This window comes from Telopea speciosissima, chromosome 1, assembly GCF_018873765.1.
Source record: "Telopea speciosissima isolate NSW1024214 ecotype Mountain lineage chromosome 1, Tspe_v1, whole genome shotgun sequence".
Lineage (NCBI taxonomy): Eukaryota > Viridiplantae > Streptophyta > Magnoliopsida > Proteales > Proteaceae > Telopea > Telopea speciosissima.
In genome coordinates, this window is record NC_057916.1 from 37851426 (window position 1) to 37914795 (window position 63370).

At 38.1% G+C, this 63370-nt stretch overlaps 4 protein-coding genes across 8 annotated transcripts; 3 read left to right on the forward strand and 1 right to left on the reverse strand.

The window, feature by feature from the left end:
* The first annotated feature begins 4857 nt into the window (after nt 1–4857).
* Nucleotides 4858–5871, forward strand: LOC122649016. Its single transcript, XM_043842365.1, has one exon. The coding sequence runs from the start codon at nt 4858–4860 to the stop codon at nt 5869–5871; it is 1014 nt and encodes a 337-aa protein (XP_043698300.1).
* A 9909-nt stretch (nt 5872–15780) lies between these two features.
* LOC122667602 (E3 ubiquitin-protein ligase Topors) lies at nt 15781–26741 on the forward strand. Of its 4 annotated transcripts, none has more exons than XM_043863951.1 (7): nt 15781–15938; nt 16279–16373; nt 17268–17347; nt 17438–17497; nt 17616–17724; nt 19134–19195; nt 26444–26741. In XM_043863951.1, the coding sequence occupies exons 1-7, from the start codon at nt 15833–15835 to the stop codon at nt 26718–26720; spliced, it is 789 nt and encodes a 262-aa protein (XP_043719886.1). In that variant the 5' UTR covers nt 15781–15832; the 3' UTR covers nt 26721–26741. The 4 variants fall into 4 exon arrangements, with proteins under 4 accessions (XP_043719886.1, XP_043719895.1, XP_043719878.1 ...); XM_043863960.1 differs by having other exon boundaries at nt 15782–15960; nt 16278–16373; nt 17438–17493; nt 17612–17724; XM_043863943.1 differs by having other exon boundaries at nt 15783–15938; nt 17438–17493; nt 17612–17724.
* A 2920-nt stretch (nt 26742–29661) lies between these two features.
* On the forward strand, nt 29662–39282 carry LOC122667578 (amidase 1-like). Its single transcript, XM_043863913.1, has 10 exons — nt 29662–29861; nt 29984–30136; nt 30774–30898; nt 31036–31161; nt 32609–32791; nt 32892–33039; nt 33182–33350; nt 34898–35032; nt 35139–35315; nt 38905–39282. Exons 1-9 carry the CDS (start codon nt 29743–29745, stop codon nt 35289–35291), a joined length of 1311 nt encoding a protein of 436 aa, XP_043719848.1. The 5' UTR covers nt 29662–29742; the 3' UTR covers nt 35292–35315; nt 38905–39282.
* On the reverse strand, nt 36317–41095 carry LOC122667588 (aluminum-activated malate transporter 14-like). Of its 2 annotated transcripts, XM_043863925.1 has the most exons (6): nt 40778–41095; nt 40471–40611; nt 39650–39922; nt 39284–39396; nt 38932–39075; nt 36317–36707 (listed from the first exon to the last, which is right to left on the reverse strand). In XM_043863925.1, exons 1-6 carry the CDS (start codon nt 41028–41030, stop codon nt 36354–36356), a joined length of 1278 nt encoding a protein of 425 aa, XP_043719860.1. In that variant the 5' UTR covers nt 41031–41095; the 3' UTR covers nt 36317–36353. The 2 variants fall into 2 exon arrangements, with proteins under 2 accessions (XP_043719860.1, XP_043719866.1); XM_043863931.1 differs by lacking the exon at nt 40471–40611.
* Between the last annotated feature and the right edge of the window lie 22275 nt (nt 41096–63370).

Genomic DNA, 63370 nt, shown 5'->3' on the forward strand with positions numbered 1-63370 from the left:
AAATCCACAAGGATGCACACTCAAAGGAGTAGGAACAGCAGCAGCAATCGGCCAGCAGCAAAAATAGTCTTTTTTATTCAAATTTCAATGTGGGGGAGCCCTCCATGATTTTATTATTTATAATATGGCTTGAAGCCAAGTCCTAATATAAACTAAAGTCCTTTCCCTCACAAAATCGTGGAAGGGTGGGACAAAATAAAAACAACTTAAATCTTTTAAAAGAAAAAGACACAACTACCCCTATTAACTTAAAATAAAAGAATCTAACTTAAAACAACTAATTTAAAAGAAGATTCCATATTAGCCAATAGGATATAAGGACCTATTAACCAATAGGAACACTTCACTTAAATTAGACCCATTAAACCAATTCTAAACCGGTTCAATCTAAAAACAAGAAAATAAACTAAGTATGAAAAATAATAATCCTAATCAGTATCTTTATAGGATATTCTGATACCTCAAAAGGCTATGTAGTATACGGTAAACATCAAGATGGAAGAATGACAGAGAGTGAGTCCGGCGATGTGGATTTTCTTGAGACCGATTTCCCTAGCATCAGTGATTCTAGCAGAGACCTTGATCTCTTTGAGATACCGACTGATGAAAACTTTTCACCTACTCTTGGCGAGGGTGAGGAATTAAACACTCATCAAGAGATCGCCAGAGAGGGTGAGAGTGATCATCAGCCTAGTGGGAGTGTGCTACCTAATGAAAGCTCACAACCCGCAGGTCAAGAACCCTCTGCACGTAAAAGCACAAGTGGACACGTTCCCCGACGTCGTTTTGAGATTGAAGGGGACGCAGCCCTCATTTGTGTCCCGAGAGACGAGGATGAGCTAGCCTCAGTGAGTGAGGCACTCTCTTCTCCAGCTAAGGAAATGTGGCAAACTGCTATGGAAGACGAGTTGAGTTCTATAAGTAAGAACCAAGTCTGGGAGTTAGTTGATCTTCCACCTGGGTGCAAGGCCATCGGGAACAAATGGGTCCTGAAGGTCAACCGAAAGGCAGATGGATCAATTGAAAAGTATAAGGCACGTCTTGTGGCGAAGGGATATACCCAAAAGGAGGGTATAGACTATGATGAGACGTTCTCCCCTGTGGTGAGAATGACCTCCATACGCCTCATTCTAGCCATTGATGCAAAGTTGGATTTGAAACTCTACCAAATGGACGTTAAAACTGTTTTTCTCAATGGAGAACTGGACAAGGAGATCTTTATGACTCAGCCTATGGGCTTTGAGAAGAAGGGACTTGAGCACAAAATATGCCGTCTCAAACATTCCATCTATGACCTTAAGCAATCGTCTTGGCAGTGGTATATTAGATTTCACCATGCCATTACCACTACGGATTTTGACATAATTGAAGAGGACCACTGCGTGTACGTTAAACGGTCCAAGGCAGGGTTTCTTATCCTATCCTTATATGTTGACGACATCTTGTTGGCTGAGAATGACATTGAAATGATTGTCGCCACTAAAGAGTGGTTGTCCTCTACTTTTGAGATGAAGGACATGGGTGAGGCCAACTTTATGTTGGGCGTGAAGATTGTGAGGGATCGCACTAGGAGACTTCTTAGTTTGTCTCAAGAGACTTACATAAAGAAAGTCCTAGAGCGGTTCCATATGAGCAATTAGAAACCCATTCACACTTCAATGGATAAGGCATGCATTTTGAGCCTAGACCAATGCCCTAAGAGTGATGAAGAGAGAAACCAAATGTCCAAAATACCCTATGCAACGACAGTAAGCAGTCTGATGTATGCGATGATGTGCACACATCAAGATATTTGCTTTGCTGTTGGCATAGTGAGCTATTACCAGAGTAACCTAGGGCCAGTTCATTGGTAGGCAATAAAGAGAATACTTCGATACCTACGTGGCACTATAGACCTCTCGCTCACCTTCAGTGGTTCAGACTTGAGGTTGATAGGCTATAGTGATGCTGATTGTGTAATACCCATGCCCAAAATATAAGGGTAATTTGGACTTTTCACTTTGTGTGCAGAATCTATACCAATGGACCAATGAAGGGTGGAATTGTGGTTGTTAGCATGCACACTAGAGGTAAAACCTTGCTAGTATTTTATTAGTATTAGTGCAGGGTATGCTTATTTATTTATTTATTTTTTCTTCTTTGTGCATGGTTATATGTTGCTAGTATCCAAATATATTTATTTATAAGTTTATTAACATCTAAGAGAGGTTAGCCTAGAGGTTAGGACCCCATATGGATTTAAACAAGTCTAAGGATCAATTCTTGAGGGAAGTAATTGAAAGGAATTTTATTTGTTTTGCTTTGGATAGCTTGGTGGACACAATATTGACTTTTGACTTGGGGACTATAATCGATATTGAAAGGAGAAGAAAGATTCTCTTTGTCAAGTGTACTTGAGAAGTTGAGATAAATTAAGGGAAGGGAGAGAATGAAGAAACTTAAAGTTTAATGAATTAATAAATTGTAAAATAAATTAAGAGATTAAAACTTAAAATTTAATTAAAAGGGGGTTGAAACCTATTCTAACAAATAAAGAAGAAGAAGTAAAGAAGAGGAAATAAAGAAGGATTGAAGAAGAAGAAATAAAGATGAAGAAATAAAAAAGGAGGAGGAAAAACAAAAAAAAAAAAAAGAGGGAGAAAAGAATTTCACGTAAGAGCAAGAGAGAAGAGGATTCATTAGACTTGTTCTTCTTTTTTTTGAAGGTATACATTTTAATATTTTTATACTCTATTTCATGATCATTTGAATATAGGAGATTGATTCTTGAGGTTGTATTGTTACAGTGTACAGTTTTGGACAGATTCTGTCTGCTGTTAGAAAAAAATTTGTATTTCTTAATTAGTGAAGATTTTGGACCCCAATTTCGGTGGGATTATGGATGACATACAGATGGAATATTTTTTCAATTTGTGGCCCATCCAATTTCGTTTGGTATCCCATCTGAATGAGAACTTGGGACTAATCTGCTGTCTTGGCAGAATTTGAACCTGAACTTGGGAATAATGAAAGCCCAACTAATACTTAGAATTTAGGTTTGAAAATTGGTGTGGATCATTATTATTTAGTCTAGTTTAATACCAAAAAAAAATTGGATTTAATCATTTTTGGGATATGAAATTTATATATCTTGTAAATATGTTGCGCAGATTCTAGCAGAATCTGTTTACTAAGATTGAAACAAATGATTTAAATATAAAATAAGAGAATTTGGAGATGATTTTTGGTGGAGATCTTGGTTTTAGGGTAAATTGGTCTCCTGTAAATTTTGAGAGTCTCTAGATATGTACAAGTGGGGGAAATATTGCAATTTGAAGGCTGTCCGTGTTTACAAGTTGGGTACAGCTTTGTAAGGGTACATAAACCTATTGATTTTGCTATTTATAATCTATGTAGGGGATATTAGATCATTATTTTTGTGATTTGAAGTGCAGTGAGAATTGAGTTAAAAGTTGTAAGGTGAGTGAGACCCCGCAGAACCTATGTATTATTTTCATATATAAATCTATTTTCTTTGATTTATCGTTTTATGAAATTTCATGATTTGAAACAACATGACTATTTGTACATAATTGTCTTGAAGTCTATTTTGAAGTATTATACATGTTTTGAAATATATTTTGATTTTATGGAAAGAATGCATGATTTTTACTTTATTAAAAGTATGATGAGACTTGTCATTTTATAAGATATGATTTGAATGTAATATTGTTGGATTGCACCCCTTCCAACAGGAGGTTATGTGTTCGGGTGGATTGTTGAGCACAGGAGTGAGGCAAGAGCATGACGTTTAAGGACATGGTCCGGTTCTGTGAGCCAAGAGCTCGAAGCTCACAATTCCATTATGTTTGGTATGTGGACCGGGGGGTGAGGCAAGAGCGTGACTTTTAAGGAACGTGGTTTCCCCTTCATAGGAGCCCGTTACCGGTTCTGTGAGCCAAGAGCCTGAGTCCCATCCTATTGATTATATTGGTGATATGTTGATTTTTAGCAATGCCATTTTATGAACCTACTGAGGCTATTAATTGGAACTAGATTTATGAACTTTTGAACTCATGGCATGTTTTACTAGAATTTGTGATATTTTCAGATTTATATAACATATGTTTTGAGATTCTATTACATTTCAGGATATGCATTTATTTATCGATATTTATGTTCTGTTTTTCCTTACTCATTAAGCTTTCCCCAAGCTTACCCCTTTATTTAACCACACAGAGGACGGGAGTCAGAAGCCATGCTCATGTGATGAGTGCACTGGAGTTATTGGAGGAGATGATACTCAGATTGGGGATGATTAGAAAATTTATGGAATCAATTATCTTTTTTTTATTTAGAACGATTGTAATGATTTTGGTTTGTATTTGACCCTGATACATGGTTTATTTTAATATTTGGATGGATGGTTGTAATAGGGATTTATTTTTACTTTTAGTTGTGGTGCCACCAAAACCTTAGTTTTAAATATTCGAATTCATATTAATCGAATGCTGAATTTAACTGTTTAAGTCTTCCGTTGTGTTATATGATGGTATTATTGAGGATTTATTTAGAGATTATGATTAATTATTCAATTTTGGTTCATCTATCTAAAACCATTTCGATCTTGTAGATTTGTGTGACGACCCTTACCCCTAGGCCGGTTTGGGGGCGTTACAGTGGTGGTATCAGAGCGAAGTTTTAGAGTAGAGTATGAACTAGAATTGGTAGCATAGGATTTTTAACATAGAGATGTTACACCTAGGATTGAACCTCTATCAATAGGGTAGTTTGTCTTGGTTTCCTGTGTACTAGAAATTTTGGCGTGGGAGTGATATACTGCTTTAGACTAAAGTGTACCTCTTATTGTTAGGTACAATGCCTCCCCGCAGAGGACACTCAATTCCTCCACCACCACCACCAGCTGAGGAGAATCTACCCCCACCACCTCCTATTGTACCTGGGGTTACGCCACAGGATTTTATGGGAGCCTTTACAAATTTTATGAATTTTGTGCAACAACAGGCTACAGTTGGCGCTAACCAACCACAACCAGGGCAACAAGCCCCAAGGAGAGAGGATACCAGCAGGGTGATGGAAAAATTTAAGAAATTGGGACCACTGGTCTTCAAGGGAGTGAGTACAGATCCCTTGTGGCCATCAGTTTGGGTTGACGAGATGGAGAAAATCTTCAGAGTCTTGGAGTGCACCGACCTCCAAAAGGTCACTTGCGCCACATTCATGCTACAGGGAGAAGCTAATATGTGGTGGAAGACTTCTAGGCAGATACTGGAAGCTCAAGATCCAGTAATTACATGGGCAAAATTCTTAGAGGCCTTCTACGAGAACTTCTTCCCTGAAAGCCTCAGGGAGAGAAAGGAGGTGGAGTTTTTACATTTGACACAGGGATCAGATTCAGTGATGGCCTACAAAAAGAAATTTGAGGAATTGGCTTGGTTTGCACCTGCACACATTGATACTGATGCTAAGAAGGCTAAGAAATTTTTGAGAGGTTTGAATCCCCAATTGAAGGGATCAATCGTAGTATTGAAGCTGAGATCATATGCTGAGGTGCTAGAGAGAGCACTATTATTGGAGGACAGTCAGAGGGGTACTATACAGGGTAACTCGAGTAAGGTACAGGGAAAGAGGCCTATTGACAGTCAGCACTCTAGGGATGATAGACCCCAGAGGCATCAGAGGACTCACTATGAGCAGACCACACAGACTTCTTGTCGTACATGTGGTAAGCATCACAGTGGACAGTGTAGGCAGAATTCTGATAATTGCTATAGATGCGGAGGACGAGGTCACATGGTAAAGGATTGCCCTACCTCATTACCTCGTGAAGCACCACGGCTTGGACAACAAACAACACCACCGCAGAGGTAACATCAGATACAACTGTATGGGCAGCAGCAGATACCACAGAGGTTACCATATCAGGGGCAACGTCCACATCAGACACAACAAGGACAACAACAGCCCTCGAGGCATCAACAAAAGCAGAAACATTAGACTGCACAGACAGTTGAAACACAAAACGCTCAGGCCAGAGTTTTTGCTTTGATGACAAAGGATGTTGAGGCTTCACCCACAGTGGTTATAGGTAAACCTATATCTAAGGATTTGATTTATAGTATAACTGATGACTTCTTTGAGTGATTGATGAATTGCATCTAAAACTAGGAAATGAAAACTAAAACCTAGAACATCTTTCAGGTACACTAAACATTTCTACCATATCTGCCAATGTATTATTTGACTCGGGTTCGACACACTCCTTTCTATCTAAATCATTTTCTGAGAAGATTAGTGTTGACCCTAGACCATTGAAACCCTCCTTATTGGTGACCCTACCATCTAGAGAGAATTTGGTTGCAGACACTGTGTTTGAGTCTTGTTTGGTTCAGATAGAGGGTAGAGAGATGCCAGCAAACTTAATTCTTCTAGACATGATAGACTTTGATGTCATACTTGGCATGGACTGGTTGTCTACTTACCACGCCAGTATACAATGTTATGAGAAGGAGATAGTTTTTAAACCCAAGAATGAGACTGAATTTAAGTTTAGTGGGTTAAGGACGGGTAAAGCATCGCCTCTGATATCAGCAGTGCGTGCAAGGAAGTTACTTGCTCAAGGTTGCCATGGATTTTTGGCTTCTCTAGTTGATTTAAAGAAAGAGGAGCAACAGTTGGAGGATATCCATATCGTTAGGGACTTTCCAGATGTGTTCCCTGATGACCTTGTTGGGTTACCACCCGATAGGGAATTGGAGTTTACCATTGATCTAGTACCCGGTACGGCGCCGATCTCTAAAGCACCATACCGAATGGCACCATTAGAACTGAAAGAGTTAAAAGACCAGCTACAAGAATTATTAGAGAAAGGGTATATTAGACCTAGTGTGTCTCCTTGGGGAGCACCAGTTTTATTTGTGAAGAAAAAGGATGGGACCTTGAGATTGTGCATTGACTACAGAGAACTGAACAAGGTGACCATCAAGAACAGATATCCTTTACCCCGGATCGATGATTTGTTCGATCAGTTGCAGGGTGCAAGTGTCTTTTCCAAGATTGATTTGAGATCTAGGTACCATCAATTGAAGATCAAGGGTGAAGACATACCAAAGACTACATTCAGGACCCGTTATGGTCACTATGAATTTGTGGTTATGCCATTTGGGTTTACTAATGCACCAACTGTATTTATGGACTTGATGAACCGGGTATTCTATGACTTCCTAGACAGATTTGTTATTGTGTTTATCGATGATATCTTGATATATTCCAAGAACAAGAAAGATCATGAGGAACATTTAAGGGTTGTACTGCAGAGACTCAGAGAAAAACAGTTGTATGCCAAGCTAAGCAAGTGCGATTTTTGGCTCAACCAAGTTGCATTTCTGGGTCATGTTATATCAGCTAGTGGGATTTCAGTTGATCCTGCTAAAGTCAAGGAAGTTACAGATTGGGCCAGGCCAACCACAGTTACTGAGATCATAAGCTTTTTGGGTTTGGCTGGTTATTACAGAAGGTTTATTGAAGGCTTTTCCAAAATTGCTATGCCTTTGACTAGACTTACCAGGAAGGGTGTGAAATTTGATTGGTCAGAGGAATGTGAGAAAAGTTTTCAAGAATTGAAGCACAGATTGGTGACAGCACCAGTGTTGACGATACCAGTAGGAACTGGAGGGATGGTTATTTATAGTGATGCTTCACACAGAGGTTTGGGCTGCGTACTTATGCAATATGGCAAGGTCGTAGCCTACGCTTCGAGGCAATTGAAAAATCATGAGAAGAACTATCCCACACATGATTTAGAACTGGCAGCGGTGGTGTTCATGCTAAAAATTTGGTGGCACTACTTGTATGGTGAGAAGTGTGAGATTTACACAGATCATAAGAGTCTAAAGTACTTCTTTACCCATAAAGAACTGAATATGAGACAGAGACGGTGGTTAGAACTAATAAAAGGCTATGATTGTGACATTCACTACCACCCAGGGAAGGCGAATGTGGTTGCAGATGCATTGAGCAGGAAGTCACAAGGATTTTCAGCAGCCATTTTGACTGAACAAATACAACTTCAAGAGGACATCAGGAGCCTGGAACTAGAACTTATTGTCAGTTGCCCCACATCATTATTTTCCAAATTGACTATCAAACCATCATTGATTGACCAAATCAAATCAGCTCAGACTATAGACCCTTATTTAATAAAAGTCAGAGGTGAAATCCAAGCAGGGAAACAAACACTATTCCAGTTGACAGAGGACGGGGTTGTGATGTATGATACTCGCTTGTGTGTACCAAATGACACTGAGCTGAGAGATTTAATTTTGAAGGAAGCTCATTATTCTCCTTACACCATTCATCCGGGCGGTACCAAGATGTACCGGGATCTAAAGGAACATTACTGGTGGAATAATATGAAGAGAGAAATTGCTATGTATGTAGAAAAATGTTTGACTTGTCAACAAGTGAAAGCTGAGCATCAGAGACCATCAGGATTGTTGCATCCATTGAAAATTCCGCAATGGAAATGGGAACATATAAGCATGGATTTTATTACTGCACTACCAAAGACCCCTAAGGGACATGATTCAATTTGGGTAGTGGTAGACCGTCTGACCAAGTTGGCACATTTCATTGCTTACTCTATGAAGCATTCTCTGGAGAAGTTGACGCAGTTGTCTATTGATGTGGTAGTCAAACTTCATGGAGTGCCAGTTTCGATAGTGTCAGACAGAGACCCAAGGTTCACGTCCAGATTTTGGAAGAGCTTACATGAAGCCTTGGGGACAAGACTAAAGTTTAGTACAGCTTTTCACCCACAGACCGATGGACAGTCCGAGAGAGTGATACAGATACTTGAAGACATGTTGAGAGCCTGTGCTTTAGACTTGAAAGGAAGTTGAGAGAAATACTTACCTTTGGTTGAATTTGCATATAACAATAGTTTTCAAGCGACCATTGGTATGGCCCCATATGAAGCATTATATGGCAGGAAGTGTCGATCTCCTCTTCATTGGAATGAGGTTGGTGAACGAATAGTTATGGGACCAGAATTGATACAAGAAGCTCAGGAGAAAATACAGCTCATACAGAAAAGAATCAAGGCAGCACAAGACAAACAGAAGAGCTACGCTGACACAAAAAGGAAGGAGCTAGAATTCATGTGGGAGATAGTGTTTTCTTGAAGATTGCACCGATGAAGGGAGTAGTAAGATTTGGCAAGAAAGGGAAGCTTAGCCCCAGATTCATTGGTCCGTTCAAAATTTTGCAGAGGATTGGACCAGTAGCTTACCGACTTGCACTACCCCCAACTTTAGCTGGAGTACATGATGTCTTTCACATCTCCTTACTCAGAAAATATGTTGCAGACCCATCGCACGTCTTGAGTTATGAACCGTTGCAGCTAAGAGAAGACCTATCCTATGAAGAAACCCCTATTCGTATTTTGGATCGTAAAGAACAAGTCCTATGGAACCGCACCATATCATACGTGAAAGTTCTATGGAATAATCATGGCATTCATGAGGCTTCTTGGGAAACGGAAGATGATATGCAGAGAAAGTATCAACAACTTTTTACCGATCCAGGTATGTAAATTTTGAGGACGAAATTTTTATAAGGGGGGAGGGATGTAATACCCATGCCCAAAATATAAGGGTAATTTGGACTTTTTACTTTGTGTGCAGAATCTATACCAATGGACCAATGAAGGGTGGAATTGTGGTTGTTAGCATGCACACTAGAGGTAAAACCTTGCTAGTATTTTATTAGTATTAGTGCAGGGTATGCTTATTTATTTATTTATTTTTTTCTTCTTTGTGCATGGTTATATGTTGTTAGTATCCAAATATATTTATTTATAAGTTTATTAACATCTAAGAGAGGTTAGCCTAGAGGTTAGGACCCTATATGGATTTAAACAAGTCTAAGGATCAATTCTTGAGGGAAGCAATTGAAAGGAATTTTATTTGTTTTGCTTTGGATAGCTTGGTGGACACAATATTGACTTTTGACTTGGGGACTATAATCGATATTGAAAGGAGAAGAAAGATTCTCTTTGTCAAGTGTACTTGAGAAGTTGAGATAAATTAAGGGAATGGAGAGAATGAAGAAACTTAAAGTTTAATGAATTAATAAATTGTAAAATAAATTAAGAGATTAAAACTTAAAATTTAATTAAAAGGGGGTTGAAACCTATTCTAACAAATAAAGAAGAAGAAGTAAAGAAGAGGAAATAAAGAAGGATTGAAGAAGAAGAAATAAAGATGAAGAAGTAAAGAAGAAGGAGGAGAAGGAAAAAAAAGAAAAAAAAAAGAGAGGGAGAAAAGAATTTCACGTAAGAGCAAGAGAGAAGAGGATTCATTAGACTTGTTCTTCTCTTTTTTGAAGGTATACATTTAATATTTTTATACTCTATTTCATGATCATTTGAATATAGGAGATTGATTCTTGAGGTTGTATTGTTACGATTACGAGTTTTGGACGATTCATCACTTGTTAGAAAAAATTGTATTTCTTAATTAGTGAAGATTTTGGACCCCAATTTTGGTGGGATTATGGATGACATACAGATGGAATATTTTTTCAATTTGAGGCCCATCCCATTTCGTTTGGTATCCCATCTGAATGAGAACTTGGGACTAATCTACTGTCTTGGCAGAATTTGAACCTGAACTTGGGAATAATGAAAGCCCAACTAATACTTAGAATTTAGGTTTGAAATTTGGTGTGGATCATTATTATTTAGTCTAGTTTAATACCAAAAAAAAATTGGATTTAATAATGTTTGGGATATGAAATTTATATATCTTGTAAATATATTGCGCAGATTCTAGCAGAATCTGTATACTAAGATTGAAACAAATGATTTAAATATAAAATAAGAGAATTTGGAGATGATTTTTTGGTGGAGATCTTGATTTTAGGGTAAATTGGTTTCCTGTAAATTTTGAAAGTCTCTAGATATGTACAAGTGGGGGAAATATTACAATTTGAGGGCTGTCCGTGTTTACAAGTTGGGTACAGCTTTGTAAGGGTACATAAACCTATTGATTTTGCTATTTATAATCTATGTAGGGGATATTGGATCATTATTTTTGTGATTTGAAGTGCAGTGAGAATTGAGTTAAAACTTGCAAGGTGAGTGAGACCCCGCAGAACCTATGTATTATTTTCATATATAAATCTGTTTTCTTTGATTTATCGTTTTATGAAATTTCACGATTTGAAACAACATGACTATTTGTGCATAATTGTCTTGAAGTCTATTTTGAAGTATTATACATGTTTTGAAATATATTTTGATTTTTATGGAAAGAATGCATGATTTTTACTTTATTAAAAGTATGATGAGACTTGTCATTTTATAAGATATGATTTGAATATAATATTGTTGGACTGCAACCCTTCCAACAGGGGCTTATGTGTTGGGGTGGATTGTTGAGCACAGGAGTGAGGCAAGAGCATGACGTTTAAGGACATGGTCCGGTTCTATGAGCCAAGAGCTCGAAGCTCACAATTCCATTATGTTTGGTATATGGACCGGGGGTGAGGCAAGAGCGTGACGTTTAAGGAACGTGGTTTCCCCTCCATAGGAGCCCGTTACCGGTTCTGTGAGCCAAGAGCCTGAGTCCCATCCTATTGATTATATTAGTGATATGTTGATTTTTAGCAATGCCATTTTATGAACCTACTGAGGCTATTAATTTGAACTAGATTTATGAACTTTTGAACTCATGGCATATTTTACTGGAATTTGTGATATTTTCAGATTTATATAACATATGTTTTGAGATTCTATTACATTTCAGGATATGCATTTATTTATCGATATTTTTGTTCTATTTTTCCTTACTCATTAAGCTTTCCCCAAGCTTACCCCTTTATTTAACCACATAGAGGACGAGAGTCAGGAGCCATGCTCATGTGATGAGTGTACTGGAGTTATTGGAGGAGATGATACTCAGATTGGGGATGATTAGAAAATTTATGGAATCAATTATCTTTTTTTTATTTAGAACGATTGTAATGATTTTGGTTTGTATTTGACCCTGATACATGGTTTATTTTAATATTTGGATGGATGGTTGTAATAGGGATTTATTTTTACTTTTAGTTGTGGTGCCACCAAAACCTTAGTTTTAAATATTCGAATTCATATTAATCGAATGCTGAATTTAACTGTTTAAGTCTTCCGTTGTGTTATATGATGGTATTATTGAGGATTTATTTGGAGATTATGACTAATGGTTCAATTTTGGTTCATCTATCTAAAACCATTTCGATCTTGTGGATTTGTGTGATGACCCTTACCCCTAGGCCAGTTTGGGGGCGTTACAGATTGGGCTAGTGATAGAGACGAGCGCAAGTCCACTTCGGGGTATGCGTTTGTCCTGGGAGGCGGGGCTGTCAGTTAGAGTAGCAAGAAACAGACCTGCATCGCCCTATCTACGATGGAGTCGGAGTACGACGTATGTTCGGCAGCCTGTACAGGAGGTCGTTTGGCTCAGAGGATTCTTGTGGAGACTTAGTGTTTCTACTCACTCAGAAGAAGTTGTGTTTATACACTGTGACAGCACGGCATCCCTTGCATTTGCGAAGGACCCCAAATTCCATGGTAGAGCCAAACACATTGACATATGGTATCACTACATTCGAGACATGGTAGCTCGAGGTGAAGTTGTTCTGCAACATATCTCCACTGGCAATATGTTTGCTGATCCATTGACTAAGCCTATTGCCAGAGATGTTTTCCTAGTTCACGTTAGGAACTTGGGACCCAGGCAGATTTGATATGTATTTTCTTTGAGAACACTTTGTTTGTGATGGACATTTATCTGTATTTCTCTTACATTTATTAATGAGCATATATTTTTTTAAGTAATCTTGTGTGTATACATTCATTATTTGTAAAGATGTCACCAAGCATGTTCGACCAACTCACACGGGTGATTCGCCTCAGCACTGGGGCATAGTGAGCAAGATTAGGCCATGAGCATGTATGCTCTATGGCGCCTTAGTTGGAGCTAAGATGAGACCTTTACTTGGTCCAACTTGGAAGACACCACACTTCCAAGTAGTTTGTTAGAAGCCAGATGTAAGGTTCTAAGTAGAAACCATGAGGGTGACTGTGCTAGAGACTAAGGTTAGGCGCTTAGAGTAGTGACTAGGCTAAGATTTGTATGGCGTTTATTTATTGCGAGTGACATGCCCACCCTAGTGGGAGTTACGTCATAGCATGCATATCATATTGCATGTGCTTATAGCGATCGATAGTGAGAGTGATCGAATGGATCCCTACTTCGTCATTGTGTGAGCCATGTGGATTATATTAATCCCACAGTATCCTTATTACATGAGACGATGTCATGAAAAAGACACTCAATGACGCTACTTTGACGTTCTCCTTAGGATCATGGATGATGCAGTTCAGCGGGAAGCGATTGGGAAAGTTGTTGGGGATATTTGGATTGACATGAGGGGCTCAGGAAAAACCATCGGACGTTACACCTTTGTTTTGTGACTCATTGCCCGGGCGACACATCGTATTTGTGATCGATGTAGTTATGAGTACATTACATACCAAGGATTGACACTGCTTATCATGAGGGGTCGAGAGTGTTAGATCAGGTGTAAGTGGATCATTTGGGGTATTTTGAGATTGTTTGTGAGTGATGTACTATGTTTAAATGGAAGCTTGATATAATACTCCTACCATGTTTTATCTTGATAGGTCGCACGTCCCATTTCCTGTATGAAGAATTACACAGTTGAGAGAGACTTGCATGCATAGTGAAACTATTGCGCCCCATGTGGTCGAATGGGAGATGTAAATAGAACATGAGCCAGGTCCGGTCCAAGCCGCCCACAAGGGGCAGGTCAGGTCCGACTCGACCCTGGTGTGTATGGGAAGAATTAGCTACTTAAGTGGCTGAGTCTATTCCTCCCTCTTAGATAGATTCCCAGTGAGAGTCTAAAAGGGGTAGGGGTCTTAGGGTTTTGGCTTTATATAGAAAGCCTATAACCCAAATACCTAGAGATCTGTGAAACCACATTCTCCCCCTCTCCAGTGTTTTGTGTTCTCTTTGGGATTCCATCTCTTCCTAGGGATTTATGGTGTGGAGTTCTCTATGGAGAAGCCTATTGTGATCGTAGAGATTTGTTCGTGTGCTAGTAACCATAAGCTTGGCGTTTAATTCTTTTTCTGTTGTGTTTTCGTACACATTCAGGTATGATCCAAACCCTAGATAATTTGGATCTTGGATTGTGTGACCTAACAAATATGATTATTCCTTACTTTACCCATCATCATTTTTGCTAAACAAAATTTATATATATGAAGCTTTTTCACTACCCAACATTCCACACCATTCATCATTAGCCGGATCCGAGTTCCGATCCCGATACCAATTATTAAATCCATGATTTTCGGTTTAGGTTGGACACTTTCCGATGAAAAATTTTACTAGGAAACAACTTCAATTCTGAATTTTCTAGGTGCGTCATAATAAAAATATACCCCCCCTAAACTTACCCTCCCCAAAAAAAAAAAAATAAAAAAAAAAAATTCAATTATTCTCATTATCCCCACAATCTAAACAACCCCCCCAACCATTCCCCCCCCCCCCCCCCCCAAAACAACCCAAAAATCACAAAAACAAAAAAAAAAAAAAAAAAAAAAAAAAAAAAAAAAAAAAAAAAAAAAAAACACCCCCCCCCCCCCCCCCCCCCCCCCCCCCCAACCCCCCCCCCCCCCCCCCCCACCCCCCCCCCCCACCATAAAAAAAAAAAAAAAAAAAAAAAAAAAAAAAAAAAAAAAAAAAAAAAAAAAAAAAAAAAAAAAAAAAAAAAAAAAAAAAAAAAAAAAAAAAAAAAAAAAAAAAACCAAACCAAACAAAAACACACCAAAAAAAAAAAAAAAAAAAAAAAAAAAAAAAAAAAAAAAAAAAAAAAAAAAAAAAAAAAAAAAAAAAAAAAAAAAAAAAAAAAAAAAAAAAAAAAAAAAAAAAAAAAAAAAAAAAAAAAAAAAAAAAAAAAAAAAAAAAAAAAAAAATAAAAAAAACAAAACCCAAAAAAACAAAAAAACAAACAAAAAAAAAAAAAAAAAAAAAAAAAAAAAAAAAAAAAAAAAAAAAAAAAAAAAAAAAAAAAAAAAAAAAAAAAAAACAAACCAAAAACCAAAACCCCCCCCAAAAACCCCACCCCCCCACCCCCCCCCCCCCACCCCCACCACAACCAAAAAACAAAAAAAAAAAAAAAAAAAAAAAAAAAAAAAAAAAAAAAAAAAAAAAAAAAAAAAAAAAAAAAAAAAAAAAAAAAAAAAAAAAAAAAAAAAAAAAAAAAAAAAAAAAAAAAAAAAAACCCAAAAAAAAAAAAACCCCCCCCCACCCCCCCCAACAAAAACAACCCCCCCCCCCAAAAAAAAAAAAAAAAAAAAAAAAAAAAAAAAAAAAAAAAAAAAAAAAAAAAAAAAAAAAAAAAAAAAAAAAAAAAAAAAAAAAAAAAAAAAAAAAAAAAAAAAAAAAAAACCCCCCCAAAAACAAAAAAAACCACAAAACCCCAAAAACAAAAAAAAAAAAAAAAAAAAAAAAAAAAAAAAAAAAAAAAAAAAAAAAAAAAAAAAAAAAAAAAAAAAAAAAAAAAAAAAAAAAAACAAAAAAAAAAACTAGGTAACGAAACAACAAAACCTTTTCTTTCCCTTTCCCACCCCACCACCGTCCTCGTCCTCCGGGAGAGCAACCGAATGCAGCCTAAACCAGAATTCCCAATCTCTTTGAAAGTTGAGACTCGAGAGTAGATCAGTAGAGTCGACGGAGAAGAAGAAGGTGAGGAAGACATGAAGGAGAGTGTGGCTTCGTCTTCCTCCGACGATTCAGTTTTGAATCCATGTCCCATATGCCTCGGACCCGTTCAGCAAGAAGCTTACTTGGATGGCTGTTTCCGTATGTCTCTACTCCTCCTCTCTGGATGAACCTTCGAATTTGTATTCTCTAAACTCTAAACATGTCCAGTGTCCTTGGATTCATCTCTGTGAAATTGGTTTTATATGAAAGAGAACTTGCTTAAGTTTGCTTAATTTTGTGCAACGGTACAAGTAGCTGTTCTTCCTCATCGTGCTGTTCCGTTTGTTGTTTTTTTTTTTTTTGAATGAGAAGGTTTTGATTTCTATTCTTATGAGTCGGAAATAATTTCCTTACTTCAATTTGTGGCTCTCGTTTGTAACATTTTCTTTTCACTTTTTCATAGTTCACCATTCTGATGCATTCGTCATCCAATTTGCAGATAAATTTTGCTACAATTGTATTGCTGAATGGGCAAAATTGCTTACTAGTCGTCATCCTCAACCGCAATCCTGTGTGACGTGTCCTATTTGCAAGGTAATCAATGATCATATGATGGGAGTTAATTTCAATTTTGATAATCACCTAAACTGTAACATTCAGCTATTTACGTCAGGATCACTCTAATTTTGATACAAGTCTGGCAAGTTTTGACAAATCCACAAAATATTTCTGGTACTCCTAGCTATCTATTCCCTAGAAGCAACCATTGCAGGGGGGTCATTGTTGCTGTGAAATTTAGGCAATTTGCTATGAGTTTTTTGAATTCCCCTTTAATTGAAATTTGGATCTCTTCCGGTATGTCTTCTGTCTTCATGAGAAATCATTCTTTTAGCAACTCCAGAATACCATAATTCCATCCTTCTATTTCTTTAACATACATTTTGTCCATCCACTCTTATTCATCCTAGCTTCACTAGATCCATCAGAGTGTAATCTCATTTTTACCATTTTAGTACTTGAACAATGTCCTGAAGAAAACTATCCTTGTCAAGATCATTATGGGATTCCCCCCCATAACCGATAGGGGACTCTGAGATTATTGAAATCTCATATCAATGGTGTAAGATGCAATACAAAATATTCTCTCTTTTATATCTTATTTTAAAACAAATACTTTCAAAGACTGTCAAACCAGCAGGAATTCTGGCACTATATAATTTGGTAGAAGCATCAAAAGTGTTTTCTTACGAATCCGCTTGGAGGCTTAATCTGCATTTCTTAATGAGCTGGTGATATTGGAAACAAGTTGTAGCACTATACATGCTGAATCACATAGTTAGTTGATAACGATGTGGTCTTTCAGAAACTTATGTTCTTAATTTGAAGTACTTTTGTTTAGCTTTAATTTTTTTCCGTCCTAATTTCTTCAGAATAGAGTTTTGTCCGACTCACATTTTTGCTAAATTTAAGAATCTTCATATTGCACAGGGTGATAACTTCTCTATAATATATGGATTTGATGGGAATTCTTTTCAACAGCATTATCCGAACCAGGATGTTGAGAAGAGGTACACAATAATTGTATCTAATTTGGACGTAATTTTTTTCTCTTATGTTTTCCTATTAATTTCAGTAATCCCATGCCTTCGTTTTTGCAGCTTTTCGTTATCAGAAGTTCACAAGTATAGATTGAGATGCTACCTCAGTGAACCAGGTATTGTATGAGTATTTATTTTAATTTTCTGGTTTTATTCTGTTCTTACCCTTTATTTCTAAATTATTTCTTTGTAATTAAGAACACAATTTGGATCTTTTTGTGTGCGTTGTAACAGGAGCCGTCTATGAGAAATTCAATGTATTGAAGTATTGGAAGAGCAATAAGTATCTTCAGCCAAACAAATGGCTGCAAAGATGGTTAAGACGGGAATTTCAGGCGTTGACAAAGGTATTTCTGTCATCAGTATCATTTTCTCTTCTTGTGTGTTTTCCTGATCTAGAACTTCTATTGTCTATTTGAACTAGCTTGTTACATTCAAGCTGCAAAAATTTTGATTGGAAGACTTATTTATAACCCAAAACTTGATATACTTAATGGGAGAGTGTCTCCGTTAATAGTTGAACTACTGATCGACTAATTTGAGCTTCTTAACCTCAACTGGTTGTTCATTTAAAATCTATGCATTTGGTGGAAAATTTCATTAGTTTCTTAGTTAATGGTTAAGGCAAAAGGAATTTGGTGTGATGGAGCAACCAATTTCTCACTACAAGCAAGGGGTGAATTTCTGCCAGTATAGCATAGTCATTGGTGGTCAACTGTAGGTCAGCCCTTTGTGGAACCATCTATTGGTCCAATGGACCATATAAAATTCAAGGGCATGCCAAGTTTTTTGGGGGCTGCTTTTGTGGTTCTTTCAATAGTTTCGTGAGTTTTTTCCCCCCCCCCCTCTTCGAGCTGCTAGGAGTGTGACTGCAAAATTTTTCCCCCATTTTATGGTTGGACCTAAATTAGCTTGTTTTACAGTGAGCTTTCTTTCTTTTACTTTTTCAGCGTGTTAGGGCTAGGGATTCTAGTTGTTCTTCTGGCTTTTCCAATTTGGGATTCCAAGAAAGGATTAAGAACTGGTAGACATTCAAACCCATGGATTTGTGGCTGAAATTAAACCAGTGGCAACATATCTAAAGAGAATGCAATGCTTTAAGTAGATTCTCCAATATCAATAGTGTCCACTATTATGAGACAGCATTCTTGTAATCTTACGCAACTTTAAACTCAATTTTAAGTTTTAAGCTCTCCCTGTGTTTGTTTCAAGCTAACATTTGATCTGTGCAATGAGTATGGGGGTCCTCGTATCATCCATGTGCCAAGGGAACATGGATTGGTATGAAAATAAAGTTCACCGACACTTGTGATGTTTAGGTTGGGGGATGGGTAGTGGTTTTAGTGCATTTCTGAGTACCTGATTCAAATAGCTTGGTAGAAACCCTAACATAACTTGTCTTGAGCCTAACACTGAACCATAAGCCTTACTTCATGGAAATCCCAAGCTTTCAGAATCATGAAGCCTATTTTCTAAATTTACTCCATGATGCATAGTTATCAGACCCTGTAGTAGCGGGAGCCTCATGCACTGGATGCATAGTTATCAGTATCAAATTTAGTTGATCTTTTGAAGCAGATCTTGATGTGTGACCCATGGGATGGTTTTTCTCACCTAATTCCATTTGTTCGTCATTTACATCTCACATATTTAGGTTGAAGTTTTGCTCTTCATAATTTAAAATCTCCACTCATTTTTTTTGGTTATTTACTACAATCTGTTGCAAATGGCTAACTCTGCTCAAATGATTCTATAGGTGGAGGATGTGGAAATTCTCATGCATCACATACTTGGTGTGGTTGAATCTTTCATGAAACGGTAAGTTTTAGTATCTTACATGAATTTTTCGCTAAATATAATTTTGATATAGGGAGCTTGTTTGATGGTAATGTGGTTTTGATATGTATAACCAGTACCAACCAAGACAGGATAGAAAACTGTTAGAAGATGAGAAAAGAGAATGAGAGCTGAAATGCTTGAGTGAGTTGTGACTCTCCTCAGCCCCTCTATATAGATTTCATTAACTAGGATAGAATTACAAGTATACCCTCCATAGCCAACTATCATAGCTAAGGAGAGAAATAAAGAAACAAATAACAAAGGAAAAAACCCAAAGTACCCTTATCGGGTTACAAAACTCAACACTCCCCCTCAAGTTGGTACATATATATCATGCATGCCCAACTTGACTAAACTAGGATGAAACAACTTTCCACTTAGCCCTTCGGTGAAGACATCTGCAAGTTGATCTCTTGACTTCACAAAGGGTATGCAGATCTGACCACTTTCTAACTTTACCTTGATGAAGTGTTTGTCGATCTCCACATGCTTAGTACGATCATGCTGCACTGGATTGTGAGCAATGCTGATTGCCGCTTTGTTGTCACAGTACAACATCATTGGATGATGAACAGAACTACCAATATCCTGGAGTAAACTCTGAAGCCATAGGAATTCACATATGCCCTGGGCCGTGGCATAGAATTCTACTTCAGCACTAGACCTAGCCACCGTATTTTGCTTTTTTACTTTGCCATGTGACAAGGTTACCTCCGACAAAGGTACAATAGCCTGAAGTGGATTTTCTGTCAGGGTTACCACCCCAGTCAGCATCCGTGTAAGCCTCAATGCGGAGATGATCATGTGGAGATAAGAGAATCCCTTTCCTTGGAGCTGACTTCAAGTAGTGGAGAATACGAAGAACAACAGCCATATGGGTGGAGTAAAGATCATGCATGAACTGACTGACCAAACTAACTGCAAACGCAATGTCTGGTCTCATGTGGGAGAGATAGATTAGTTTTCCTACTAACCTTTGATAGCACCTCTTATCAACTGGATCATCTTTCTTATCTTGTAGACAAGTAGTAGCCTCTAGAGGGGTGTCACATGGGTGACATCCTAACAAACCAGTCTCTGAAAGTAAGTCTAGAACATATCCTTTAGGAGAGAAAGATGCCTTTAGGAGAACGGGCAACTTCAATCCCAAGAAAGTACTTGAGCTGTCTTAGGTCTTTGATCTCAAATTCTTGGCCTAAGAATGTCTTTAGGTGAGAGACTTTCTCTGCATCATTGCCAGTCACCTATATGTCATCGACATAGACTATGAGAAGAGTAACCTTATCTCCATTCCGCTTGATGAACAAGGTGTGATCAGCATTGCTTTGTTTGTATCCTACAGAGATCATTGCTTTATGGAACCTGCCAAACCAAGCCCAAGGAGATTGTTTCAGCCTATATAATGTCCTCTTTAGTTTGCAAACCTTCCCATGAGTCTTGTCACAAGCAAAACTTGGAGGAACCTCCATATAGACTTCCTCCTCCAGTTCTCCATGAAGGAATGCATTTTTCACATCCAATTGCTGCAAATCCCGGCTAAGATTGACAGCATATGATAGCAAGACCCGGACGGTGTTCAACTTTGCCACTGGGGCAAATGTCTCCTGATAATCAATGCCATAGGTCTGGGTAAAGCCCTTGGCCACCAGCCTGGCCTTATATCTATCCACTGTTCCATTAGGCTTCTACTTGACAACAAACACCCATTTGCAATTTTCTTGCCCGAAGGAAGGGCCACCAGCTCCCATGTTTCATTTTTAGATAAGGCCGTCATCTCTTGCAACATTGCTGTCTTCTACTTTGGATCTGCTATTGCCTCCTGCCATTTTCAAGGAATAGAAACAGAGGAAAGAGAGGATACAAAAGCATAATAGGAAGGGGACAAGGCATCATATGAAACAAAATTGGTGATAGGATGTTAGGTGCAAGATATAATGCCTTTACGGGTAGCAATAGGTAAATCAAGAGAGGGATCCTTACCAGGCAACACAGTGGAATCTGGATTTGGATCAGGTTCTGACGGTTGGAGAAGTGGTACAGTAGTGGTGATCTCAACTTGCTCTTTGTGTTTCCGATTGAAGACTTGATCCACAGGAATTTGGCTCATAGGTCTTCATTTCCTCTAAATAGGAGGCATACTAGAGACTGAAGTTGGAACTCTTGGAGAAGGAGGCGGCTCCCCTTGGATAGGAGCTGGAAGGGTAGAAGAAGACTCCCCCTGAATAGGAGCTGCTAGAAGATCATGCACATCTTCAAACACTGGATCATGCTCCCCCTGAAGAGGTGGTTGAGAATAGTATGCCAAGGATTCATGGAGGACAATGTCCATGGTAACAAATGTACGCTAAGAAAGGGGATGATAACATTTGTATCCTTTCTGGGTGGTGGAGTAGCCCAAAAAAATACAACGGATGCTTCGAGGATCAAACTTACCATGTAGATGATGATTGCATAGCAAACACAACCAAAGATTTTTGGGCGGACCACAAAGGAGGAGGAACCTAGAAGGAGGTCAACAGGAGTACGCCCATCAAGGACAAGGGTAGGCATACGGTTAATGAGGTAGGCAGTAGTGAGTATAGCATCACTCCAATATTGAGGAGGAACCTGCTGTGCAAACATAATTGCCCAAGCCACTTCCAAAAGATGTCGATTTTTCCTTTTGGCAACTCTATTCTGGGCAGGGGTATCTACACAGCTGGTCTGATGGATGATGCCATTCTTAGCCAAATAGGTTTGAAATTGACCTTCCATGTATTCTCTGCCATTGTCGCTCCGCAGAATTTTTAATTTGGCATTGAATTGGGTCTGAATCATACAATGGAATAACTGGAAACATAAAAAAAGTCACTTTTGTGTTGCATCATATATACCCAAGTGGTTTGAGTAAAGCAATCAATGAAGGAAACAAACCATCTATAGCCAGAAATGGAAACACAATGGGTAGGGCCCCACACATCAGTATGAACTAAAGTAAAAGGAGAAGTACTTCTTTCATTGATTGGAGAGTAAGTAGAACGAGTCTGCGTAGCCAAGACACAGGCTTCACATAAAACTCATCCTTGTTACAATCTTTAACTAATTGAGGAAACATAAAAGCTAAAGTTTGCAGAGGAGGGTGACCCAGCTGACAATGCCATAGATGGAGATCCGAAGAAGTTGCTGAATATAACTGATGAGCCGAAGAGGAAACTGTTGGTGGACAAGTCTGACTCGTGTCGAGTGGGTAGAGACCACCATGTACCTTACCACCCCTAATCGTGTGGCCTTTCTCCAGATCCTGTATGACACAATGAGAAGGAAAGAAGGTTATTTTGCAGATTAAATCTTTGGTTAGACTACTCATGGAAAGAAGATTAGTAAGAAAGGAAGGAACATGCAAAACAGAATTTAGGGTAATGGTAGGAGAGCAGTGAATGGAACCCTTTCCATGAATGGGAGAAAGGGAACCATTCGCTGCCTAAACAGTATCTTTGCCAGAACACGGAGAATAATGATCAAATACATGAGAGGAGCCAGTCATGTGGTCAGTGGCACCGGAGTCTATGATCCAAGGACTGGAGATTGCCGATGCACAATGACTACCGACCGGAATACCTGAGGGAAAGTAAGAACCAAATGAGGCAGCATATGTCGTGGAAGGTGCAGCGGAAGGTGGCTGGAGCATGCGATGGAGGGCTATCGTCTCATCCTGAGTAAAACCAGTATCAGCAGAGGGGACTGTAGCAGTAGGAGAAGTGGCTTCAGTCAGATTGGCCTTCGATTTGAGCTTCCCCCGGCCTCGTTTTGCCTCAAAATCAGCGGGCTTCCCATGTAACTTCCAACACTGAGCCTTGTTGTGATAGGGCTTGTGGCAATGCTCACACTTGACAAGTTCTTTGGAAGCAAAAGTACCACTGTCAGTAGTGGCAATAGGAGCAGGGCTGGCAGTAGTCTGTTGGGCGGACCTAGCAATAGTAGGAGCTTGTAATATCGCAGCCCGACGAGTCTCCTCTGTGTGAATCATGGCAAAGGATTGGTCCAGTGTAGGAAAGGGAGACTGGTTCAGCACTTGCATTCGAATAGGGTCATACTCCACATTTAGACCAGCCAAGAAGTCGTACACATGGATACTGTCGACGTGTTTATAGTAGGTAGCAACATCAGAAGTTGTAGATGGTTGATAAGTGGAGTAACGATCCAATTGTTGCCATAAGCTCTTGAGTGTAGCATAGTATGTGGAGACAGACAACTCCTTCTGAGTCAGTTCATGAGCCTTCTTGCGAATCTCATACACTTGTGCAGCATTCCCAATACGCCCATAACTCTCCTTGGCGGCACTCCAGATCTGATGGGCTGTCTCTAGAAGCATGAAGTTGTCGGACAGATTTGGTTGTATGGATGCCAACAAGTAAGACATGACCATGGCATCATTGGACAGCCACTTCTCTTGCGAAGACCCAGTCGTAGGTGGCATGGGAATAGTCCCAAGTATGTGACCAGCCAGTCCTCGACCAGCAATGATCAAATAGATGGTCTGAGACCACTTGAGGTAATTTGTCCCATCAAGCTTGATAGGAGCAGAAAGTGGAAGGAGTTCTGTCCGGGGCTGTCCATCTTGGGAAGGGGCTGTCCATCTTGCCCAGAGGTTGCAGAAGAGTCATCGGTGCCAGGCATGATGATTCAAGAAAGAAGCTTCAACAAACAAGGCAGCAACACAAGGATAGCAATATCCCCAAGAAATCTCTAAGGAAATAAGCTGAAATATGGACCAAGTACTCTTGAATGATGATGGAAGAAACTCTCAAAATTTCATACTAATCGGAGAAGGAGAACTATAAGAGGTAATTCATCGAACACCTGTCGAGCACACTTGTATGCTGAAATCGATGGCTGAAAGGAGAAATAAAGAGAACTTGCACAAAAACTTGGAGGATGGGCCTCAAACTTGGGTCGAAGACTCCTCTAGTATATGATAAGCACCCCTCAAAAGATCAGCAGCAACAGAGAAGTAGAACCCTATATCGATTGAGTGTCAGAGTTTTTAAAAAACCTGACAGTTGAGATTGACTTTTGTCTTGGAGAGCTGTAGCTGCTGTTATAGTGTGAACTGTGAAATAATGGATGATAGGAGCTGTCCAAGGTATGCTAATATGGATCTTCAAGCAAGGTACTAAAACTCGGGTCTCGGTACCAACTCGGCTCTTGGAAAAACCGAGACGAGTCGAGATCTCGCCGAGTTGGTGCATTTTTTTTTTCCAACTCGAAGCCTCAACTTTGGGTCAACCCGAGATTTGGACCCGAGATCCGAGATCTTGACCGAGATCTCACCGAGATATGTCGAGTTTTGTCCAATTAGGTAAGGTATTTAAGTGGTAGGTGGGTTAAAATAATATGTCGAAACCGAGATCCAAACCGAGATCCGAGATCTCGCCGAGATCCGAGATATTGCACTTTTGAGACTCGCAGGCAGTCTCGTCTCGGCTTTTCCAAAAACCGAGAAACTCGGCGAGATCTCGAGTTCTCGAACTATGCCTTCAAGAAGGGGAGACTCAATCTTCACTCTTTGATAAGACTTGATCTCCAAGGTATGAAGACTCCAAAATCGCAGGAAGGGGGCAGCAGCTATCAATCCAAAGTTATGCTTCTAGAACATTGAATGAATGAGGTAGATGAAGGACAGCACAAGATCAATAGATCAACTCATATGTGCTGCCCTTAGTGCAAATGTAGGACCAAGAAGAAGAAGAGAGAAAGAAGTAGAAGGGGCTGTTAGAGATGGAGAGAAACGATGAAGATGATGGATGTTCTAACCCTAGATCAGTTTATGCTCTAATACCATGTTAGAAGATGAGAAAAGAGAATGAGAGCTGAAATGCTTGAGTGAGTTGTGACTCTCCTCAGCCCCTCTATATAGATTTCATTAATTAGGACAGAATTACAAGTATACCCTCCATATCCAACTATCATAGCTAAGGAGAGAAATAAAAAAACAAATAACAAAGGAAAAAACCCAAAGTGCCCTTATTGGGCTACAAAACTCAATAAAAACAGAGACCAAAAATTTCAAATTTAAGAGAAATCGCATAAAACAAAATCAACAACTCAGATGGCCAGATAGTGCAGGTCGAGTTCTCCTCTGATGGTCTATAATAGCTGCTGAAGTTTGAGCCTGATCCAAGGGTCGGATCTGCTGGAATAGTCAATTCCTAGTTGGAGTAGGAGACATCAAGTTTGACCGGTCGATTGATCTTTGACGATCAGATTTCAGATTCAATACACCCAACAATAGGCCAATCTATGCTACTGATATTAGACTTAACAGATCAACAAATATCGGTTCTTCAATAACCTCCCAAAATAGGAAGTGTTGAATCCAACTTAGAATAGGAGTATAGCATTCAACCAGCAAAATCAAAACTCGATTATATGAAAAGGTTTAGAGCACTGACCGAATATGATCCGTGGAAACAGAACAGAATTCTGACCTGTGTATGATGTAATACTAGAAAATCCTAGAGAAAGTAGGAGAGACAAATTGTAGGTACTGCTGATTCTGTGTAATGATATGCAGGAATGGATAAGCTCTTGAATGAAACTGATAATGAAGAAGATAGGAAGAGGAATATGCAACCTGGGATTCCCACCGCAAGGAGTGATTGGGTTTACAACCGATCCAACATCTTGATCACCACAAGACCATGCTGTTTTTCACAGCAGGAAAACAATATTGAAAGCCAAAAATCGTAGGCTGCAATTGCTGCCCTGTCTTTTATTTATAACAGCAACTAAACAATTGTAACTAGATTAGGATACCCGTAGTTGACTTCCCTTACAAGTAGGAGACCACTTAAACTCTAAAGAGATAGCATAACTTAAATTGAACCATTGAACCACCGGGTCAACCAAAACTTAACATAAAACACTTCAAATAAAACAAATCAACTTAAACTAAAACAAAGTGGACCCACGTTTAAGCCCGTTTAAACGAGAATTGGGCCACATTAGGCCTGGTACTTCTTGGACTTTCTACATTGGTAAGTCTTCAGTTCTGCATCAGACGGTTTTTAACCATCCAATATACCATTATACAAAGATTACTACTGTGAGTGCTTGCAAGTTTATTTTTTTTTTTACAAAAAAGAAAAGGTTCATGTAAGAATCATAAATATAAAATATGATTTGGGTGAACCCAATTGGTGGTATGATCAAGCTGGGAGTTAACACTTTTCCTGCATTATATTGCAGAAATGAATGTGAACTTTCCAAAAGTACACCTGAACGAAAACAAGAGGAGTTCAAGGCTTTGGTATCTGATGCTGCAAAACGATTCTTAATGGAAAGAACAGAACGCTTTGTGAATGAGGTAGAACTGTTCCTTGCTGCAGGTCTTACCATTGAAGCTTATGATGAAGTTTACATGCAGTCTTTGGGTCTTGGCACTCTTGATGTAACTAGTGAGGAAACTGATGTACGTGAACAAACACAGGATCTTTTTTATGAGGATTTTGATAGCAATGAATGAAGAATGTGCATTATGAACTTATATTACCTGAGCAGATGCCCTCTGGTTGGAGCACTTGTTACAGAAAAAATCTCCCCAAACATGTGCTGCCTGCAACTCAGGTCCCAAAAACATGATTGGTGTAAGCACATATGGTATGGGATAAGCTCAAGTATAGTTAGTCTTCAACTGGAGGTTTTCCTTTATCTCATGAATGTGGAAGCCCATTTCCATAGTTGCAACCAAGGGCTGAAAAGAAAATTTAACAGGAGTTGCTGCTTTGTATCCATCTCATTCTGCTGAAGTTGGCTTTTGTTTAACTGAAAGGCGAGAGATGTTCTCTCTGGTGACGCAGTTTTGAGCAATCCTTCTGTGTGGAAATGGGCTTTGTACATGTCGAAGGTAAAAGATGCCTTGGATTGGAGGGCTTGAGGGTTATAACCTTGAAAAAGGCAAGTTCTGTGGGGATCGCTTGCGAGCTGATAAACCTGTTCTATGTATCATATCAGTTGTTAAAATTAATATGAAGATTTAACTGGACACTCCAATCATATTTTGTTAGTACCTAGACCAATAAGAACTGTATTTATTATGTGGCATTGGGCTGCATTTGGTAGCTGTAGTAACCTTCCATATTCTTAGTTGGACTTCATACACTCTGTCACTTGCATATATAGAGGATTTATCTTACTATAACCAAGTTTTTATTTATTTATACACATGAAAACAAAGGATTTGGTTGATGATTCTCAGTTCCCTTTCTTTTTTTGTATTTTTTTGGGGTAAAAAGATTCTCGGTACACTCCCTTCTTTTACGAATGAATTGATGCATGATACATATGAGCCTGCAGGGGATGTCATTTTTGCTGCTTACACATCATCTATCTTTTTTCTTTTCTTTTTTTTTGGTGAAGAAAAGAAAATTTAATTAAACATAATATTAACAAGAGTATCCAAGCAGTCAGTTGAGGACTGAGTAATCCTAGCATGCCTAGCTAAGTTATCCATAGGCTGTATCAGTGATCTAGGTTGTTTTAAAATATTTACAGACCAAAAGGAAGAGAGGGATTGGGAGATATCAAACAAAAGGGAAAAATATTCCCAAGGCCAAGGGAAAAGTTCTTTAGCAGTAAGGCAATCCGGAATTTGCTGTGAATCTGTCCAGAGAGTTACTTTTTGGCAGCCGAATGAAAGTGGTAGGATGTAGCCTAGTTTTATTAATAGCTGATTTTTCTTAGTATGGATCTGAATAGTGAATACAAACAAAATGAAGCTAGGATCACCTCATTTTGGCACTCCATTGAATTGGAAATCGACAAATGAGCCAGATGTTTTCACATTGGAAGCATTTCAGATGCATGAATCATGATTCTCTATCCCATAAGATTTAGCATAAATCTTCACCAAATGAATTCATTTTTTTTGCTGTTCTTTCAGCTTCATGTGATGATTCCCTGCCTCCCCAAGTTGCTTTCTGGTGTAATTTCATGCAGTGAATGAGATGGTGACCCAGTGTGTGTTATAGATAAAATGTTTGGAGAAGCTGTTGTCAGCTCTTTTAATTTCTAGTCTGTCTCTTGTTTTGTGTTGCTCGTAGACACTGTAAGGATAGAATTCTCATGCTCTCATGGCTTACATTAATCCAGCTCTAAAATAAGGGGGAAGAGGATACAAAAATGCTAACCTTGCAGATGATGGGAGCCTCATGAACTCTGCAGTTTATTAACGAAATTGTAAAAATAATTTTTATTCCCCGTTCTCTCCTTATTTTGCAGTGTTCATTAGGCCAAAGGTCTCATGTGCAATATTAAAGTGAGGCAGCAAGTATATATGATGTCGGTTATGAACAATAAGAGGATCAAATTTATGCCCTTTAAGAAGCTGGGTTTGGACACACAAAATGCATAATTATCAACCCATTGCCCTTTTCATCATTGTGTTCAAGGAATCTGAGTCAGATCACTGATTCCGGCAGAATTAGAATCAGCAAGATCAAATTCTTGCCGATTTGGCTAGAATTGGATTGTAATCAGCTGGATCAAATTCTCAATTATGCTTGCTTTTTTATTTTAGAAAAAAAAAAAAAAAAAAAACATCTGATTTTTAATGTTCAAGCTGATTTTGGCTGATTTTTCGATCAATTCTAGTCGAATTAGAATCATACGGCTGATCTTGTGGCCGATTCCACTTCCATCACAATGTCCTAATAATTCTGATGAAAAGCAATACGAAGGCCATTCAGACTTTTCGCCTCATTCTTAGGAAACCTTATCTTCTTCAAGAAATTCCTCATTTGTGAAGGGACACAGGGATTATGACAACAAAGTTGAGGCAACGGAATGAGATCTCACCCCTCACTGAAGTATGTAAAGGGCATTCTTTATATAGTGCCCCAGTAACACTTTGTCCCGGGTATCGGTCATTGTGTCTATTGTTCTCTCTATTCCCAATCAACAATGCTTTCACATACTGTACAAAGCATGGATATAAAACATAGTATCGGTAACCCATATCGGCCTTTGCCGATACTGATATGAATACTGATTGGGAATATTAGGCTGTATCGGGTGATTCGATCTAATAAAAATAAGTTCTTGGGATTACCGCATTGGTCCGGCATTGGTATCAAATGTGACTGATTCTGATACGTATCGGCGATACATTCCATTGTCCGGAACATAGGATGGATCATATCTAGCAATGAGGATGAAACTGGGTAACTGACATCAATCATCACTCGTCGGCACCATGCTCAGCATCCAATCAGCAGGGGCCACGAAGGAGTATGGTCTGTTCATATAATGTTTTTTTCATGGTCCCAGTATTCCCGTTGGTCCTTGTCTACTCGGACGTTTTCCCTCCAATCCTCTGGTATCTGGAGACAGTTTTCAACACCATTGAAGTGAACCAGTAGACCATAAAAGCAAGACCAACAAGTCTCTGGAAGTCTCAACTTTGTACTCATTACTCTCTACTCTGTAAGCTCAATTCGTCTTCACCACCGAGAGAGAGAGAGAGTTGAATTGTATCGTAGAGAATAGAGATGGCGGCGGTAGAGTCGGATTTCGGAGCTTTCGTTAAGAAACTGCTTATACATCCTCCAGCTACTGATTCACCTCAACAACTCCCCTTGATCGGCCTCACTTTCGCCGTCAAAGACATGTCATCTCTCTCTCTCTGCTTTTACTTCTTTTTGATTACTTTCCATCGTTCTTCTTTATTCCTTTGTCTGTTCACTCTTAGTTCGTGAAATGATTTGTGAAATTTTGGGTTTGTGGGAACAGATATGATGTTGAAGGATACGTGACTGGATTTGGGAATCCGGATTGGGCGAGGACTCACTCACCTGCCGTATCAACGGCTCCCTCTGTTTTACTTCTCTTGAATGCGGGTGCCACCTGTGTTGGCAAAACTGTCATGGATGAAATGGCCTACTGGTTGGTTTTTTAGACTCTTAGGATAAGAGAATTTGATGTTTCATTTGATTTTTCTGACTCCACTTTTAGATGAATATTTGGTTCATATGGTTCCACCTCCACTTCCACTCTTTGTCTTGTGTTGGATAAGGTACCCACTTGCCATATCCTCCAAATACACCTTGTGTACCTGTGTCAGACACAACTAACATGTTTGTGCCTTTGAGGTATCCATGTTATTTCATTTTCATGATTACTCTGTACAATCTGGAATATAGATTTCATGTATGAGATGCATGTTCTACTGTCTAATTCAGTGAACTATACTGAGTTTAATAGCAGCAGAATTGTAGGGACCCTAGCCCAGAAATTTGCCTACTCTGTGTTTTTTATGATCTGATTTCCTTTCTCGTTTCTCCTTAATAATTAAAATTCTCGGCAATTCTTCCGTGTGGACTTTAGCTATCATATGATTAGGAACATCTACTGATGTTGGGGATACCTATCCCCAATTTTAAGAGACAATGAATGATATGATGTGACAAATTTACTAAATAGTGTTGGTTCTTACAATTATTCTTCTTATTCTAGAGATCTTTGAATTTTTATGTGAAAGATTTTATAGCTTTTTATGACATTCCTAAATATTTGATGGTAGTCTATATGGAGAGAACAAACACTATGGAACTCCCGTTAATCCATGTGCCCCAGATCGGATACCTGGAGGATCTTCAAGTGGATCTGCTGTAGCAGTGGCTGCAAAGCTTGTAGATTTCTCCTTAGGTGAGGTCCCCCTCCCCCCCACCCCCACCCCAATGATCGATGTCTTTTATTTTTATTTTTTTTTAAATGTCATCATTAGGTTTTAGTGGAGGGACTCGTTGAAACGCTTTTGATGGCTGTTGCTATTTTCCAAGCAGGTACTGACACTGGAGCAAGCGTAAGAGTCCCCGCAGCATTCTGTGGAATTTATGGGTTTCGGCCTTCACATGCAATTGTTCCTATTAGTGGTGTTATTCCTATGGCACAGAGCTTTGATACAGTTGGTAAATTGCCAGTGCAGATATTCATTCTAGTTGATTTATAAAAAAATCCTTCACATTCTATCTTGAAACATGACTATGGTTGGTCTAATCTTTATGTTATATAACAATCAGTACTGTATAACTTTTAGGCCGTTGACATGAGATTCCCTGCCAGCTCTGAACTTGCTCACCTCATCTCACGTAAGCCTTAACCCAACTGATTATGTTCAGTTATATCATTCCTTGACAAATTTCGAGGATCAATTCTATCCATGCTAAAAGTTCTAAGCCATCTGTGATTACTGTGCAGTAGTACTACGTTCATGTCATGGAAAACTCACTTCTCCCTATATTCATTTCACAAAGTTTTGTACCCAGTATTACCATACCAGTAGAAATTATCAAAAAAGCAAAATTCATACAGCTTAAAGTGTGAAGTACAATGCATGACTGAGGCACTTATGGGTTGCAACTTTGACACAGCTATCTGGTTGTATAATATTGTCCTCCCATTGTTGTATAGCAGTATGATATCATCACATTTTTTTTTTTTAATTTGTAAGGAAATAATAGATCTATTGAAAAGAACTAAACAGAGACATTACATGAAACAAGTTCCAAGCAGTTTGAAAGCTGGAATGGGAATGGGTGTAGCAGCTGTCTGGTGTTACTCATTCCAACTGCCAGGATGTGAGTTCATGATAAGCATTTTCTCTGCTTATGGTTGATAACCTGAATAATCCCTTATATATAAACAAGTGCATGGATTTCCCATAGTGCCCATCTAGAGAAGCTCTTGTAGATGGCCCTAGTATCTCTCGCACGGCAGTTCTGTTGGGCTCAAATTTATAGCCATATTGTCCACGTCTAGAAACAGCGTCTCCGTAAAGCGGGGGTAAGGCTGCATACATTTGCCCTTTCCAGGCCCTGCAGTAGTGGGATCCTCATGCACTGGGATGCTTTTTTTTTTTTGTCCACGTCATCATTGATCAGTTTAGCAAGTTTCAGTGAAATCCTATTTTCCAATATGGAGATATGAAGCTTAAAAACGTGGCTAAAAATTCAACTTTGAGCAACTTCAGTGTTCCTCCGAAAATACAAGTGTAGTGTCCACTCATGATGGGTCATATAATGGAGATGGCGCCCAAAACTTGACACATTGCTTATTCTTTATGGGTCCTTCCCATCCAATGATTGGTTTGACCAAAAGAGCGCTGCACGTGGCTCAAAAAGGGGTGGACCAAATAGAGAAGCTCTCTATATGGCAACCTCTAATGTAGATTTACTCTTTAAACATGGCTGGAAACACTTTTGGGCTTCTTTCTTTAATCATGGTATACTTTTAGTTTGATGTTAAATTTGGACTTGGATGTAAGTGTGCTTTAGCAGAAAGGGTGTGTTGTGTTTAGTGGTTACTATTTGTATTGAGACCTTTTCCCTGAAACTCTATGTCAACACTGTCTTCTAGGATGGTTTGCAAGGGATCCTGTGATCTTAAATCAAGTAGGGCGCGTGCTATTGCAATCAACTAATGTGGAACCTGTACAACCAAGTTTCCTTATCATTCCAGATGACTGTTTCCAACTTCTGAACATTCCCAATGAACAAGTGACCCAGTTGCTTATTAAATCTTTCAAAAAGCTGTTTGGAGGTAAATTCTGGATCATGTGGTTTGTAGTCCTTGCAATAGTTTGTATCTGCATCTATCTTTCAGGTGATTAATGCCTTACTTCTTCATCTTTTTGTTTTAGGTCAAGTTGTTAGGCATACAAACCTTGGTGATTATGTTAAGGATAAAGTTCCAAGTTTGAAGCATTTTATGGCTGAAGGCAATGATCAAATGGAGTATAACATACCATCATTGATGGCCCTTTCAAGCGCCTTGAGAATGCTTCAGAGGTACAGATCCTGAACAGAACTGCAATAGTGCGTGATATAAGAGATAGGTTTTTCTTCTCCACCCTCCGAAAGGAGGGGGGGTGGGGGAAACGAAAAGGGAATAAATATTGATTCCACTACAATGAGTCATTTTTAAGTGCAGGTACGAGTTCAAAAGTAACCATGAAGAATGGATCAATTCAGTTAAACCTGATTTAGGTCCAGGCATATCAGAACGGGTACAGGATGCCCTTAGGACAACGAGTGAAAACATTGACATCTGTAATGCAGTTGGGAATGAGTTTCGTACTGCTCTTACTGCCCTTCTTGAGGTACTCTCTCTCTCTCCCCTCTCTCCAGACACAGATGCATGCACGCACGCTCACTGCCTGTGGAAGTGCAAACTCCTTTAGGGATTTCCTAATACTTCTAGTTAACTAATTACTTCTATATTTTTGGTTTTGTAAATAATTTTTAATGTGTTTACATGTTATTTAATTTTTCAACAAAGTTGTCATAAAAAAGAAAAAAGGACCACAATCTTTATTAGCTTAGCAGGATGGTTGGTTCAATCTGAGGCACAAGAAGTGATGACATCAAGACTGTGGATGGATATGGTGCCCCTGCCCCATTTAGACCTCGCGTGACACACATCCTGCTTATACCTTCCCTATTAATATTGTGACTAAAAATATCTTGAATATACTTATATTTTTGTGGCTGAGACAAAGGGGACAATGACTAGTGGTTAGTGGTAAGCTCACAAAGTTGGTGTGTGGAGCAAGGTTCTAAAACTTGGTTTCGACCAGCCAGAAACCGAGATATGGCCGAAACTGGTCGAAACCAGAGATTTTTTCCCTGCCAACTCAAGTTGGTGGTTTCGAGGCCCAAAAATGCTTTTTTTGCTCTGGTTTTTTTTGTATACAGACTATTTTTGACATTCTAAACACAATGCATGAACTATTTTCACCCCCCCCCCCCAAAAAAAAAACACTCAGCTACTTGTGGTTACTGACCCCAAGTTTACTAGTGTACGCACAGTGTACTAAGAATCATAGTTGTCAAGGGCGACATTTATGCCAAAGACCATTTAAGTAAATGTTTTTATATTTGTTATTTCATTTACTTAAGATATTATTGATAAATAAGCAAATAACCCCCTATTTGAATCCAATAAAAATAGTTAAAATATCAAATTCCAAAAGAATAAAAATTCAACCCCCCAGTTCAAGAACAAAAACTGGATTTTTGGCTGTAGGTGCAATTTCCAACTTTTAAATGTTGGGTTTTTTCTCAAATCTAAAAATTCCATAAATCTTAAGATGATAAAACATTGCTAAAAACCAAAAGTGCGATAAAATATTCATTTATTTTGATATTTATAAATATATTTTCATTCAAAGCGATTTTAAACAGCATTTGCCCACACCAAACAGGGGAATTTTTAAAATCGATGGCCATCTCGTCTTGGTTTCTTGCAAAACCGAGATGTTTTTCTATGGTGTGGAGATCTGACATCTTGTAAATGTTACAATACTTTACCAGCTAAGCAATCTGTCATCTACAAGTGATGAGCTCAACCCCCCCAACTTTGGTCTAAAACTGCTGAACCCCTGAAAACTCAAACCAATAAAAGTATCCAATCTAAATTACTGGTCTGGCGCACCATGCATTGCTTGAGTTGAGACATTCTTCTGCAGCTTCCTTCACTGGATTGTACATGAAATTCTTGTGGAAATTTTGTGTAAACTGGATTCTACATGCTGTTCACAATTTTCGCACTCTCACAAGCAAGTTGAAGCAGTCACGTGGTGCTCATGGCTTCACCTCTTGTCCAATTATGCCCTCTTCATGCCTTTACTAAATGATTCTTTTGTAGGAATTTGGTATCCTTGCAATCCCTACATTTCCTGGTCCTCCATTTAAATTGCAAACAGATACTGTTACACTTGAACATTGCCATGCTAGAGCATTCAGCTTGCTGTCTGTTGCTGGATTTTCAGGGTTTTGCCAGGTATTCTCTCCTATCTTTTTATCTGAACAAGATGATTTTAAATCATGCTAGTTATTGGGGCATATTTGTAACCGATAATCTCTAACGTATTGCATCTAAATTTCAGGTCAGCATACCATTGGGAATGCATGATAACCTTCCCGTGGCAGTGTCTCTATTAGCTAAGCATGGTGCAGATGGTTTTTTACTGAATCTTGTTGAGGCCCTTGATGGTTCTTTGAAGGAACAGATTGAAATTGCTCAGAACATGAGTTACTGAAGTTGTCTCTTTGTACTATTGAAGGTAAGCTGCAAGTCAATCTGTATGAAGTAAAATATGCAGAGATGATTTATTTTTGTGACTTGTAAAGGCAGTCTGTCTTTGGTAATGAGGATGGTGCTTCGTTTCTATGAAATATTCAGTTAGCCTTAAAACTCTTGGATCTTAGTATCTGTTAAAACTGAATCGCACAAGATGGCCAAATATGGGATCGAAGAAGAAAAATAACAAGCAAGACAATCGCAAACACACAAGATTTACGTGGTTCGGTTTCGCGAGAAACCTACGTCCACGGGAAGAGCAGCGACGAACTTTTCACTAAACAAAATCAAGATACAAGTTTTCGTCTAACCCTAGAATGAGAAAAAATGCCTTATATATACGGCTACAACCCTCCGCGTCACGAACTAAATCTCAACCTTTTCTCCCTTCGGGTCGCGCCACAAAATATGTCGGGTCGGGACAAATCCACATCACACTTGGATCCTTGGAATACAAGACATACTCAACAGTATCTCCTTCACAAATTTCTTTTGTGGGCACTATCTTAGTATCTCTATGACATGTCCTCGTCCACTTCAGCAGGTTTCTCAGCCCATTGTTCAATGAGTTGTAGATAGGACATGTCTTAGGTGGAAATTTGATACTGAACTGACAACCATTTGTTGATTTGATAAAAAAAAGTAAATTCACTTTGAAGTCTAGCTGTGAAAATGTGCATCTATATGTCTCATTATCAAGAAATGTGACATGTTAAATTTTTGGCCATCTCCAAAGTCTAATCTTTGCTGGATGTGGCCTATATTGGGAAAGTGTTTATTTTTGTGAGAAGGTCATGGAAGGGAGAGAAAAGATAATATTGAAATAAAGGTAAACATTATTTAGAACTGTATCCGGCCATGTTATAAATACACATTGGGATTTCCTTTCCTTGTATAGTTAATTATTGATTATGTTGGCCATGCATGATGGACTGCTGAACATCAAATTTCCTCCACTTTCCATTGCAATTATTTTTATTTTCTGATATATTCATGATGGCAAAACTGGATTGCATCAATATTATTGCCATAAATCTGCATGCTTGAGCTGTTGAGTAGGGAAACCTGCATAATCTGCCAGTTCTTCAACCTCTTTTGCCAATTTTTCCACCACCTTCACCATCTCCATCAGCAGAAATATGAAGCCTGCAATTGCAAAACCATCATCATCTGATATCACCCTGAGCATGTGAGGAAGTACAGCTTCACTAAGCTCTAGTCTTGACAACTGCAACTTTGCCACTACTAACACTGCTGGATGACATCTCTTCATGTGGATGATGCTGTCTCCAAGCTCCCTCAATGTGAAAGCAAGCAGAGAGGCCACTGCTTCACATGGCTTCTTGATAGACTGCCTCAAAGGCACTGATGATGGCTGAAGAACCATGACAAGAATGAAATTAGTCATGGGTTAACAATGGTCTATAGAAAAAAGTTTCCCACAACGCCGGGTACTATTTCCCTCTCACGTGAGGTTTTTTATTAATTTGTCTTTCCTTCTCTAACTATGTGGCCCCCATGTGGATGATAACGTTTTCTGCACTACCATTGGTGTGCATGCAGATTCCTCCTCTCACTGGCGTTGTGGGGACCCCTCTCCTGTGGTCTATAATAAGATTTGACCTGGAGAAGTAGTGGGTTAGTGAACCCAGTTTGACCAACGGGTTTAATCGGGCTGATACTGAAACTGTGACATCAGACAAGTGTTTTAAATTTTTTTTGGGTAGTGGAGTTCCCATTGTTTTATGGTTTATACATAAACCCACTACATAGGAAGTAAGCCATCGATGGGAATCTCTGATTGGTTTCCATCAATCTTTCTGTGGGGACCATCGAGCTGTCTTTTGTGAATCTACATGTAGATTACATATTCACAGGTATAAAATTCCTCTGTGTCACTGTTGCTGCTCCTGATCATATCTATGGATGCCCTCAAAAGGCATGAAAAGAAATCTACATGGGTGAGCCTATGACAATAGATCTCAATGTATTTATGATAGTACCCTGATATGCCTTTTCATACCTTTTGAAGGCATTAGCAACATAGCAGAGGATCCTCCCTCCTACACATCAAATGTAGGGGAGTAGGTTGATATGCTCTAATCATGCTCTCTATGACCACAGACCATGAAAAGGAGAGTAATACCAACCAAGGTTTTAACTTTCCCAAAATTTTCAACGTTGCTATTTTTTTAAAACTGTTTTTCCTTCATCTATGTCTTGGACAAAATTTGAGAAATTTAGATAATTTTTTGTATTTTAAGTAGAACTATAGAGGTTTTTTCATTTTTCCTTTAGAATTTCTAAAAGAAGAGTTCTATTCTTCTAGGAATTTTCTTCACCCATGGTGAAGGGAGAATCTCTTCATCATTGGTGATGTGACATTATGATTGGACCAAGGTTTTAGTGTTTGGTATCGGTCACTGCCGATACTGATACAGATCGGTCATATCAGGTGGATCGGATCATTTTGCCTCTCAAAATACCAATATGGGGATTTTTGTTACCATTTGTCCTCCCTTGTTCCGACACCACCAAGACGGTGGTAGATACCAATACCTAAAAGGCTAAAATCATGGATTGGACTCTGGGTTCATCATTAAATTCCACCCCTTATTATATGAGATCGAAAATTCCTCCAAGTTCAATCAGAGGGTCAGATCCCATGGTTGAAGAGAGTCTCTCTTCACCATAGATGTGGAGAAACTGGGTCTTTTTTCTAGTCTTCCTCTTATCATCTCACTCTTGACTTGTGGAAAAGTGGAGGCTTAGATCTGTTGTTGACCTTAGCCTCTGGCAACTTAGAGGCTCAAACCTTGTCCATGTGTTCCTCAATTTATGCATATCCATTCCCATAGACCTATGCCATGTGGCAAAAAATATGCTCTTTTTAGCCTACTCTATTCGAAAAAAATCAAATATTGAGATAGATGGATAGCAAAAAGATCGATCATTTGAATAAATTGAAACCCTTCTTATTGGCTGATCATGAAAAAGGGTGGCAATTGGACTTGTGGCGAATCCAGCTTATCCCCATACTTTGAGCTGTCTGGATCGGCCACATAGGCCTCATGGTTGAAAGAATCCTGGTTTGCAGGCTTCAAAGCCAACAGTATCACAACCAAAAAAACTGTTTTTGACAATTGATTTTAATTTTTATGTTCCATGTAATTAAAAAAAAGTTGCACATGATCATGTTATCTGATTTGTAGTTAATAAAATCATTTTTTGTTGGTCATTGTTTCTTTTTCTTCCTCCCCCTTGGTATTGCAATACCAAGGTCAGATATCAGTACATGCAAAACAAGGGAAAACAAAAAATTTGGACTAATGTTGGGAATTTTCAGAAAATTTGGTTTCAGTATTCTAGACAAGAATGGTGAAAATTCTTTGATCAGTGAATTTGATTGAAATTCTTATGAGTTTATCTTGGTTTATTTTATAGAAGGATATCTTGTTTCGTTAAGTTATGAACTGCTTTCTTATTTTACGTCTTTTTTGAGAAATTATGTATGGCATGTTTAACAATCCTTCCATTTTTTTTTTCTGGTTGATCTCATGTTATTGATTCAGATAAAGCCGAGAGAAGCAGTATCATGCCTGTTGATGAGACTGAAGACACCCTTTTAGCGAAATAATGGAGGCAGCCAAGTCTCTAAGTGAGTCTCCAGTTTGCAGGTACTTGTGCCATGGATAGGAGAATCCAAACTTTCCATGCCATGGTTCCCACCTTGCAAAATTTGCCTGGAAAATAAAGACGGTGTCACTGTCACTTGTTTTCTTGTTTTAAATGAAGTTTTATTATGAGAAGAGTAGTACATCATAAGTTCTAGAGGCTGAAGTAAAAAAAGTTTATGATTCCATGTAAAATAACATCCAGATTATCAAGAAGAGACTGCTATTGAATAATCCTTCTAGTTGGAAAGTTTTAAATGCAGTTAGTCCTACTTACCAATGATTCATCCGTGGACTTTGAGTGCAGCACTGATTTGCAAGCATTAAAACTGGTTTCAGATTGATTATCCTTATTTTCCTCAATCCCTTGAAAGTACTCCTCCAGGAACCCTACAATAAAATGGGTCAAGAAATTGCAGACTGAATAAACTTTTTCTCTCCCCCCCCCCCCCCAATCTATTTTTAGAGTCTTTTTTATGAAAAAAAAATTTAGTCTATAGTTTTTAGAGTTGATCTCTTTAAGGATTCAAAGTTGAGAGTCTAATAATCTGTTATTGTTCATTGTCAATTCTAGAACTTAACGAATAACTAGTTTATAGTTTCTTCAGTCTTTGTATGTCTGCCCAAAACCAAGAAAACTAACCTTCAATCGAACAAGCAAGTTTATTGAACTTCGAAGCTGTAGAACAATGAAGTTCATCGCTAGCCCATACAGGGAAGATGAGTAAGCTTGTTGACACACAAACCGTAAAACCCATACAAATTGCTGAGAGACGGTCAAGGCCTATCTTGATGATCTTCTCCGCACGCACACCAGAGACTACAACTAGATTGAATGTCAAGATGAAAACCATGGCTCCATAGTCGTATCTTTTCTTTATGCTTGGAACCAGTCGAGTGTATGTAGCAGCTACACCTGAATGATTCATTCAGAAACTGGTTCTTTAGATTGGTGAAAGATAAGAAATACAATGATAACAGATAATGAAGTTGTCTACATAGTACCAGTACACCCCTCCCACCAAAGAAAAAGGAAAGAGGGGAAAAAGAAAGGGGAAGGTAGAATTATTTGGACAAGAAAATGGTTACTTACAAACTTAGTGGAGATTGTACTAAACTGTGAAAATAGCTTTTAGCTCATCAGGTACTAGTTTTAAGGTTCAAACACAAATAATAATAATCAATTATTTGGTATTCTTAACCTTAAGTTTTATTGGTTAATTAGAAAGAAATAAGTCTACATCAGACTCCAAATTACCAGGAATAGATAGAAAGGGCTTGTGTTTTTTAGGACTAATATTACAGGTGCCTGTATTAGACTGTTAAGAGGCTGAAACACATTGTGATTCAGTAACCAACAACATTGACTGAATTTCACAGCCAACATGACATTTAGTATCATTACTGGAGGGTGTTAAGGTTACAAACACCACAAACTTTTATTATCAAATACAAAAATCATACCAAAGATGAATACAGACATGCCAATGGCACTAGCCTGGCCAGTCTTGCCAAGGTTTTGAGCTAAAATTGCTACAAAACACCCCAAGCCACCCCCTAGAACTGTACCAATTCCACGGTTCATGCCCTTGCCAAGTGTTGCACCTGTCATGAATTCATCAGTAACATATTCATCAACCATAGAGAAGAATTTCTCATAATAAATTGAAATGTAAGCTATAATTAACAAATTCCTTCTTTTCTCCCCCTTAGTGTCTGCAAACAAAATTTAAGTGTAACGATAACCAAATATGACAGAAGTTGTAAGAACCTGCATAGAACTCGAAAACAACCACTACGGACATGATAGCCCACATGGCATTGTCTCCAACTTGCTCAAAAAGAGGATCAAGGAGATACAGGAGTGAAACCAAAACTAGTGCTAGTCCAACCTTGATGCTGTGAATCAACTTTCTGTGCTCATCTATGTCTTTCTTTGCTGTAAGATAGTGGAGAATGTTCTTCTTCTTCTGAGGAGAAACTCCATCTTGAATTTGAACAGCTATTACTGTTTCTGAATTCATGGCCAACAGTTCTTTTTCTCTTTAGCGTATATGGGGTCTCAGTCACTAATATTGTTGGCAAGTTCTGGTGGAATGAAACCACATATATATATAACACTAATCTTATGAAATGTGTAGTGGGAAGGTGGTAGTTATGATCCAAAACTCCAAAGTGGGTATAGGCTGATGGATCCCTAGCCATAGCCCTACCTTTGGCTATAAAAATTCAAACATGTATAGAGAACTAAGATAGCATTCATATCTGTATCTACTGTCTGTATCCAAAAATGTGGATGCATTAGTAAGCCTAATGACTCAGTGGAGGACACATGCCCAGCACGAGTGTACGGCTTACCTGTAAGTGTCGAATCAACAAAGCTAAGCCATGGCTTAGTTGAAGTACTGGATTAATGTGGAGTGTTCCCTATCTGGGAACCCACTGTTCTTACCATTTGTATGATATATATTTTCTGTTCTAGAAAATTTATTATTTCCACTTCAACTATGATGAGGTTATTTAATTTATTCTCAAACATGACAATATAGAGAGAAACCACATTCCACAAGTGTCACACACTTAATCACGATTTCACTACAATACCTAATATTAGTTGTTGGAGTATTGTTTCAGCATGATAACATGATCAGAATAGCTACAATGGCTTCCCCTTGTCTCCTAATCTCCTTTCTTAGGTTCAACATATTATGATTGATCTGAGACTAAACTAACTTGTCATGTTTTGTGTGTTTTTTATATAGACGTAAGTACGTATGCATGAACATATAAGACTATATGAGTGTAGAAACTACAGGAAAGTCTTTCTGTTCCAGGTATGTTTATCAGATTTATCAAGATAATGAAATTTCCATTGATCTGGAGATATGTTTTAAACTTTTTACAGTAGACAATCACCCACAATCCTCTCCCATATAATAATTCAAGAACAGTAAGGAATAGACAAACTTAAAAGCAGAACGGTGGGGGAAGGATATATATAAGTGAAGTAAAAGAGATAGAGAGATGTTTTATAAAAATTTTCAGTTCTGGGAAAGAAATGACTACGCCACTTAGTTATAAGTGCGGTGTGCTTTGGCCACCAACGTCTGTCCCTAACTTGAATTTCTCGCATCAACTCTTAGTACTTCTAATATATCGTTTTCTTTCTGCTTTTGTCATCAAAACGTATTTCCACACAATACTTCATCACAAAAAAGACAGAAAATGATGATAATAAAAGGTTTAGTAAATTTGAAGAAGTGAAAAACCATTTGGCTGTATTGGAGGGCGGGTCTTGGCGCACCGGTAATGTTGTTCCATTGTGATCAAGAGATCACGGGTTCGAGTTTGGAAACAGTCTTTCTGTGAAAGCAGGGGTAAGGCTGTGTATATTATAACTCTCCCCAAACCCTGTAGTGGTGGAAGCCTCGTGCATTGGGTACGTCCATTTGACTATATTGGACATTGGAGTAATGTACTTCACCCCAGATGATTCATATGGAACAAGGGTTAAAGGGGGGGGGGGGTTTATAACCCTTAAAGAACAAAAAGTGATGGTACCTTCGTGCAGAGAAACTCGGCCTTTTTTTTTTGTTTTTTGGGGTGGGGGAGGGGGGTTACTTACAATATTTTCACTTCAATGACACTTTCTACTACTCCCACATTTGAGTTCACATCGTCTACGGTTTCCTGACCGGTGCGGTTCCCTAGTGCCTCTCACAAGAGGGGGTGGGACCCATCCAGGACACCTGACCTAACACTCTGCCCGGGTGGGGTCCATCCTCCTCTTGTGAGAGGCACTAGGGAACCGCACCTATCAGGGAACCACACATGAAAAAAATTCCCCACATTTCTAAAACATGAGGAGCATAGAGAAAGAGGAAGGATATTGAGGAGTCCTAGGGAATCATCCCTAGTACTCCTTATATGCTCTCTCTCACCACTTATGGAGGCTACAAAGAGGAGCATAGATAAAGAGGAAGAGTTCTTTATTTCTTAAGGTTGGCAATTGAACCTATTTACTGTTAAGTACCTGATCGATACGCCAAAAGCTCCAGAGTTGATGAGCATGTTAAATCAAGCCCTTTATCATATCACATACTAGGCTGATCCAATCTAGCCCCCATACAACAAGAGTGGGCTCATTAGGCACATATTAGACCACGGCGCTTCCACAACCGTCGTCCTTGGCGGCTCTCACTCTAGGCAGTTTTCACTCAGGTGTTTTCCAAGCTGCTCCACTCTGCCCTAGGGTTTTTGCCTGGCAACAGGTAGCCCCTTCTTGACGGCTTTCATTCTACTCCAGGTAGCCCTTTCCGTGACTCGAACTCGTGACTTGGTGCCCAGCTCAAATACCAAATGTTAGGTACTTGATTGATACGCCAAAAGCTCCAAAGCTGATGAACACGTTAAAAACCCTTTAACCTATCCCAGACTAGGTTGGTCCAATCTAACGCCCTTACACTAGAGTGGGCCTCATTAGACACATAACAGTTACCCACCTTATGGGTTCACCCTCCCTCATCCGATGGGTAAGGATGATGGTTCTTTACCCTATAAGCTAATCCGGTAGAGTAAGATTAAGGGAGCTTACTCACCTAATTAAATATGGAAGGCCGCTTAAGTGGATCATTATTGGCTCCATATCCTGAGCAGCTCCATTTCCCCAAGTTCCTCAAATAGGGGGCACCCTACCCTACCCGAGTGGGGTCCACCCCCCCTCAATTAGAGGTACTTGGGGAAATGGAGCGGACAAGAAATGGAGCAAATAATTTTCTACGATTAAGTGGGTCTTACCCTCCCATTTACCTTCTAGGAAGGGGCAACTAGAAAATTTTCTTCTATGAACATAGAGCCTACATGGTCAAAAAAGAAAGAGAAAAAAAAAAAACCATGTGAGAGGGCCTAAGGTACATTGGCAACTACTCTTATGAAAGGTTCTATGCAACAGTTTGATGAGTATCATGTTGTAGTTTGCTTGGCATCCCCGTCCCCAACTCTTCTTTTCCACTTATCAAATGTCAAGCTAATCAAAAAAAAAAATGTCAAGCTAATCAAAATTTGTCATTTGACTAAAAAGACTGAAAAGTTGCGGACAATTGCCAAGCGCAGTTTGTTTTACCATGTTGGAGTTTTTTTTTACTCAATTCTTGAGTTCCCACCTCTTGCAAATAAAGGTAACTATGCCTTCCCCCTTAGGTCCAACCCATAGTTGGCAAAATGGGAAACCGAAAAAAATGGAAATGGATGGTACGAATTTTAAACGGGGTAGTCGTTTAAAACTCTAACTGACATGATAAAAAAATAGAGAATGGCAACAAAAAAAAAAAAAAAAAAAAAACGGAAATGGACAATTTGAGTTTTAAATGATGTAAAATTCCAAATGGTACGGTAAAAAAATGGTTAGAGAGAGAGAACAACAAAAAAAGGGATGGTATGGTTTTTGAACGTGACCCAGAATACAATCACAAATTCATAAACCATAAAACATAAAACATGTCCAAAGTCCTGTTGAACAATGTGGCTAGGCTACGATGTTGTTCATTGTTGTCAACACACTCCCGAAGTAATGCATTTTCAATTGGAGTGGGAAATTATCGCATTAGAAACCCTTTTCAGAAGATGCATCAGATTATAGCTCAATTTTGAGGTCTATGCATTGACCATGGTTTAATAGTGATAACATGACAAGTGTAGCCCTTCAAGTCAACTTTACGTCGGCAAAAGAATCAAGTCGATCAGAGTTCGATAGAGAGAGATTTGGTCAGTTGAGTAAGTCACTATTCAACAAGGTCTTAAAGAAGGCCAAAAAAAAAAAACAGGAACATGTTTTAAACATGTTTAATATGGGAATGTTTAGCACTTGCCTTTTTTTCCCATATAATTGGGAGACAAACGACAAAATGCATTTAAATCAGAACAAAATGAGAAAGCTGTTTTAAACGCATTTTTGCCAGCCCTCTCCCAATCCCCTTACGTCCTTGCATCATATGATTGACTTTGAAAATTTAATCTATTTATTGGCTAATCCTAGGGGAACCTTATGTGTCTAGCAACTTAAATTGGTCTAGTTGACTGGGAAATCTTAATCTAAAGTACTTTTTGTTATGGAATCAGCTTGATACGAACGGATACAACCGATCCATATCAATATCATCACTGATTGATACAGAACTGATACAACCGATCCATATCAATATCATCAATGATTGATACAGAACTGATACCATAAACTAAAACCATTATTGCAATGCCTTGAGCTCGGTCATTTCTTTACATTTATCTCCTTTATTTTCATACACAACTTGGTGGTTTCTTTTTTCTACTTAGGACAACTAAAAAGTACATTTTTCTAGGGATAGGGTTTTCTAAGCAAGCAACATAGGGGAGCCAATCAATGAGATACAAAAAACAGTATCATAGAATTAAAGGGCAGCTAGGTCACTTCATAAGAGGAGCAGAGAAATAGACACAGAAGTGCAGTGTATCCTACTCCAACTATTCATAGAACCTTTCTCCCTTTTTCTATGTCCATCCCCTATACTTCCAGTATCATCTCATAAACAAGAAATGAAAGCAATATCTAATAAAGGACAACTCTAGACTCTTTGGTATCTCAGGAGTCTCACCCATGCTTGATGATGCTTGATATTTAGGAATAACCTTTGTTATGTATTACCAATGTTAAAACAACTAATCTGCTGATTTGTTTCTGTCTCTTCTACCTTTTTCATTTGGGATGAACCTTGGATCTCAAGCCTATTACTCTATGGAAAAGTAGATGTGTGGTTTCCTAGGTAGAGTAGGTAGCACACAAGAAAATGAGCTTTTGTGTATTACTTAGTGAAGAAGAAGACAAAATTGAGAGAGAATAGAAGTTTTATGGGGCTTGTTGTTTAGCTTGAATCACAAGAGGGGGAGCAACAATCGTTTGAATTTGCCTCTTAGTGTATTGAGTGGTAGTAACTGCATTCACTTCTGGACCTTTTCCTTTCCCTTCTTTAGAGCTTTTGTTGAGTAAGTCCCAGAAGTTTCCTTTGTCGTGCTCTAGGCTTGCTTCCCTTTGAATGGCTTATCTTCGATGCACTTCCCTTTGGCCATAAGCGCTTCGAACGTCTTGATATGCTGATAGTAGAGTTGGTCATGGTACTTCCCATGCAAGTTTTTTGAGTATCATCTCTACTTGCTCTGGTTCTGTTGGGTGGTTTCACATCCTTGATGCCTTTTCCTGGAATCTCATGATGAAGTTAGAGAATTCCTCATCGGCTCCTTGCCTTAAGTTTCTAACTCTCGCCAAGTGATATCTACTTCAGTGACGTACGAGTATTGCTTAGTGAATGCCTTCACAACTGTCGACCAAGTCAGAGTTTGAGTTTGGTCTAGTTGTGTAAGCCGTCTCAAGGCTGATCCAGCCAGTGAATAGAGGAATGTCTGACCCATTTGATTCTCAGTGAGATTCCAAGTCTTGGCTACAATAACAAAAATCTTCAGGTGGGCCTTAGGGTGTTATATCCGTGCCCAAAAATCCGGGCTAATTTGAAATTTTGATAATAAGTGTTGCGGTACCGACAACTGTCGACACCAGTGACCTTGGACTGTAGCAGTCAAGGATAGAATTATTGACAAAAATGACTGGAAATACATTTACCATAGTAGAACTATTGGCTACCCTCTGTGCACGTGTTGTGGTGTGGAATCAGTCAGGAGGGGGAACCCGAATCCCCACTTAGATAATTAGTGGTAAATGGCTAACCATGAATAATTAACTTCAACCGTGCATAGTAGTCAATGGTATTTGATGCATATGATCCATAGCATTAATGCCTTTGAAGGTGTACGAGTGTACTGGAGAAAGTCCCGACTCGATCCGAGTCAAGACAAGCCATTTAAACTTTAAAAACTAAATTAAATGAATGTGGGGCCACTTAGCCCTAAGGAGAACCTACCCCTACTTAATGCAAACCTAGTCTAGGGGTATTAAAGTTACTCACCCTAAGTGGTGCTTGTAATGAAAGTTTGTAGGGGTTATTGATCGGAGTGTATGCATATACGCTACCTAGATCGAGTGGCCCCTACCTACCTCCACCTTACACTGACTTGGGCTTAAGGCCTTAGGACTTTTTTGCTTTAAAATTAGAAATTGGACTATGGGCCTAAGTGGATTAAAAGGGCCAATAATTTAAAGGGCCCAATAACCTAAAATGGACCTAAGAGTTAGTGTTTAACCAAACATGCCCTAGTGGCTTAGTAAAGTAAATAGGGGCTATTACCACTATCCCCTTCACTTTCTAGTAAACCTAAATCGCTATCTTACCTTGGTAAGTATGATCCTTTCCTACCTCTACTCCTTTCTCCCTTATTGTAATCAATTTTTACTTAGGTTGTAAATATCCTATCATTAATGTTTTCACCAACCTATGAAGGAGACCATCAATAGAAGGTAGTAATGTATCATTTGAAAGGATTAAATGAACCTATCTTGTCTTTTTTCTCATTTTAAATTTATTGTTCTAGACTATTTATATCTATTTTACTTAGGTTGTATACATCCTACCATTAGTAGTTTCACCAACCTATGAAAGAAACCATCAATGGAAGGTAGTAATGTATTCTTTGAAAGGATTAAATGAACATATCTTGTCCTTTTTCTCATTTTTCATTTATTGTTCTAGACTATTTATATATACCCTAAACTAAGAATTAGTTAATTAAGGGTTTTCTATGAAATTGGTAGATAGCCTTCAAGAGCTTATGTTTAGTTTATGTTTGGGAACTTTAGTGAGTTCCTAAACCACAACTACTATCTAGAATGACTCCTTTCCCCACATTGGTGGTCAAGCCATGTAAAATCATAGGGTTTATGAACCCAATTAATTGAAGGGCATTAAACCCTAGTTTGAGGTGATTCTCATAACTAGGAATGCATAAAAGACCCTTTAAGCCATGAAGCAAGGATCACAAAACTAAAACCAACAATATGAATTTTATGAAAAACGAAAGGTACAGTCGGACAAAAATGGTAGATGTGCCCAAATGCCTATCTACCGTTTTTATTCTGCCAAAAAATGATAGATAGAAACAGTAGATACAGTGCCAGAATGCATCTGCCCTTTTTGGTAGAATGCACCTACCATTTTTCCGACATTTGCCCACTGTTAACCATAACTTGATCGATACATACTCAATTGATGTGATTCAAATTACGTTGTAAACTAGACTTAAAGGGATACATTTCATATGAAGGTGTCTTTGGCCAAATATTAGGGGAAGACCCTCAAAATTGGGTTCAAAGATGACTAATGTGCATTGACACTTTACCAAAATCGAATTTGCTCTAGTGACCTCGCCTACTTCGACAATGTTTGAGTAGGAGTTTTGAGGGATTTTAATATGGATTGTGTACGGGTATACGTGGAAATTTTGGTTAAAATCATCGGTTCGAAGAACAAGGTGAGGAAATCGGATACGCGACCTTATTTTGGAATGTTTTATATCTCGCTATATGATTTTCATACCTATTTGTTTAATGATTGAGAGTGTATGACTAATAATGCCTATTTTGTTAGAGATAATTTGGTAGAAATTCTTCCATGTTGAATGTAAATGCTAGGATGTATTTTACCTTCGAATTACTATTGTTATGAGATTTTGAATGAGAACATAGTTATGTGATGAGATTGAGAATACTAATGTGATTGAATGCTGAGATGGACATGTGCGACGAGAATGGTTATGGTTATATGTGTTGAGATTGAATATGGTTATATGTGTTGAGAACAAATATGACCATGTGTTGGAATATGTGAATATGTGGTGAATGCGAGATATGTGAGATTGATGTGATCCAAGTGTCGTAATATGCATCAGACTTGGGATCGATAATTGAAATTTATTGTATGTGCAGTGTAAGCTAGAGGGGGCGAGAGGATAGCGAGCTCGATGTGGGGGGACTATGGACTCGACCTCTGGCCTACGCGTGTATGTATCCTAATATACATTTAGATGCATGTGGTTAGGATCATACTTTCCCAGTGCTACACCCCTTACCAACAGGGGGTAAGGTGTTGGATAACTGGTGGTGACTTCCGACAGACTGGGGTGCCATTCAACAAATTGGTTCTGTAAGTGAAAGCTGAAAACGGGTGAGAGCTAGGGTTATATCGGGGGTTTGCCGTATAGGACATACATGTGTATGGTAGGCTCCCAACCGCAACTCGGGTTTGACATTTTTGGTTAGGCCATCCGTGCGTGAGAGGTGGAGGGCTAGAAATTCTACCTAGGGTGTTGCAGTAACACTAAACCTGACTTGTACGTACCCTAATATGCATTTAGATGTATTTTGGTTAGAATCCCACTGTACCCAGTGATACGACCCTTGCCAATAGAGGTTTATGTGTTAGATAATCCCCCATGGGAAAACCAGTGAGACCGACGTGAGGTATTGGGAGCGGCGGTTTCAACGTGAGAATCGGAACCGTGGCAGGGTGACTAACTTTGGGGGTTTACCGTACAGGACGTACATGTGTATGGCAGAGTCCCAACCGCAACTCAGGTTTTACATCGTCGGATAGGCCATCCGTATGTGAGAGGTGGAGGGTTGGGGATGCTACCTAGGGTATTGCAGTAGTACTAGACCAGGCTTAGGCATTTGTTTGTTAGTGGATAATAATAAAATTGAACTCATGTTGCATGATTGTAAATCAAATCTGATGCACGAACTATCCTAGTCGTATGGGACGCTGTGGGATTCATTTATCATGTTTGGTTTGCATCCTTGTGATTGCATTTATAAATATTATAGCCAATTGCATGATTCAATTTTCTCATTGAGCTTAGTGGAGCTCATTTCTCATGGAAACCTCTTTTTAGATAATGGTGCAGGTATGGCGGAGCTGGCTGGCTCAGAGTATGATGTTCCTGAGGGCGTTAGCGATGGTTGGTAGACTCCCAAGGCTAGGGAGCATGGACCGGATTGCTATTGTGAGGCTTGCTACCAAGGGGAGTAGTAGCTTGGGCCGAGGGCCACATTTTGATATTTTATATTTTGCTACATTTATTCCTTGCTACCTTATTATTTTGATTCCCGTCATGAGTGAAGTGTTGTCTAAATATTATGTAATACATAAGTCCTAATGGGAATGATTGATAATTGTTGACATCTTGATGTGATGAAATGATAACTTTAGATAAACTGTCACAGTTAATGTATTTATGTTATCATATAGTTTCCACTACTCTGATTATGATTATTTATATTTCATCTAGTCCTTTGAATTATCACGTGTGATGTGTATGAGTTAGCTTAAATACTGCATCAATGATCCTGGTGGGAGAGTGGAACGTATTTGTATGCTCCGATCACAGATTCCGGTGATATAGAAATCTGGGTGTGACCATGAAAGAAAAACTTGACCAAAACCTGTCAAAACCACCGAGTTAACTCAGTTTCACAGGTTTTCGAGATGAGTGGAAGGGGGTTTTATAAAATCCTTGGGTTCGATTGGGTTTCGATGGTTTCGACCAGTTTCAACCATATTTTGGTGGTTTCAACACATATGCCCATTGAAACTAAGTAAACTTGGCTCGAAACTAAGACAGATAGGTATTTATGTCAAAAACCAAGACAGATAGACAGTTATGTCTAATGTCATTTAAGTAAATGTTTTTGCATTTGTATTTCATTTACTTAAGATATTATTCATAAATAAGAAAATACCTCGTATTTGAATCCAATAAAAAATAATTAAAAAATCGAATTGCAAAAGAAAAAAAAGTCAACTTCCTAATTTAAGAACAAAAACTGGATTTTCGACGATAGGTGTAATTTTCAATTTTCTAATGCTGGAGTTTTTCTCAAATCTTCCATAAATCTTAATATGGTAAAACATTGCTAAAAACTAAAAGTGCGCAAAATATTCATTTGTTTTGATGTCCAAAAATTATTTTCATTCAGAACGATTTTGACAGTATTCGCGAACTCCAAATTAAGTTTGACCGGTACATAACTTTTTCAATATAAATCAGATTTAAGCAATCTTGGACTTGTTGGAAAGCTATCAAAACAATGCTTTCTAACAAATCCAAGATTGCTTAAATCTCATTTATATTGAAGGAGTTATGTTCCAGTCAAACCTTATTCGATATCATGTCCAAGAACAATATACAGTATCAAATTTGGATCAAAACCACAAGTAATATTTTAGTGTTCTGTACTTCTCTATGTGAAACAAATGCATGGATTGGGTTTAAAATATCAAAAATAGGTAGCACAACAAGAATCGGAAAAAAAAAACAACTTCTGGGCCTCGAAACCAAGGTTCGAGTTAGCCTAGAGAAAGTCCCAAGTTTCGACTGAGATATAGTCAAAACCGAGACGAACTCGGTTTCTGGCTGATCGAAACCCAAATTTTAGAACCTTGGGCGTGACATAAGATTTCCAGTCCCATCAAACTTATCGAGCTTCCATTTGAAGTCATCCAGTATCCTCCCTTCTAGGAAGAAAACCAAGTTATCTTCTGGTTTCTCGATGGCCTTACCTTTCATTGCAATCTCAAACTTTTCTACTTTCTCCCTCATCTACCATTCTCCCTCAGTTTCGGACGGATTCTAGGTAGAGTAGGTAGCTCATGCCGCCCCTACACCCTAACACAGGGGTGCGTGAAATGACCACCGCACCCCTGCTCATTTTTGGGGTTTCAGGAGGTACAATGGTCATTTCACGCACCCTTGTGTAAGGGCACAGGGGTGGCATGAGCTGCGCTACCGGATGGCATTCTCTTTTCCTAACTCATGGAAATACTAGTCTGTATAACAATTTAAGAATACTATAGGAATACTCTAGGAAAATGATAATCACAGCATCATAAAAACAGGAAACTGAGTGAGTGGGAGAAGAAGAAGGAAGGGAAAGGGTGATAAGAAGACTATATAATCAATGAAAATCTCCGTACCGCATGACTAAGAGTGAAGGGGTTATGGAGTTTTTCAACTAATTTCAAGCTCTCCATGACTGCGTGCAGGTGGGAACCTCCCATCAGTACCCCATTTACTAACTGGCCATCACTCGCTTAGACTCCAAAGAGGGTGAGGATTGACCAAACGCCTTATCTTTATTTGATTTTAAGGGACCATATGTTTAGGCCACTGAGCATAATAAACTACTCTTGGCCTCTGGGCCTTCACTCACATACTTGATTTTTTGTTTCTTCTTTCTTTTCACTAACCTAATCATGACCAGGTATCTTAATTCTTAAATCTTATGGAGAATCAGCATTTAAAAAGTGATGTCACCATTGTAGTGTGGTTTTTTATTTTTATTGGCAAAGGGTCATTCTCTATACGGCCCTCATGCAACGGATTTTTCAAATGGGTTTTTAATATTTGTCGCTTTATAATTCAAGTGAGACCCAAATTCTATGGACAGATAGACCTCCCTTGCTCACATGTAAAGTTTCAGTCTAATCGAAACTTGCTAGGTGACAAAATAAAATTCCGAAGAATTCAAAACTTTGGGTCAGGAAAGCTCACAATAATTGTTGTAGTAATAGTAGACATTCATGGACATACAAGAAGATGCATACAGATATACAAAAAAAGGTATTTGATTGAATTACGTACTGAAATATCATAGTGGCCAATTCACGCCATTCTGCAGATATCTGATAGTTAAAACTGTCATATCACTCTTTCATGTCGGAAAAATGAAGCATTTATTAAGAGATTCCTTTCCAAGTAAGCCGCTTAGATGAATTTTTCCCATTTTATTTAAATTTTAATCATGGCTCATCTATGATCTTTGTCTTAATCTTCTATATAAAAACATTAATCCTTTCGTACAATCCATCTCCATTTCCCCAACCCACTCCAACAGCCCAACCCTACCCTTAGTTAGTAAATATGCGTATAATATGCGTACTCGAATTTTTGAACGTATAATACTCCCGTCCCTGTATTTTTTCATATTTTTATAAAAAAAATGCATTTTTTAATAGATTGAATATTATACTCGTATAATACGTGTATTATACGTTTTTTTTAATTAAAAAAAACCCCAAAAGATTAGAATTTAGGGAAACGATTTCACTTTCCTTTTCGTCCCTTTCGATTTGCGTTGAACATCCAACCGTAGCAGGCAACAGTAGCCGCCCTCCATCTCCAATCATCCTCCCCATCTCCGTTCAACAAAGCGGCACTTAAGTCTTGTACTCTCCTCTTGTTTCTCTGGTCTTTGAACTTTGATGGTGGTGGTGAAGCAAATGAATCTGGTGTGATATTGGCGAGAACGGCTCAATCTCTATCCTATTTTATTCTTGTTTTTTTGTCTCTTGTAGCTAATGTGTACAGTGGAGATCCATATCTAGAACTCTCCCTCTTGTCTTGTGTTGGTTAATTAGTGGGAACTCAGCCCCCTTCACAAGAACACATCTGGTTAAAAATATATGGTTATCTCATTGTAGATAGAAAGAAATGTAATGTTGGAAGAATGATTTAATGATAAGGTAATCAACTTGCTCATCTCATTTTCAGACAATCTGCATTCATTTCTTGTAGATTATTGATATTTTGGTATGTTAAATGATAATCTTAGAGATGTTATATAGCATATTATATTATTGTGTTTATTTTAGTTCATAAAATCATGATATTATTTTGTTTATTAGGTGGTGAATGCATGTTATATAATGAATATATGTCCATTTTTTTAAAAGTATTATTGCTGTCTATGTCGTATTATTACCGTATGCGTTTTATGAAGCCGGATTTTTGAAAAGTATTATTACCGTCTAGTCCGTTTAATTGCCGTACGTATCCGTTCCCTTTCAATTGCCGTTCCCGAACTTACTAACTAAGACCCTACCTCAACTATTAAAAAAAATGGACACTTCAGTGCGATTTAAAGATGGAAACATATATTATCAATTATTTTTATTCTTTAATTAATCGATTTATAAAATGTGGATAATTGTTTTTGAAATTAGGTAATCCATTTGACCAATCTGATAAGTTAAAAAGATTGCAAGACCTAAAGATTTGAAAAGAAAGAAGAAAGTTTCTAGCTTTCTATTTTTTGTTGCCATGTCTTGTTTAGGGTACTAGAAAATGAATGGATCCTTCTAGGCGTCATTATGCCTAGTAAAGTATAACGTGTCATTATTTACCACTTTAACAGTACATGACGTTAATCCATGAATGAAGTCACTAAACACAAAATAAATCTCAAACAAGATGACTATGATGAAAGGTAAACCAATGGCATATATATAAATTATAGGTGGCTGTTTTTTTTTTTTCTTTCTATTTTGGTAGAAAAGTGAAAACCATGGGTATCCATGATGCCATTTGTCACCACCTCAACCAAGAAGAACAAGAAACAGATTGAAGAAAATCAAAGAAGAGACAGCTTAAGAAAAAAGGGGGAAAAAGGTCAGCTTAGGTGGGAAGAACATTAAAATTAGGTAGTGAAGTTATGCTTATAACAGGAGTTCAACTTTAATCATATCCTTGGTTTAGTTGAAAGATGATTCTAGGTCATTAGTGCAATAAAAAGCTCCTTCTTTCAGGTTTCGTTTGGTTGCAAGACAAATGGGAAAGGGAAGTGAAGGGAAGTAAAGGGAATATTTGTTTTTCCCTTTTAATTCAGTTTGATTGTAACGGAAGTGAAGTGACACGTATCTACCTTTCTGATGGTATATCTCTCTGGATTATTGAATTGAAGGAAGTGTGTTTTCGAATCACCCAATGGAATGACTTTGGTAGATTAGTTTAGAAATGATTAAACTATCCCTAATAGGGTTTAATTGGTCAATCAAATGACCTTGGACTTGGCCCAAACTTTACAGTCAAGTTTATTTTATCATTAAAACCCAGTGTTAAAACATGAGATGAAACAACAAATTTTGTTCATTGTAATTTGTAAAGATTAGCTATTTGATCGATATGCCAAAAGCTTCAGGGCTAATGGAGCACGTTAAATCAAGTCTTTTAATCTATCTCATACTAAGTTGGTCCAATCTAGCACCTATATATTAGAGTGGACCCCATTAGGCAGATAACAATAAATTACTTTTGGGTTGGCCTACCAGCTGAAAATGTTTTTAAATTTTTTTTTATTTGAACAAAATAGATGCCCAATTTGTATTGCATTGAATATTATTTAGAAAAATCTTTTAAGCGATACTTGATTCGTAATCTTTTCGATCTATGATTTAAAAGATATGATTTTTCAAAGATTCTAGGGTTTTACAAAAATCAAGAAACCAGTCATACCCCACAAAACCCAACTGAAATCCTTGGTTGGATTCTTACAAAAAAAAAAAACCTACCTTGGTTAGATCAAGGTACCAGCCCAAGACCCATCTTTAGAGGAAGCCTAAAAGTATATACAGATCTTCTACGGTGCGCTACTCAGAGTGCGTGCAATGTCCGCCTTATCCCTGCTTAAGCAAGGCGCTTGGGCAGGGACAAGACAGAGATTGCACGCGACACTCTGTCTAGGTCGCACAGACAGCTAGGGGCAATGTACCGTAGAAGATCACGATCCAGCCTAAAAGGCTCCTAGAGCGTTCAAGGTGGCTCCTGGAGCTATCTAGGTGGTTCCATAAGGAGCCCCCATGTAGCTGTAGGAGCCACCAAGCTCCCATTGGGTTCCACCCAGCTCCTTGTAGAAGCCGCCATGGGAAGCTCCCCTTTCCCCACATGATTATTGTGCAAAATTTCGTTGATAGGCCTTCCAAAGTTGCAATTTTTCATTAATAAATAACCAAATCTAGACCATTGATCCCTTACCAACTTCATCCTATGGATATGAGTGATTCCTACAATCTACCTTATCATACAAGTGAAGGGGGGCATCTCCACTATAAATAGGCTCTCATCCCCTCCCCTCCCCCCCACCCCCACCCCCACCCCGACCCCCACCCCCATTGAAATCATTAAATCATATTTGTTTACCAAAAAAAAAAAAAAAACCAATCCATATTGCATCTTAGCATTACATTGCATAAAAGTGCATTTTGGTTATTTGACTATTTTTGCCTTAATTACTCAATCCATATTGCATCTTAGTATTACATTGCATAAAAGTGCATTTTGATCATTTGACTATTTTTGCTCTAATTTAAATTTCATAAAATCCAAAAATAAGATTTCAGCCATATCATCATAGGTCTATCCTAGATAGAAATTTTCTTAACTTTCCCATCATGCATTCTAACTTAACCTTTCATACCTATAATAGATTGCATTTCATTCTTAAGCTAATTAGCCTTTTTAGAGTTTCTTTCCCTTTAGGGTTTTACTATCTTTAGTATATCTTATTTCTTAATTAGAATGCAAAGTTCAAAGTACAGATTTAATCTGGCGAACTAGGGTGTCTAACATCTTTTTTGAACTGTAATCTTACCTATTCTCATTGTGGAACCAGTTCCAAAAAGAAATCATTGCAACCTTCAAAATTAATTGACTATAATGATATAATTACATACAGGTTATAGATCCCTAAGTCTATGTGGCGACTCCAACCCCAAATCTTTTTCTTGAGAGGGATCCCCTTTCTCCCCTCCTCCGAGAGGGATTGGCGAAGCCACGTTACCAGATAGTGTTCTTTTTTTTCATAATAACTTATAATTATTATTAAAAATAGGGGAAAGTTTTCATACACGGTCGTGTAAACCGTGTATGTGAGAGGGTGAAAGTTTCAAGGTTAATGGGAGGGGATTTATGACTTTTCCAACTCTTTGTGAGAGGCTCTCTCACATACACGGTTTACACAGCCGTGTATGAAAACTTTTTCCTTAAAAATATTTATATGATTAATTCAACAGCTCACTACACCCTAAATATTGTAATGAAACTTTACATGTAGAGGTGTCAAACCAGCTCGAACCTGTTGGATTAACTAAAATCGATCAAAAAATAAAACCAGATTGAACTCCTTATCAGCTTCGGTTTCGAGTTGTAAAAGTTCTTGGTTCGATTCAATTTTAACCAATTGAACCAATAAACCTGCCTAAATCAATCGAATGAACCAAAACTTTTATCATACCCATTTTTCATCCACCCATTGTGAAGGGGAATCTCTTGACCATCGTGTATCATTATGGTAGTGGGATAGACATCATTATGAGGGGAATGATACTCTCGACTTCTTCAAATTTATTCTCGAAAAAAAAAAAATCAATACTTTTATAAAAAATAAAGTCCATTTTATATATGAAAAACCAAGATTAAACCGATAAGGGACCAATAAGAAACCACAAAAAAATCGACAAGAGACCAAAACTGATCGGACCAATTACTATCGGTTTCAATTTGAACTTAATTTATAGATCTACCCCCTTATCGATCCAGTTCTGGTCCGGCCCTATATATTTAAGAAATGTGGAAAAAAATAAACCCGACCGAATCTGAACCAAACCGACTGTTTTGACACCCTTATTTACATGTCACTGAAAATTTTCAATGATAGTGTTGTAAAATGAATGAGAGTGAGTAGTGTAAGACTTACCTCTTTGTAGAAAACAATTCTGACATGTAGCAATAGTAGAAACCTAGCTTGATCAATAGATGATGTCTATGTCTCCTTGTTGAAGTAGCACAAATCTGGTTGCAAAACAGAGTTGAGTTGTATTGGATACTTTCCTTAAGGTGTTAACACCCTTATTAGTGCAATTTGGGTTGATCCACGATTGTACCTCCTAGATATATAAAACTTAATTTCCTAATCACAAAGGTAGCACTCATAAATGTGATGGTTTGTCTCTATGGATACCTGGACTCACATTACTACAGCCGGCGAAACCTGGATCCAGATCTTCTACGGTGCAGCTGCCCTAGCAGCCTGAGCTGGCGATGCAGACACAGGGCCACGTGCAATGACCGTCGTACCCCTGCCCTAGCGCCTTGCCCAGCGGGGGTAAGGTGGTCATTGCATGCGGCCCTATGTCTGCGCCACTCAGGCAGCTGCGCCCTAGAGGATCTGTTTCCGCGAAACCCTAAAACAAATCATTCATTACATTCTAACACGTCAAATATCCCCTCATGTGGGGCGGTAGGGCCTTGTTTTGAACCTCAAGTACCCTAAGCTATAGTTGTCTTTGAGAGAGACAAGCTCATCACTACTTGTGGAAGCCAATGCCTTGACATGTCCCAGTCATCTACTTAATTACCACCCACAAGCTCTTGAAAAAGAAGCTGAGCCAAGCAAAATCATTTAGAACTTCATGTATTGAGAGACTTCCACAAATATCTTCTTGTCGTCCCCTTCCAACATTCTCTATCTTTTCCTTTCCTTTCATTAGACATCTCTTTGAACCTAAGAAGAACAAGCATTGCACGCTCATTAAACCTTTCCATTGTTTTCAAAAGGATTGCTCATTTGTTTCCTTTTCATTAGACCTAACACATGACTTTAGAGAAGAAGTTCAGACACTCATTAGGCGGCTCTCAAATCTTCCCTGTGTTTAAACTACTTTATTAGGACTGTCAACAATGTAGCAATCATGGAAACCACTCTTATTAGAGCACCAACTTTTTTTGTGTTTTTGTGGTTTGGTTTGGAAAAATATCTTAAATATCTATCAATACAAGAAGGTAAAATATTATGGAGAAGGTTGTCCTCCACTCATAGAGGACGGTTTAGCCTATCATCCTAGGGTTCACAAACTCCGATCTTTTAGGGGTTTAGTATGTTTCCAAAATACCCTCTCGATGCCTTCTCCTGCCCATCCCATGCCTGCAGTGAATAGATTCTCATTCACCCTGGCTGGAGGGAAACTCGATCTAAATATTATTGTCACAAGGGTTTGTTAGCTTGCCAAACCTCACAAGATGCCTATTTTTGTCACGTGGGCAAATGATGCACCTATTCTAACCGTTGGATAGAGTGAACATGGTCTAAATCATTAGGCATGTTTCAAACTTTCAAAGTCTAATTCAATTAAATCCCCCTTGTGTATTGGCATGCGTCTTGTGTGTATATATGTGTATCAATATTCTAGCCATTACTATGCAATATCCCAACTCTAAGCATGAACAAATGATTTAGATTAAAAAAACCATGAAAATGGATTGCTCAGATCTGTCTTGTGACTTTAGGAAACATCGCATTAGGTTGTGACACAAATAAATACCCATTGATCACTCAATTTTGTATTGATTAGAATCATAATGTACAATTTGGATCCTCATCGCGAGCTGTCCCAACAGACCGTGCTGCCTAGACACGACAAGGCATGTAGTGACCTCCTTAACCTCGCCTCGAACGCCTTACTCGAGTGGGGTAAGGCAGTCATTGCGCAGCCTCAACGTGTCCGGGCAAAGCACGCCCTGCCAGTGACTTGGCAAGAGAGGATCTGGATCCCATAATGTATAGACCATGACTATCTAAATGACACCTCTTTATAGGTATATATAGAACTTGACACCTATTTTTTAATCACCATTTGTCTTATTTCTAAAAATATTTATTAAGTCAAGAGTAAAAAATATTTTTTTAAAAATAAAAAGACTTATTATTATGTGATTATCAAAAGTCATCATTGACTTACACATTTTCCCAATATATATGTGAAATGATAGGAATTACTCTCTTTGAAAAAATATATATATATATATATATATCTTATACTTAAAAACACAAAAATAAAATTACAAATTATATGACACCTTAAGAGATGCACAATAATGGTATTGTTAAAAGCATTAAAATAGGGGGAGATTTTGGCTCTTGATTGTTCTAGACCATCTCTGGTTGGTGAAGCAGAATACTTATTTTTTTAATATTATTGTATATAAATATTAAGAAGTATATTTCATTGAGAAGAAAATAATTAGTTAAGAGTTGTTAGAATATTATGCTAGATAATCTTTTTCCCCTTCTTACCCAAAAAAAAAAAAATTATTTTTCCCCTTGACACTTTTGTTCTTCTAGGTGGTACTAGCCATCAACCTTATTGGTCAACTTTATAATATATATACACACTCTTTTGATTGGCCACCTATTAAGTTTAGGGGTCATTTCAATCATATAGCTCACCATGTACTTTACAAAATCACATATATCAAATTGATCTCTCAACTAATTCTTAAAGTTTTTTTTATTATAATCATCCATGTGTGTTGAAACTTGCCAAAACGGAGTGGAATTTTTTTTTGGGGGGTTTGCAAGAACAAGTTCGGGTCAATACTTAAGCCTAATTTATCCAAAAAAAACAAAACAAAAACTTAAGCCTAAATATCAATTGGGTGCTAGATTTAGTAAATTGATCTGGCCTATAGACTGAATGAATAATAGAAATACTTAGAATTGAGCAAGTTAGTATAATGATGACCAAGTGTTTATGCATCCCCTAGTAGACAAAGAGGCTAATCCCCATTACGTATTGGTTTTTATTTGGTAGTATAGATATGCTTCTCCTTGTTCCCCGAACAAAACTGTTCCATTATTACCAGCATAATGGATAAATATTTACCCTTGGTATGATATAATTTAGTAAGAGATTATCTAAATGACAACTCTATAGATGTATTTAAAACTTGGCCCTGAGTCTTTATGGTTTAAGTTCATGATACTTCTATTTAAAAAAAAGTGCATGATACCGGACTGGGGATGGACCACCTTGGAAATCGATAAGGATCGGCATAGAGCTAATTATCATATTGGATAGTTTTGCCTTTGGTTTTCCTTAAAAATTGGGTTTTTTTGTGTGACAAATTTACCCCTGGTCTGTATCGTTCCACTAAAATGGATCGCCTGATACGGCTGATCCATGTCTGATACCTCAAACTATGCTTCTTCTTCTTTTTTTTCTTTTTTTTAAAGTTCTTTAAGTCTGTAAATTGGGTTTTCAAAAACGATTTGAAAATGACTTATTATTATTATGTCATTATCATGTCATTGTCTTACACATTTTTCGAATATACATGTGAAAATATAATGACTTACTCGTCTTTAAAAAAATTAAAGGGGAGAAGGATACACCGGTCACATACAATATGCCAACCAAGTTTGATCTATTCCATCATTCCTTTGTGAGATGGAATCACTTACATCTTTGGGCTAAAACAGTAAAAGAAAATGAATCTACTAACAAAGGTGGTGGTCTTGAGCAATGTTTTAATTCATGGTATCGGCAATAATATCAATCACCGCCGATATTAATATCGACATAGATTAGCTGTATTGATCTAAAATTGGGTCAATTCTAATAATAAAAAAACCTTTTTTTTTTTTTTTACTGTATCAGCCAATATGTATTGGTATCAATCACTGCCGCTACCGATACGGCTGGTACGATAGCAATACCTAAATCCATGGTCTTGATTCAATCTACAATCCCCTCTAACCTCTATAATGTCTTGGATATGGGCTTTGGTGCATGAATTGTGTTCAGCCTTTCAAGTGGATACATAGGCTGCTTAGGGGTAGGTTTGTCCTGGCCATGACTTAATACCAATAGTTATCTAACCCCTTGGGGAAGCCCAACCTGATTCACCAATGGGCCAGCATCTAAGTAATGGAGGCCCAACTCAAATGTAAGGCAACTCGACCAATGGAGCACCGATGCTCAAACTGATTTGTTGAGACCGATCATGACTCATGGTTCATAGATTTTTAATTATGAAATTGAGCATTCCTGGTGCAAGACAGTGGTTTGACAGTTGTCCGATTAAGATTGACCTCTCAATTGGGCATTCTGGGTTTGAGAGGTCAATATTGTAGAGGTCATTCTAGAGAAGGGTTTGAATCTCTAGAATGACCTCTCAAACCCAGAGAACTAATAAAAGCTTTCTCTGTATATATATTGCAAGGTCAAAACCTAACCCCTTATATATATATATATATATTGAACTCTCACTCTCAGTCTCACTTCCTATCCATTACCATAAGGTGATAATCTTAATCCAATTCTGAAGCCTGGTATTGCAATCTTGTTAAACTTTGTATGCTGGTGTGGCAAGATAGACAACATCAGCCAACATGGTTCTCTCGCATACATCAAGTCCTTTACCCTAGCTTGGCACAGTCTGCAATAAGGGTGTCAAGGTTCCGATTATCCGATTCAGTATGATGTAGTTTACATTTTGACAATGTGTAAATCAAAATCAAACTGAATAAGAATCAGTCAAAATCAGAATCGTTTTACATTCGACTGAATTTTAATGGTTTTTATTCGATTTTTATTATCAGGTTTACAATCAGTTCAAACCCAATCTAAGAAGGTGTTTTAGTACCTAGAAGATGGCATTCAATATTTATAATCTTTTCTTATCTGGAAAAAGAAGATGTAGGGAATCCATATAGAGTCTATGGCCACTCGATCCAACCATTAATGGTGCTTAATGTGTATTTTGTTTTTTTGGCAAATAATGCTTAATGTGTATGAGAGTTTGCAATGAAATACCTAATTCTTATTGAGTTATTTGTCTCCTTGTGAAATCCACTAACATACCTCACCCATCATTGCATAAATTGTGAAGTGGTGAGCAACTTGTAGTTAGTACTGCTGGACCAAAAATATATATGTTCATTTGGTGTAAATGGTTGTTATTCGGTTTTCAAATTCTTAATCAAATCGCACCAAATAGAAAATCTATGAAATCAAAACCAGATCATTTTATTAATGTCTGATTCGATCCAATCCAATTGTAAACTATGTGATTTCAATATTTGGTTTCATTTTGACACCCTTAATCGCAAATCCCAACTCGAGATAGTGATTAGGTGGTCGAGAGGTAAGGGTGTCAAAATGGAACTGAAACCGAATAGAATCCGATACCTCTCACTCGAATACTAACCAATACATCAATTGGGTTAATTAATAAAAAAATGATTAAGAACATAAAATAAGTAAAAATGATGGACGATGATAAAATGGATTAGCAAAATCCTACCTATTAATGGAAGAAATAGTTTGTTTATCATATGAGAGTGGAGAGGAAAACAAAAATGGGACACAATGAAAAAGAAAGGAAAAAAATGGGTGAAAATGAGATTATATATATATATTTTAATTAGATCACATAGGTGTGGGAAATAGGATGAATGGGGGAGAGCGGAAGAGAATGGGTAAAAATGAAAACATATATGATTTAAAAAGTTGAGGTTGTCTTTATTACCGTTCTTAGAACCGGCACTACAAACCGTATGTAAACCAGTTGTGAATCGAATAACGAAAACATAATAGAAATCAATAAAATCGAACCGTATGCAACATGATTATGATTTTGGTTGATTTATATCTGGTTCAATTTTGATTATGCTTATCAAAATATAAATCGTACCGCAACCAAACCGAATAGCCGGAACCACACCAATTGATACTCTTAAATAATAAGAGGTACTTTGGGGGAAGACAGATGGAAT

Excerpts from the sequence above, each read along its gene's own strand:
- LOC122649016 (XM_043842365.1), top strand. The coding sequence starts at position 4,858 with ATGCCTCCCCGCAGAGGACACTCAATTCCTCCACCACCACCACCAGCT.
- LOC122667602 (XM_043863951.1), top strand. The coding sequence starts at position 15,833 with ATGAAGGAGAGTGTGGCTTCGTCTTCCTCCGACGATTCAGTTTTGAAT. Across the intron at positions 17,498-17,615 it reads TACCTCAGTGAACCAGGTAT|CGTCTATGAGAAATTCAATG; the intron begins TGTATGAGTATT and ends TGTAACAGGAGC. Across the intron at positions 17,725-19,133 it reads AATTTCAGGCGTTGACAAAG|GTGGAGGATGTGGAAATTCT; the intron begins GTATTTCTGTCA and ends ATGATTCTATAG.
- LOC122667578 (XM_043863913.1), top strand. The coding sequence starts at position 29,743 with ATGGCGGCGGTAGAGTCGGATTTCGGAGCTTTCGTTAAGAAACTGCTT. Across the intron at positions 30,137-30,773 it reads ATGGATGAAATGGCCTACTG|TCTATATGGAGAGAACAAAC; the intron begins GTTGGTTTTTTA and ends ATTTGATGGTAG. Across the intron at positions 35,033-35,138 it reads GATTTTCAGGGTTTTGCCAG|GTCAGCATACCATTGGGAAT; the intron begins GTATTCTCTCCT and ends TCTAAATTTCAG.
- LOC122667588 (XM_043863925.1), bottom strand. The coding sequence starts at position 41,030 with ATGAATTCAGAAACAGTAATAGCTGTTCAAATTCAAGATGGAGTTTCT. Across the intron at positions 39,397-39,649 it reads ACTTGCTTGTTCGATTGAAG|GGTTCCTGGAGGAGTACTTT; the intron begins GTTAGTTTTCTT and ends ATTTTATTGTAG. Across the intron at positions 36,708-38,931 it reads GTCTTCAGTCTCATCAACAG|CCATCATCAGTGCCTTTGAG; the intron begins GCATGATACTGC and ends ATGGTTCTTCAG.